The sequence below is a fragment of the Ovis aries genome, chromosome 1 (genome assembly GCF_016772045.2).
Source record: "Ovis aries strain OAR_USU_Benz2616 breed Rambouillet chromosome 1, ARS-UI_Ramb_v3.0, whole genome shotgun sequence".
NCBI lineage: Eukaryota > Metazoa > Chordata > Mammalia > Artiodactyla > Bovidae > Ovis > Ovis aries.
The window spans coordinates 176,638,849-176,710,937 of record NC_056054.1 but is presented as its reverse complement, the minus strand read 5'-3'; the positions used below and the strand labels follow the sequence as shown (position 1 = coordinate 176,710,937).

Genomic DNA, 72,089 nt, shown 5'->3' with positions numbered 1-72,089 from the left:
AAGTCATATGCACTTTCCATTTTGAGTAGTGCAGCAGCTACACATAACCAAATGAACCTCCAATGGTTTCGATTCAATCAAAATCCATTATCAAGCAGCAAGGTCATCATAATCAACAACATCAGTATCAGCTTTGGAGACCCTTTAACTCACCTACTACAGAAACATAGTTTCCTACTTATGGTCTTGGGGTTTACGTCTATTGCCCAGGTTGGTCTTATTCTCACTGAGATAATTTTTATAAAGACGTCTACCTTAGTGTAACACCCACTGTCACATCATCAAATTTTCTTAAGATTTCACTCAGTTTCAACATAGGACTAGGAGAGTTTTTCAAGGCAGCAAGGCTGATAGCAAACGTTTATCCAGATTTCTTTAGGCTAATTTCTCATTGTCTAGTGATTTTCCTTTATCAACATCATAAACCCACCCCAGGGCACCAAGATCCTAAATACTAGCCAATGCCTCACTCATGGCTTCCTACAAATGTTTGCCTGTTTCAGAGAAATCTTCCTAAGAAGAGACTCCTTTTGGTAGCTGGGATCCACTAGAAAAGTCCCTCAGCCTTACTCCATGGGCTTTGAATGGATTGAAGATTGCCACACCAGACTGCTGGAGGGGCTGAGTTGTATACGCCCAGATGTTGCCAACCTTTCTTAATAAGCACTGTATGGTTCCCTCCCTCATATTCCACTTGATCCAGCCAAAGTTGTAAAGATTTACTTGCTTTCTGTCTTCAGTGGTCACAAGCTTCTCTCCTTTCACACTCATTGTGAGCACACCTCTCTATAACTTGTTTAGGTGGGGACACCATCTCGTGCTTACCTAAAGTAAAAGTGAAAGTTACTCAGTCGTGTCTGACTCTGCCACCTCATGGACTGTGGTCCATGGAATTCTCCAGGCCAGAATACTGGAGTAGGTAGCCATTCCTTTCTCCGGGGGATCTTTCCAACCCAGGGATCGAAGCCGGATCTCCCACACTCCAGGCGGATTCTTTACCAGCTAAACCACCAGGGAAGCCCATTATAGTTATTACAATGGGAATAAACTTGAGGCTGTTAGAATGATGAACAAGTCTCCCTCCCCCTCTATGAGCATCTGTTTTTGAACCTACTTTCTGGTATTCAATCTGCAACCATCTTTTCAATCTCTCCTCATTAACAGGCAGAAAAGTGGAGGACCATTTAGTGCCTAATTGGCCATAGAATTTGGTCAGATGTTCGATATTGATCAGTTAGAACTTTTCCATTTCAACTATCTTTCCCTCTGGGTTAATAAGGAGATTATTGATTCTGTTCTTCTGTTAAATCACCCAGACTTCTATTTAAAATGACCAGTGGAAGGAAGTCATAGGTTTAAATTTTCAGAAAAGAGAAATTACAAATTTAATAAAAAAGAAGAATGAGATATTAAACTCATGTAATTCTGAAAATAAAGAGGGGGGTGGTGTTGGAGAACAAAGTGTTGAAGCTTGAGAGGGTCTTAATGGTCTCTAATTCATCCTGAAATATCTGGTTGAGTTCTGATTAAATTTTCCACAGGCATAAGCATCAGTGGAAGAAAACAAGATGAGACATTGGACAAGCTACAGAGAAAGGACATTATCCCTTTTCTACACATTTTCTCGGTACACACATTTGAAATACTAGTGGATAGTTTCAGCATGCTAATGTGGCATAGAACCTATAGGTTGAGAGCCAGAGTTGGGAACTTGATGTACCAAGTGATAAGTTCCAAAACATACCACTTCTCATATAGTTTTAAACACATTTCTCAAATTTTTTCACCTAAATTTCTTTCATTATCTGTGCTGTAACGATGATATATAATTTATATGGTTGTGAAGATTAAAAGATGAGATAATATATGATTTGTGCAGTGCTTAGCACATAGACTCCTGAGTAAATACCCAGATATTATTATTAATCAATGAAGACCATAACAGCCTTACTTTGGTGTTACTGAAGTAGATAATAATAGAACAGGATTAACTAGTATGAAGAATTAATAATTTTCTACATAGCAAAAATTCAGAAACCAAGAATTCTCTCCAAACAGCTCTTAATTGATAAGACTGATTCCTGGAATTCCATTATTAGATTTGTATCACACTGAATTTAATGTGCTTAAAATATAAGATAGTTGATGGATGATAGATGTCACTTTTTTTAGTCATTTTCATTGTGGGCAACCTGGTTTGATTCCATCATTTCCTGAGAGTAAAAGAGAAAAGAGGACAAGTGGGAAACATTAGGAAGTTTTAGAGAAGGGTTGCCTCAAGGAGGACAACGTGGAAAATAAGGAGGTGAAGTTTATTTGAAGACAAATTTTACCACCTTCATAATTTCACCAAAGTTCAACCATATTTCAAAAGAATTAATATTATATACAAATGTGCCATTTAGCCAGAGGATTCAAGAGTTAATAAAATTTCATCATTGTTCAACTAGTGCTTAGATCTTTTAATTTCATGTAAGTAAATAGAGATTTTGAATGACATTCTGAACTTTCACATTTTGAAGTAATACCAGTTAATTACATCCTTTGTAACAATGTATTGCTATGATTTTCCTTCATGCATGCAAATCAGCCATGGAATTGTATTATCTTTTGTGGCCTGTCTTGGATGACCAGTCACACACACTGGAAAATTTCTAATCTTCCTTTCCTGCATTAGGTTATCTTGCTGCTTTGGTCTGAGTGTAGACTGTTTACTAGTGTGTGAGATTCTTGATATTACAATACCAATAAGATCATTTATTTGTTTTCACGATAATAGCAACTTGCAAATTAAAATCTTCAAAGAGTCTTTGTAGCTATATATATAATTCTATGGTCATTGTAGAAAACATACCACTGTACCCATGAATGGTATCCAGAGTGCTCTGGTGAGGTTGCCTCCCCTGTTGTTGAGTAGCTCTGGTGGTTGGTTTCTTATATTGAGTCTGAATCTGCATCTTGATCACAATTCCGCTGTGTGGAACGGGAGGGAATAAACCTTTCACTCTGTCATTTGCTGGCCCTTTGAGTAAGTTTATGTTGCCCTCTTTTGCCTGTATTGTACACAAATGCACATACACAGCTTTGGACTACCTGAATGTCTTCAGTGTGCTGATATGGTTTCCAGAATTCCAGGCCTTTCACTGACTGATTTTTCTCCTCTAAAAGGTAACATATCTAAGGTGACCATGTGGCCTGGATTTCTAGGGACAGTACTATTTGTCCAGGTGTAAATAGTAACAATGCTCTCTTTCACCCTCACCATGTTCTTGTTTCAGTGATAAATTATAATGTCTCTTGTGCAAATAAAGATGAATTTCAAATTGGCAGTCACATAAGGCCTACCAGAGTAGCATTCTGGAAAATTCACTGGTAAAATTCAGATGTGTGGGCTGTGCTTTCCACACCCATTCCTTTTGGGACAGTGCACAAAAATCTATCAGAATTCTTGGTATCCCTGCCCTTGGCATTGCGGGCTTTTAAACAGCACAATTAGTGAAGCGTCAGCTCTTCTGGTGTGTTCAGAGTTCAGTTCAGTCACTCAGTCATGCCTGACTCTTTGGTGTGTTCAGAGGCTGGGATACAAGAGCTACATGACATGGCAGCACATTGACCAGAGCCTTATCCTGTCACATCTCTGAGGTTCAGATTGGGTGTAGTGTCAGGTCCTTCCATGACTAGTTGGACCCGAACAAGTCATTGCAGTTGACAGTGGTTGATGGCCTTAATCACTGGAAAGTGGCTGATTTCTATGGAAGTTTGCAAGAGATCCACTCTTTTCATGTGAGACTAGCATTCAGAGAATCTGTCAAGTTAACCTTTTACTCAGTCCTTCCCTCTTTTCCAAACCAAGAAGTGATGATTAGGCATCATAACCTATCATTCTAAGCCATAAGAATTGTGTGGCTAGTCACAGGATCACTGTGTTTGACACTGGAGGACAGTTGGGAATGGTTGAGTAACAGCTGACAAGCAAATTTCATGTCTGCTTAAGGCAGAGTGGAAATGGACATTGAATAACACTGGAGGTGTCTAGCTGGAGAATGTAACAGGACCATTATCTGTACTTCATTGTGGAGGTTGAGGACAAGCTAACCACGATCAGCAGCATAGCTTCCCGGTCTCTTCCAAGGAGCAGGGACCCTTTGTCTTTATAGTAGTATTATATTCTAGCTCTTGATCACACCCGGGAGGGATTGACACGTCCATAGTCATGCAGTTAATGGTCCATAATCTAGAGCTCCAGTCACTATCCCAGAGAAAGTGGGTAATTCTTGCCTTTGTGATTTTTTCCTGATGAATGCTACCCCAGAAATCTGTTTTAGTTGAAATACAGTTGACTTAATTACTTGAACACTGTCCCACCCACTAACAGAAAATTGGATTAAAGATTTACTGCACATGGCCCCGCCCATCAGAACAGGACCCAGTTTTCCCCTCAGTCATTCTCTCTCATCAGAAAGCTTCCATAAGCCTCTATCCTCATCCATCAGAGGGCAGAGAGAAAACCACAATCACAGAAAACTAACCAAACTGATCAGATGGACCACAGCCTTGTCTAACTTAATAAAACTATGAGCCATGCCGTGTAGGTCTACCCAAGATGGACGGGTCATGGTGGAGAGTTCTGACAAAACATGGCCCACTGGAGAAGGGAATGGCAAACTACTTCAGTATTCATGCCTTGAGAACCACATGAAATATGAAAAGGCAAAAAGATAGGACACTGAAAGATGAACTCCTCAGGTCGGTAGGTACCCAATATGCTAGATCAGTGGAGAAATAACTCCAGAAAGAAGGAAGAGGTGGAGCCAAAGCAAAAACAACACCCAGTTGTGGATGTGACTGGTGATGGTAGCAGGTCTGATACTGTAAAGAGCATTATTACACAGGAACCTGGAATGTTAGGTCCATGAATCAAGGCAATTTGGAAGTGGCCAAACAAGAGATGGCAAGAGTGAACGTGGACATTTTAGGGATCAGTGAACTAAAATGGGCCGGAATGGGTGAATTTAACTTAAATGACCATTGTATCTACTACCGTGGGCAAGAATCCCTTAGAAGAAATGGAATAGCCATAATAGTCAACAAAAGAGTCCAAAATGCAGTACTTGAAAGTAGTCTTGAAAATGACAGAATGATCTCTCTTCATTTTCAAGGCAAACCATTCAGTATCATGGTAATCCTAGTCTATGCCCCAACCAGAAATGCTGAAGAAGTTGAAGTTGTACGGTTCTATGAAGACCTACAAGACCTTCTAGAACTAACACCCCCAAATTATGTCCTTTTCATTATGGGGGACTGGAATGCAAAAGTAGGAAGTCAAGAAACACGTGGAGTAACGGGCAAATTTGGCCTTGGAGTGCAAAATGAAACAGGGCAAAGTCTCATAGAATTTTGCCTAGAAAATGTACTGGTCATAGCAAACACCCTCTTCCAACAACACAAGAGAAGACTCTACACATGGACATCACCAGATGGTCAATACTGAAATCAGATTGATTATGTTCTTTGCAGGCAAAGGTGGAGAAGCTCTATAAGGTCAACAAAAACAAGCCTGGGAAATGACTGTGGCTCAGATCATGAACTCCTTAATACCAAATTCAGACTTAAATTGAGGAAAGTAGGGGAAACCACTAGACAGTTCAGTCAGTCAGTTCAGTCGCTCAGTCATGCCCATCTCTTTGCAACCCCATGGACTGCAGCACACCAGGCCTCCTTGTCCATCACCAACTCCCGGAGTTTACTCAAACTCATGTCCATTGAGTTGGTGAGGCCATCCAATCTTCTCAACCTGTCTTCCCCTTCTCCTCACACCTTCAGTCTTTCCCAGCATCAGGGTCTTTTCCAATGAGCCAGTTCTTTGCATCAGGTGGCCAAAGTATTGGAGTTTCTGCTTCAGCATCAGTCCTTCCAATGAATATTCAAGACTGATTTCCTTTAGGATGGACTGGTTGGATCTTCTTGCAATCCAAGGGACTCCCAAGAGTCTACTTCAACACCACAGTTCAAAAGCATCAATTCTTTGGTGCTCAGCTTTCTTTATACTCCAACTCTCACATCCATACATGACTACCAGAAAGACCACAGCATTGACTAGACAGACCTTTGTTGGAAAAGTAATGTGTCTGCTTTTTAATATGCTGTCTAGGTTCATCATAACTTTCTTTCTAAGGAGGGAACATTTTTTAATTCCATGGCTGCAGTCACCATCTTCAGTGATTTTGGAGCCCCCAAAATAAAAAGTCTCTCACTGTTTCCACTGTTTCCCCATCTATTTGCCATAAAGTGATGGGACCAGATGCCATAATCTTAGTTTTCTGAATGTTGAGTTTTAAACTAACTTTTTCACCCTCCTCTTTTACTTTCAGCAAGAGGCTCTATTTCTTCTTCACTTTCTGCCATAAGCGTGATGTCATCTGCATATTTGAGGTTATTGATATTTCTCCTGGCAATCTTGATTCCAGCTTGTGCTTTATCCAGCCCAGCGTTTCTCATGATGTACTCTGCATAGAAGTTAAATAAGCAGGGTGACAATATATAGCCTTGACATCCTCCTTTCCTTATTTGGATCCAGTTGTTGTTCCATATCCAGTTCTATCTGTTGCTTCCTTGTCTGCATATAGATTTCTCGGGAGGTGGGTCAGGTGGTCTTGTATCCCCATCTTTTTAAGAATTTTCCAGAGTTTGTTGTGGTCCAGAGGGAGGTCTTGTGTGCTGCAGTCCACGGGGTCACAAAGTGTCAGACATGACTGAGTGACTGAACTGAAGTAAACCATAAGTTTGTTTTCTGTGTTAACCCTAGCAATCTTGTGTGAGTGCTGCTTGGCCATCTTCAGTTATGCACCAGACAGTCACCCTAATCATACTTTATTCTACAATATTGGAGAGAGGAGCAGATAAGCTGGAGGAGACCATTACTTGTTCTTCTATCTCTTCTCACCTATGCAATAGTTATGTGAAATAGTAGGGATTTCCTTGTATTGTAGGTTTGGTCTCGTCATTTTCATTCAGTTGTTTTGGTATGAAAAATTGATCAAGGTTTCTGGTTCTCCAATTCTTTATCTATAAAACTTGAGAAGTATGGTATCCATGCTCCATGACCTTAGTTTCCTGAGACTGAACATGTCTTATTTCCCTACATATAGCCCATAAAACATAATCTGTGGTGTGCTCCATAAATATTTGTTAGATAAATAAGTAAATAATGGGTATCTCTTATATTTCTTCTTGTTGTTCTTATATATTGCTCCAATCCATTTAAATCATTCTGAATCTGATTCTAGCTTTCATCATAAAATGTAACTTTCTCTTCCAGGTATCATCCGCAGGTTGAATATGGCCGCTGCTGCTGCTGCTGCTAAGTCGCTTCAGTTGTGTCCGACTCTGTGCGACCCCATAGACGGCAGCTCACCAGGCTCCCCCGTTCCTGGGATTCTCCAGGCAAGAACACTGGAGGGGGTTGCCATTTCCTTCTCCAAAGCACGAAAGTCAAAAGTGAAAGTGAAGTCGCTCAGTCATGGCTATCTTGTACATATTTATCTTACTCACTGATACAAAGGTTGTATAGGATACATCACTATCATAGGATAGACAAGAAGGAACAAATGTGAAAATTGTCTCCTTCATATCCTCCTAAGTCTTCATATGTTTTAAGAGCACCTATGAAGAAACAGAACATTCAATATTTTGAACTGACTGAACTACAGAATTATCAAGAACTAGCTGTAAGATTGGCTACTCATATGTAAATGTACTAAACATTCATTTGGTTCTTGAATTTTAAATGTTTTGGTCAATTCTGATTCTTAAGGTTGAGGGAGGGGGAGAAGGCTGTTGCTGCTCCTTGATCTTCCAGTATCTTGATCCTGTAGACATACAGGACCATTTTTAAAGAAGGAAATAAGAAAGGCGGGAAATACTAATTTTCTGTCAGGTTAAATTTGCCTCATAATATATAAAATGATATTAGAATGTTAGTGAATATTATACCAGAAAAACAGACTACAGCACTGATCAATATTTCAGCACTGCAGGAGTAGAATATTAGATAATGTTAAAAACCTGTATAAAGTATAAAGAATAAAATTAATAGGTCTGAAAATTTGTAAGAGACTTTTCAGAATTTGAATCCTGGATAGTATATTTCATTTAAAAAGTAACAAATATCTTTTATTACCTGAGTTTAAGCAGTAGCTTGTATTACCAGTGAGTGTGAATGTTATATACACACTGCAATAAATAAAGAGAAACTTTTCTAGTGAACTTAAAGCAGAATCATCAAATTTTAAGATTTGGAGGGACTTTTACAGTTATCAGTGTAAGCAAGGATATCATAAGAATTGTGACACTTCCATATCATAGTTATCTTTTTTCTTTTTAAAGTTTTTAAATTTTGTGCTGTTAGTCATATGATTATAAAATAATTGGATATTGCACAATGACAGATTTTATTTTCTTGAGCTCTAAAATCACTTCAGATGGTGACTGCAGCCATGAAATTAAAGGATGCTTGCTCCTTGGAAGACAAGCTTTGACAAACCTAGACAGCATATTAAAAAGCAGAGACATCACTTTGCTGACAGAGGTCCATATTATCGTCAAAACTATGTCTTTTCCAGTAGACATGCACAGATGTGAGAGTTGGAGCATAAAGAAGGCTATGAGAGTGGAAGAACTGATTCGTTTTGTAGTGCTGGACTCTTTAGAGTCCCGTGGCTGCAAGGAAATCAAACTAGTCCATCCTAAAGGAAATCCACACTGAATATCCATTGAAAAGACTGATGTTGAAGCTGAAGCTCCAATACTTTGGCCGCCTGGTAGGAAGAGCCGACTCATTGGAAAAGACTCTGATGCTGGGAAATATTGAGGGTGGGAGAAGAAGCGGGTGACAAAGAACGAGATGGTTATGGTCACTGACTCAATGGACATGAATTTGAGCACACTCCAGGAGATAGCGAAGGACAGAGAAGCCTGACATGTTTCAGTCCTTAGGTCACAAAGAGTCAAACATGACTTAGAAACTGAACAACAATTCCTAAAATCTCAGAGTAGGAAAGGGACTTAAACTGTCGCCTAATTAACTCGCTATCTTGTGCAACTAAAAGATTGTTCAGAAATGAAAGATAAACTAGGGCTCCAAACAAAGAGTTGTTTTGCTTCTTCCTGTTAAAAAGTACAGAGATGACCGGACTTGGTATCAGAATTGTTAGATTTACAACCCTGCTTTTGTATTTCAGCTATGTATTCTTGGACAAAGGACTTAGCCTTTTGAATCTAACTTCCCTTAGTGAGGTTAAACATGTCTCGCAGATAATCAAATGAGACCTAATAACAAAACAATAATGATGCCACTTGTGACCATGATAACAACTAATTATTTAGCCTTTCCATGGCTAGATTCTGTGCTAAGTTTTTAAAATATGTTTTAAAACTTAATTCTTGTAGATTCTTGCAAGGTTGATGTTTTTTCCATATATGCAAAAGAATTTTAGAGATTCAAAGAACTATAGTGATGTGAGTCATTATTATTAGTGTCATATTTCATCTAAATCAAAGGACTGTGTTTTTATGATAGGAATCTTCCCAACTTCCTTGTGTCTTGAGGTTGGTAACCAGAATTCATTCGGTAAACAAATATGCTAATCAGAAGCTATATAAGGAAAATCACAATGCGGTATCTTATCTTAGAATAAAGTTGGTATAAAATAAAGTATATTTACCCGTTTTTTTCTTCATGAATAAAGGAGAGGTCACAAAATATCTATATGATTCCTTGTATTTTCCACCCTGGCAATTAGGACAGGAATGTGTAGTTAATTTTGGCCAGTGAAATTAGAGCAGAATTACTGTGCATCACTTCTGAGTCAAGCAGTCAAGAACCAGTGTGTATCTTGCATCTGTCTTTTCTCTTGCTGCCATCATCTTGGATGCCACATATTCCAGATGGAGGAGAGTATCTCAAATTATATCAGCTTGAGTTAGATTAAGCCCCTGAGATTTTGGTATTCATTTGTTACCACAGCATAACCTTACCTATTTTGACCAATAGAATACACTGTGTCTTACTCATAACTGTATCATCCCAAGAATCTAGCAGAATATAATGAAAGAAAAGACTGTTTTATATTTAGGCAGCTAATGGATATGTTAGATTTAATTGCTTCAAGAATTAAATATCAAGTCCTTTGCAGTTTCTTCACATCACTACACTAATAGGTGAATGTTTGTTTGGCTCCCTTGGATAAAGAATCATGTTTCCTTGGACAACTGGCCCAAGAGTTCAGGCTGCTTCATGTCCTCCCCAGGCATGCTAGGGCCTAAAGGATCAACAGCTTCACTCTTTTATGCCATCTTGTTTGGGAAAATCTAGCCTAAAATTATTACTAATCAGTAGTTTCAAAATTAGAATCAAAGTGGCCTAACATATTATTTTACCACACTAGTTCTAAAAAGCTAATTGAGATGATTTTATATTCCAGAAACTTTTGTTCCTGATTTGGCTACACTAATTGAATTGGATAAGTTTTGCATCCTCAGTCTCTTCATCTTTAAAATAGGGAGTTAATGTCTAAGTTCTCTCTAGCACAAATATTATGTAATTCTTTGTGAACAAGGTAATATACTGTGTATGCACTATTTGAGCTAGTGCAAATTGAAATTACTATTTCATCATTATACAGTAAATCTGATCAATGCAGACAGCCGAATTAGGTAATTCCATCCCTGAAGTGAATTTTATTCAGTGAGAAATCAATCTGCAGTCAAGTTGAGATTCTGAATGGATTGGTCCACATTCATGTGGCTCATACACAGCCAGTACTTATACATGTGAAAGTGGTCGGTATAGTAAGCTCATAAAAAACCACCAAGTGATGGGAAAATTTGATTCAGGTTCAAAATGATAAAGGAAAATGACCCAAAACATATTTAATATTAAGTTTAAAAAGTTACTACAACATTTTTGAGCTTGGCAAAATTTCTTTTCCTGAATATGTTTTTTAGTTTATGATTGATAACAATATTTTTATTGACTTAACCACTTCTGAAGTGGCACAATGTTTTAATAACTAAATTTGTAATCATTTTAAGTGTCCATTCAGGATTTTTGCTGCACATGAGAAGGAAGGGATAAAATTATTTTTCATCTGCTATCTCAGATTCATTGGCTGGGTGCTGAAATTGGACTGGAAATAAACCCACAGCAGATTAACAAGAGAAAAATAGAAGTTTAATAGCAGATGGATTGCACATAAACATAGAACTCAGTGATGAATAACTCAAAAGGGTGGTTAGGACTTGAACTTACATAGCATCTTAGTGAAAAAAATTTTTTTTATAGAGAGGTGACAAGACAAAGGAAAGGATTTTGAGTTTCTAGGGGTGGCAAATTTGGAGCTTGCAAATATGGGGAAACTAATTAAACTTTGGCCACCTGATGAGAAGGGCTGACTCATTTGAAAATACCCTAATGCTGGGAAAGATTCAGGGCAGGAGGCAAAGGGGACGACAGAGGATGGGATGGTTGGATGGGATCACTGACTCAGTGGACATGAGTTTGGGTAAACTCTGGGAGTTGGTGATGGACAGGGAGTCCTGACGTGCTGCAGTCCATGGGGTTGCAAAGAGTCAGACATGACTGAGTGACTGAACTGAACTGAATTATAGCTAATTGGAACATAAAAAAGACTGAGCGCTGAAGAACTGATGGTTTTGACCTGTGGTGCTGGAGAAGAATCTTGAGAATCCCTAGGACAGCAAAGAGATCAAACCAGTCAGTCCTAAAGGAAATCAATCCTGAATATTCATTGGAAGGACTGATGCTGAAGCTGTAGCTCCAATACTTTGGCCACCTGATGGGAAAAGCCAACTCATTCGAAAAGACTGATGCTGGGAAAGGTTGAGGGCAGGAGGAGAAGGGGGTGATAGATGATAAGATGGTTGGATGGCATCACTGACTCAATGGACAGGAGCTTGAGCAAACTCAGATAGTGGAGGACAAGGAAGCCTTGCATGCTGTGATCCATAAGGTCACAAAGAATCAGACAGGATTTAGCCACTGAACAACAACAGTAGTAGTTAAAGCTAGTTTTATCAAGGTTTGTTATGTAGATTCTTCTGGGTTGATAGGGGTCTAGAGTTGTCTCCTCTGGTTAAATTCTCTCCTTTCTGTAGAGAAGGGAGGGGGAATGTCTTTACAAATTTAAATCCTGCTTTTAAGCAAATAGATGAAGAACAGAGAGCTTTCCTTGTATCTACTTCTTCTCAGTTGTCTTCAGATAAAACTAATTCAGATGCCAATGTAGCCTGGTATATTCTGCTATCCTTCAATTCTATGTACCAGCTTGTAGATACTTCATCCTGGTTTAAACCCTGCCTATATTATTTTGTACACTTTTCCTAAATGCCGTCCACAACTCCATTACAATTGTTAGGTGGGGCAAATAGACTAGGAGAATATCCCATGTTTGTAGGATTTAATTAAAATACTTCTTTTGCTTTGAGGGATAGTCAAGATGGATAATGTTTCTCTTAATGAAATAAATGGCATATCACCAGCAAATTTTATGATGTCTAATTGAAAAATATGAATTTAACATGCTGCTTTTCTATCCTGACAAGCACATACCACATGTCATTGTGAACTGTCATCCCCTTTCTCTTTCCGCTCGCTCTCTTTCTCCGTTCAATGACATAAGCGTCCCTCACAGATGGAACTGAGCTGGTGCACTGAGAGTTAACCCAATTAAGACTGCATAAGTAAATAATAGAGAAATGTTTGCTGCATATGGAGGGAAAATGACATTTGAGAACTCATTTATTAGATTGATGAGCTGAGACATCTAATGCAGTGTTTTCCTGACATGCCTGGCTGGTGGGATGGAAGACAAGGGGGGTGCTCCATTTCAGAATCAGTTGACAGACTCTGCCCTGCCTCATTCAGGTAGACTTAACGCTGACTACATCTGGGAGAGCCTTGTATTTTTTGTTTTAAGTTTAGTGAGAAGAATGTAATGTGATTATGAAGTTTCTTCATAACTCTGGGCATGAAGGAAGTTTCACACATAGGTCTCATGGAGTGGAGGCAAGCTTTATTTCAGTGATGTGCCTGCTTTCCTCTTTTGCTTCTTCATACAAGTTTTATCTTTTTGCCTACCCTACACCCACCCTACCCTGTAGGCACATTGATCCCCCACCCCCTCCCCGACTCCCCCACTGCCTGATGAGCGCCTACTCATTCCTGACCAAGTGTGAGCTTCACCTGGGCTGGTAGCCACAGTGGTGATGGCAGCAGCAGTGACTGGAGGAGGCCTGAAAAGCACCAGCACTCCCTGGTGCCATGAGTCATGATCCACTACCCAAACTGCTGTTGAGCTTTTCACCTGTTTTGCAGTTTCTCCATTTGGCTTCTATTGACTTTATCTTTTTCCTCTGCCTTTATCATCCCCACCCTTCAGACAAGTCCATCCATCTTTTCCCCTGAAGATTTAACTGTTTGATACCCAAGACATTGTTTACAGCCTGGCCGAGCTCTGGTGCCCCACTGATGAACTTTGCTTTGCCATTTTACTGCCCAGGACTGGGTTTCTGCTTGGGTTCCTGATGGGTGATACCTGTTCCCTTCAGTTTCATTGGATGAGGTCACCCACAGACAGATTTCTATCTAAGGGAATTCCTGCTGCACGAACTCATGGGTTCCCCATCTCTCATTCTATGCTATCTGGTATTTCAGGCTGGTGGAGGCAGGCGTTGCCTCAAAGGTGTGTTTCCTATGCAACTGCCTTTGAAAAAGAAAATAGTCAGAAATTGCTCTTTCCTGCAGTATGCATTTTTAACCAAAATAGCTCTGGTACACTAACAAGATACAATTGAGTTAGAGATGGAGACATGAAGTAAATGTGAGGGTACATGTAAGGGATCATCCATGGTGGCCTCCAAGATGGCTTGGGTAAACCCTATCCAAATAGTGTACAGTAGGGAGTGATGGCAAACCATCTTAATGACATTTTATACATTCTTAGCTTTGCTGGTGGCTCAGAGGTTAAAGCGTCTGCCTGCAATGTGGGAGACCTGGGTTCGATCCCTGGGTCGGGAAGATTCCCCTGGAGAAGGAAATGGCAACCCACTCGAGTATTCTTGCCTGGAGAATCCCATGGACAGAAGAGCCTGGTGGACTACAGTCCACAGGGTCGCAAAGAGTCGGACACGACTGAGCGACTTCACTCACTCACTCATAACTTCTGAGAGAGTTCCAGTACTCAGGATGTCTTATCACAGATGCTGAACACATTTTCTAGGTTTCAGTGGACTTCCTGATTGACCTATACATTTGAATCTGAGCATAATTCTTAGGCTAGTAGGGTAACTTTTGTGTGACTTTGTGTTCTTATATTCTGGAATAAGCATCCATCACTGAAGGCAAACTGAATGTTTCTGCCTTGGACTTCCTAGGAGGAAAAGTGCATACTTCTTGGAACTTCCAGCCTTCTCTTGGCAGTAAAGTGCTCACCATTGCCTGAATCATGCTTGATCTTGTCAAGCTCTGTGAACATCAGGCTCTCAGGTCCAAGCTTCATACTTTGTCTTCTTGCCTTTGCTGCTCTCAGGAAAGAAAGATTACAGTTCTTTGAGAGTCTGAGATTGTGTTTGAAGCTCCCACCTCATGTAACACATAATTTACAGATTTTTCAATAAATATTGGTTGACTGATCTAGAGTCATTTTGATGTAGTTGCTCTCCAAGATAATTCTCAAACAAAAGTGAGTTTGTCATCCACAAATGCATATATATGTTTGTGCTCATGTCTCTATGTGTGTGTATGTGTGTATATTTTTATATACAAAATTTACATTATGAACTCTATGTACACACGCATATTCAAATCTTCTGTAGTAATATACTTGTTGCCTTGGTTAGCCAGCAAGTCAAACTCAGCCTCTTTATCAGAATTTTCAGCAAAGGCCAACCAAATTCCTTGTTATTCAAAGTTTCTTCTAGGAAGCTTTTCCATCTCTGATATATGTAGTCATAGTGTTGCTAAGTATAGAGGCCACTCCTTATCCCTCCAAAGGATTTGTTGTGTTTTTTGGTGTCATGGTACCTTAGCCAAGCACTGCTCAAGCATTACAAATGTAGCTACAGTTGTTGAGAAGTTTCATTACAATAGTTTTGATAATACCCCCAAGGGATAACATTCTTCTGAAGAAATATTTAAACAGTAAATAGGCTTCTATATATATATAATCTCAGATGAAAGGTGATCCTGGATGTAGTTTTGCCTCAGAAGTATGAAATACTCTTTTTGTGAGGTAGGGAGATTTGACCTTAAGGAAAAAATATCAAATAATTCCTCCACAGCTGCCTTCTGTTGTTTTTTACTATGGAATGATTCAGTGTCCATCTGACACAGTTTTTACTCCAGCAAAACAAATGTGCTTCTTTTATACATCTCAGATAACCGACCCGTAGCTTGCACTGTTTTATTATCACTGATGTCCAGACTCCTTCCTGCTCTCCAATCTTCCTTAAGAATTTGGCTCAAAACTCCCCTCCTCCTTGTTATCTTTCTGGATTAAAGTCATCCAAATATGATTACTCCAGTCACCCCGGCATACTCTTAAAATATGTGGGAATGAATACTAGCTACGTGTCTTATGATTGCTTCAGTTTCTGCCATCTGGCTGTGACTTTGAGGCCTACACAGTGGCATCTCAGTAATTTGAGTTTATGAGTAGGGTGGGGACACTGGAGTGCTAATGGTTTAGCTCAATTGAGAGGCTATGGAGTACTGAGGGTTGGGTGCTTTGTGAGCATCAGGAAAAAGTACCCTTGGAATTCCCTTTGGTGATTCCTGGCAGAAGTGGCAGTGGTAAGCTGGCCCCCTCAAGGGTCTTATCGAGCCCTGATCATCAATCTGGAGGTTGTAGAGAAAAGACAGGAGTGGATGCTTTATGAACACACCTGTGGGACCTTCACAGAGAATTTTCTCTTTTAACTGACATAGGGAAAGGCAAGTTCCAGCAAAACATGGGTTGAGTATGAAGGTCACAGTAGTCTCCACAGATCTACTACACCCCATTTCATCAAAATTACCTCACAGATAATATCACAACTCTATTTTTAGTCTTTTAGGAACTTCCATACTGTTCTCCATAGTGGCTACACGAATTTACATTCTCACCAATGGTGTAGGTAGGTTCCTTTTTCTCCACACCCTCTCCAGCATTTATTATTTGCAGATTTTTTAATGATGGCCATTCTGACCTGTGTGAGGTGATACCTTATGGTAATTTGATTTGTATTTCTCTAATAATTAGCGATTGTGAGTGTCTTTTCATGTGCCTTTTCTCCATCTTCTTTGGAGAAAGGTCTGATTAGGTTTTCTACCCATTTTTTCTGGATTGAGATTTTTGGTCTTTCTTTTTTCCTTAATATTCAGCTGTATGAGCTTAATTCAATTCCTCTCCTGGACATATATCTAGAGAAAACTCTTAATTTCAAACGATATATATACCCCAGTGTTCACAGCAGCACTGTTTGTAATAGCCAAGACATGGATGCAACCTAAATATCCCTTAACAGATGAATGGATAAAGAATATGTGGTATATATATATATACAAGGGGATATTAGTCAACCATGAAGAAGGAATGAATTAATGGCATTTGCAGCAACATGTTTGGACCTAGAGATTAGCATATTAAGTGAAGTAAGTCAGAGGAAAACAAATATGATATTGCTTATATGTGGAATCTAAATAAAATTAAAGAAATGAACTTGTTTACAAAGCAGAAACAGACTTGATATAGAATATAGAACTATGGTTACTAAAGAGGAATGCAGGGGAGGGATAGATTAAGAGTTTGGGGATTAACACATAAATACTTCAGTTCATTTCAGTCACTCCGTTGTATCCGATTCTTTGCAACCCCATGGAATGCAGCAAGCCAGGCTTCCCTGTCTATCACAGGCTCCCAGAATTTACCCAGACTCATGTCCATTGGTGATGCCATCCAACCATTTCATCCTCTGTTGTCCCCTTCTCCTTCTGCCCTCAATCTTTCCCAGCATCAGAGTCTTTTCAGATGAGTCAGCTCTTCACATCAGGTGGCCAAAGCTTTGGAGTTTCACCTTCAGCATCAGTCCTACCAGTGAATTTTCAGGACTGATTTCCTTTAGGATGGACAGGTTGGATTTCATTGCTATCCAAGGGACTCTCAAGAGTCTTCTGCAACACCACAGTTCAAAAGCATCAATTCTTCAGTGCTCAGCTTTTTTTATGGTCCAACTCTCACTTTCATACATGACTATGGGAAAAACCATAGCTTTGACTACACGGACCTTTGTTGGCAAAGTAATGTGTCTGCTTTTAATATGCTGTCTAGGTTGGTCATAGCTTTTCTTCCAAGAAGCAAGTGTCCTTTAATTTCATGGCTGCAGTTACCATCTGCAGTGATTTTGGAGCCCCCCAAATAAAGTATTTCACTGTTTCCCCATCTGTTTGCCATGAAGTGATGGGACTGGATGCTATGCTCTTAGTTTTCTGAATGTTGACCTTTAAGCCAAATTTTTCACTCTCCTCTTTCACTTTCAACAAGAGGCTCTTTAGTTCTTCTTTGCTTTCTGCCATAAGGGTGGTGTCATCTGCATATCTAAGGTTATTGATATGTCTCCCGGCAGTCTTGATTCCAGCTTGTGCTTCTTCCAGCCCAGCATTTCTCATGATGTACTCTGCATAGAAGTTAAATAAGCAGGGTGACAATATACAGCCTTGATGTACTGTTTCCCTATTTGGAACCAGTCTGTTGTTCCATGTCCAGTTCTAACTGTTGCTTCCTGACCTGCATACAGGTTTCTCAAGAGGCAGGTCAGGTGGTCTGGTATTCCCATCTCTTTTAGAATTTTCCACAGTTTATTGTGGTCCACACCACCAGAGGCTTTGACATAGTTAATAAAGCAGAAATAGATATTTTTCTGGAACTCTCTTGCTTTTTCAGTGATCCAGGGATGTTGGCAATTTGATCTCTGGTTCCTCTGCCTTTTCTAAAATCAGCTTGAACATCTGAAATTTCATGGTTCATGTATTGCTGAAGCCTGGCTTGGAGAATTTTGAGCATTACTTTGCTAGCGTGTGAGATGAGTTCAATTGTGTGGTAGCTTGAGTGTTCTTTGGCATTGCCTTTCATTGGGATTGGAATGGAAACTGACCTTTTCCAGTCCTGTGGCCACTGATGAGTTTTCCAAATTTGCTGGCATATTGAGTGCAGCACTTTCACAGCACCATCTTTTAGAATTTGAAATAGCTTAGCTGGAATTCCATCAACTCCACTAGCTTTGTTCATAGTCATGCTTCCTAAGGCCCACTTGACTTCATATTCCAGGATGTCTGGCTCTAGGTGAGTGATCACACCATTGTGATTATTTGGGTCATGAAGATCTTTTTTGTACAGTTTTTCTATGTATTCTTGCCACCTCTTTTTACCATCTTCTGCTTCTGTTAGATCCATACAATTTCTGTCGTTTATTGAGTGCATCTTTGCATGAAATGTTCCCTTGGTATCTCTAATTTTCTTGAAGAGATCTCTAGCCTTTCCCATTCTATTGTTTTCCTTTTATTTCTTTGCACTGATCAGTGAGGAAGACTTTATCTCTCCTTGTTGTTCTTTATAATTCTGCATTCAAATGGATATATCTTTCCTTTTCTTCTATGCTTTTTGCTTCTCTTCTTTTCTCAGCTATTTTTAAGGCCTAGTCAGATAGCCATTTTGGTTTTTTGCATTTTTTTCCCCCTTTGGGATGGTCTTGATACCTGTCTCCTGTACAACGTCATGTGCCTCAGTACATCTGGCACTCTATCAGATCTAGTCCCTTAAATCTATGTCTCACTTGCACTGCATAATCATAAGGGATTTTATTTAGGTCATACCTGAATGGTCTAGTAGTTTTCCCTAACTTTCTTCAACTTAAGTCTGAATTTGGCAATAAGGAGTTCATAATCTGAGCTGCAGTCAGCTCCCAGGCTTGTTCTTGCTGACTGTATAGAACTTCTTCCATCTTTGGCTGCAAAGAATATAATCAGTCTGATTTTGGTGTTTACCATCTGTTGGTGTCCATGTGTAGAGTTTTCTCTTGTGTTGTTGGAAGAGGGTTTTTGCTATGACCAGTGCATTCTCTTGGCAAAACTCTATTAGCCTTTGCCCTGCTTCATTTTGTACTCCAAGGCCAAATTTGCCTGTTACTCCACGTGTTTCTTGACTTCCTACTTTTGCATTCCAGTCCCCTATAATGAAAAGGACATCTTTTTTGGGTGTTAGTTCTAGAAGGTCTTGTAGGTCTTCATAGAACCATACAACTTCAGGTCTTCAGCATTACTGGTTGGGGCATAGACTTGGATTGACATGATATTGAATGGTTTGACTTGGAAATGAACATAGATCCTTCTGTCATTTTTGAGACAGATGTCATATTTTGCATCCAAGTACTGCATTTCAGATTCTTTTGTTGACTGTTATGGCTATTACATTTCTTCTAAGGGTTTCTTGCCCTTGGTAGTAGATATAATGATCATCTGAGTCAAATTCACTCATCAGTCCATTTTAGTTCACTGATTCTTGAAATATCAATGTTTACTCTTGCCGTCTCCTGTTTGATCACTTCCAATTTGCCTTGATTCATGGGCCTGACATTCCAGAATCCTATGCAATATTACTCTTTACAGCATTGAGCCTTGTTTCCATCAGCAATCACATCCACAACTGGATGTTGTTTTTGCTTTGATGCCATCTCTTCATTCTTTCTGGAGTTACTTCTCCACTGATCTTCAGTAGCATATTGGGCACCTATCTACCCGGGGAGTTCATCTTTCAGTGTCCTTTTTGCTTTTCCATACTGTTCATGGGATTCTCAAGACAAGAATACTGAAGTGATTTGCCATACCCTTCTCCAGTGGACCTCATTTTGTCAGCACAGAGAATCCTGTTTAGTATTCTATAATAACCTGTATGGAATAGAATGTGAAAATAAAGTTGATATATGTGTATATATAACTGACTCACTTTGCTGTACAGCAGAAACTAACACAAATTGTAGATTAGCTATACTCCAATAAAAAAATGAAATATCAAATAAAATACTGATGTGCTCCAGGAGTAAGAAGCAAGTATTATTGCTGGAGGAGAAGGCGCAAGGAAAATATTAATAGAGATTCTTTAATTTTCAAGTTCAGAAATAAATAAATGCTTAAGTATTAAAAGCTGTCTTTAATTTGATGAAATAAAAGAAAACAAGTGCAGTTTTGAAAACATATTTTAGCAAATTAAAAAGAATTCTATCAACTTGTTTTTAATTTAATGCTAACTAAATGTGCATTTGAAAATATTTCACATCTTGAAGACCTGAGTCAGGATTTTTAGCCATTTTTTCCCTATGTGAAATCTAACATATTTATACTAGTCATGTCAATATAAACATGTGGGTATTCTTACATATATGTATGTCATCTCAATCCATGTGAAATGTCATCATCACATATGAGCATGTAGATTGTCTCAAGATGCTGGTTTCTTACATAATGGCTGCTGCTGCTGCTAAGTCGCTTCAGTCGTGTCCGACTCTGTGCGACCCCATAGACGGCAGCCCACCAGGCTCCCCAGTCCCTGGGATTCTCCAGGCAAGAACACTGGAGTGGCTGAGGTTATCTAATTTGTTTGAATGCAGAGATCTGAAGTGAATAAAATTCACTACAGTGATTAAATTACTATGTGTGCGCTATCTGCTTTGATTAGATCAACACAGTAATTACAAAATAGTCACTTCATTTTGGTCTCCTTCAATACAGCACTTGTCAGAGCAGAGTAAATTCTTTTGTTAATAAAAATTTTAAATATTAGAGCTGGAAGGATTTTTACAGATTATTTAAACCTCTTTTAGTTTATAGGTTAAGAAACTGAGGTTCACATATATGACAGTTCAATCAATGCAATTAATTCTAACTCAAACCAGTTTCTAGTATCTGAGTATTTTGATGTGTTGTTCAATCAGTGTGAAAGAAGAAAATATGACAGAGTATATAAGTCTGGTGCCAGAACACCTAGCTTAGGCCACTGCAAATGCTTAGACACTTCTGCTGAAGAAAATCAGGAGCCGTTGCAGGTCATGAGTAGAGGATCAATACCAAGTGAAATACATTGTAAGAGGTTCATACTGGCTGCTGTGTTGAGTGAACTGAGGGGATTAAGGGTAAAAGCAGGAAGATCAGTTAGTGCAGGAATCTAAGGGAGAGAGATGATAGCTCAGATCAAGGTGAAAGCAGTGGAGATAGCAGAAAAACGTGTTTTGAAGGTGGAGCCAACTGGATTTTTTGGAAGATTGACTATGAAGTATGAGAGACAGGAGTCAAGTGTGATATCTTAGCTCAAGGTGCTATGACAAAATACTATAGACTGGGTGGCTTAAACAGTAATTTATTGTTTTACAGTTCCAGAGACTGGAAGCCCAAGATCAAGGTGTGATCAAGGTTGGTTCCTCCGAATGTTGTGAGGGAGAGCCCATTCCATGCCTCTCTCCTAGCTTTTGGTGTTTTCTAGAAGCTTTTGGCATTCCTTGGCGTGTAGATCCATTATCCTGATCTCTGTGTTCATGTTCACATGGCATTCTCCCTGTGTATGTGTCCGAGTCCAAATTTTTCCTCTTCATAAGGGGATCTGTCATGTTGGATTAGGAGCCCACCTTAATCCAGTATTACCTCATCTTAACTGAGTACATTTATGACAACCCTGTTTCCAAATAAAGTCAGGTTCTAAGGCACTGGGGATTGGGACTTCAACATGAATTAAAAAAAAATTATTTTGTATTGGAGTATAGCCAATTAACAATGTTGTGATAGTTTCAGAAGGACAGCAAAGGGACTCAGCCATTCATTGCATGTATCCATTCTCCCCCAATCTCCCCTCCAGGGAGATTATCCAGGCTGCCACATAACACTGAGCACAGTTCCCTGTGCTATCTAGTAGGACCTCAACATGAATTTTAGAGGGGCATGGTTCACCCCACAATAGGAACCAAGTGTAATTTTTTTTTTTTTTTTAAGAAAAGAGGCTCAAGGATTAGGAGAGAAGATTATAAAAAAGTAATCAGCAAGGTAGGGAAAAACAACTAAGAAGGTTTTACACTGAAATCAAAGAAAAAAGGAAGCTTATATTCACTTATTGTGGTTAATTGGCCAACATAAGTTTACTTTTACCAAACCATAAGCTCCATGAGTATAGGGATCAACTCTTTTGTAACTGTTTTAGAGCCACAGAAGATATGTAATATTTAGTGGGAAAATTAATCAGTGAATGAATCATCTACCCCCATGATTTACAGTTTGCTGCACAGAATGCCTCATTGCTCTGGGGTTCCTAGCTTTATATCCTCCATGAGAGTGTAAGCTATTTGAGGACAGAGATTGGCCCTTCTGTGTCTCAGTAGTACTCAGTACATGTGCTGGATGTTAGGCATAGAGTAAGTGTGCCACAGATACTGGTTAATTGATTTCTATTATACAAATCTGTGTTTTTAATACATTAGTTCATAGTATTTTTAATCTTGATAAATGTATTATTTCTGTCATAAAAGACTTTACTCACAATTTGAAAAAGAGTCTAAAAACATCAATTATAATTCTAATACTGGAAAACAAATTCTTCTAGAATTTTAATCTATTTTTCTAGTTAAAATATTTTTTATTCTTGATTTTAGGTTTTTTTTTTTGTCTTTTTTCCTTGTATGTATTTGCATGTATCTTGTCTCCATTAGTAGATTTTGATAATTTTAAGGCCAAGAATCATGTCTTTCTTGTCTTTTTGTCCCTTAGTGGAATTATATAGTTAACTAACTCTCGCCTGCCCCCTCCCCCTACTACCCCATTCCCAACTCACATACTTTGGATTTGCAATAATCATCCAACAGTGAATTAGCAGCCTGATTCCCACACTCATTTCAGAGGAGATTTCCAGACTCATTCCTAACCCTTGATTGTCCCCGTCACTGTAATCCTCTCTTGTGATTTCAGCGACAAATCAGCACTTTGCTTAAATCAGGTAAACTCCAGGATGACATCTTCAGGGCCTTGTTCATAAATAATGGTCAGAGAAGCACCCTCCTGATTTAGATCATGTAGTGACTCCGTAATGCATCAGAAACACTGGGCTTTGGTCTTCTTTATCTGCATCTTATTTGGGCCCTGTGATTGACAGTAAGAAATAGAAAAGAGAATTATGCAGCAAGCCTGGATCACTATTACAACAACAAGGAACAAAAAGTTCTTTCATAAGAACCAATTTGGGAGAATGAAAGGAAGTGGTTGAGGGTAGGAAGTAAATATTTTTCTTTTTAAAGAATATTAATTGTTTTAGTTATCAGAATGTGCTCACTAAAAATATTTTGAGGTTTTTGCAACTATAATAATAGATTACAAATTAATGGCTACTTCAAATCCTGGCAAAGTAAATATCATTGAATGCAGTTGTGTAACTAATTGAACCATATTTTGGATAGAATACCCAATACAGAAATGTCTTTCAATTTGCTATTTGAAGCATTCTTCAAATCCATGGCAACAAGGTTTCACATATTTGCCAAAATTCTCACACTAGACTTTAATTTAGTTCATTGTTGGCAGAGAGAGATAATTATCTTCTTACAAAAGCAGCTATAAATTTTTCTAGGTGTTTTTCTTAGAAGTCTTTCCTCCATACCACCATGGAAAATAGGGAATGTTTTGCTGTTGATATAGATTGTTAAACCTGACATATATGTGGAAAAATTTTTAATGAGAACTTATGGGAAATAATAATTTAAAATGATGCAATAGGAGAGCAGGAAGAAAAAGATTATCATCAACTGCAACAAAAAGGAACAGAGCCTCAGTGACCTATTGAACATATTTCTATTGAACATCAGAAAGTACAAAGGGCGTGAAATTGGGGTCCCAGAAGGGAAAGAGTGAACAAGAGACAGACAAATATTTAAAGAAATAGTGGTCAAACTTTCCTCAGATTTGATAGAAACATTGACCTACAAATGTAAGAAATTCAGCAAACTCCAAATAGGACGCATGAAAAGAAAGCCACACCAGTGCACAATACAATCAAACTGCTGAAAACAAAGAGTTTCAAAAACCTTTGGAATAATAAAAAATAGCCAGAGGGGAAAAAGCACATACAGAGGAATAATAAGAACAACACTCTTAAAGTGCTAAAAAAATATATCATCAACTCAGCTTCTGTTGTCACTGAAAAAACATTCGCACAAATGAGGGTCAAATAAATTTATGGTTTTTTTTTAGTAAAGAAAAACCAGCAGAATTTGTTGTCAGCAGACCTGCACAAGAAGGAAAATAATAGCAGGTAGAGTTCAGGTTTATAGGCAGGAATAATGTGTTTGAGAAATGGTGCCTATATGAAATGACTGTGTTTTTCTTTTTATGATTTCTTTAATGAGAAACCTATATGCAGGTCAAGAAACAACAGTTAGAACTGGACATGGAACAACAGACTGGTTTCAAATAAAAGGAGTATGTCAAGGCTGCATATTGTCACCCTGCTTATTTAACTTATATGCAGAGTACATCAAGAGAAACTGGGCTGGGCTGGAAGAAGCACAAGCTGGAATCAAGATTGCCGGGAGACATATCAATAACCTCAGATATGCAGATGACACCACCCTTATGGGAGAAAGTGAAGAGGAACTCAAAAGCCTCTTGATGAAAGTGAAAGAAGAGAGTGAAAAAGTTGGCTTAAAGCTTAACATTCAGAAAACGAAGATCATGGCATGTGGTCCCATCACTTCATGGGAAATAGATGAGGAAACAGTGGAAACAGTGTCAGACTTTATTTTTGGGGGGCTCCAAAATCACTGCAGATGGTGACTGCAGCCATGAAATTAAAAGACACTTACTCCTTGAAAGGAAAGTTATGACCAACCTAGATAGCATATTGAAAAGCAGAGACATTACTTTGCCAACAAAGGTCCAACAAATTGGTCATGTATGGATGTGAGAGTTGAACTGTGAAGAAAGCTGAGCACCAAAGAATTGATGCTTTTGAACAGCGGTGTTGGAGAAGACTCTTGAGAGTCTCTTGGACTTCAAGGAGATCTAACTAGTCCATCCTAAAAGAGATCAGTCCTGGGTATTCTTTGGAAGGAATGATGCTAAAGCTGAAACTCCAGTACTTTGGCCACCTCATGGGAAGAGTTGACTCATTGGAAAAGTCCCTGATATTGGGAGGGATTGGGGGCAGGAGGAGAAGGGGACAACAGAGGATGAGATGGCTGGATGGCATCACCGACTTGATGGACATGAGTTTGGGTAAATTCTTGGAACTGATGATGAATAGGGAGGCCTGGTGTGCTGTGATTCATGGGGTTGCAAAGATTCAGACATGACTGAACGACTGAACTGAACTGAATGTACAACTGATGGCCTAAAATGAAAATAAAAATAATTTCTTATGGCATTTACAATGTAAATACAAGTAAAGTATATGATGTCAATAGTATAAAGGAATTGATACAGCTCAGCTGGAATTCTACCACCTCCACTAGCTTTGTTCATAGTGATGCTTCCTATGGCCCACTTGACTTAGCACTCCAGTTTGTCTGACTCTAGGTGAATGATCATACTATTGTGGTTATCTGGGTCATTAAGATCTTTTTTGTATAGTTCTTCTGGGTATTCTTGCCACCTCTTAATATCTTCTGCTTCTGTTAGGTCTATATCATTTCTGTCCTTTATTTTGCCCATCTTTGCATGAAATGTTCCCTTGGTATCTCCAATTTTCTTGATGAGATCTCTAGTCTTTCTTTCTGTTCTTTTCCTCTATTTCTTTGCATTGTTCATTTAGGAAGGATTTCTTTATCCCTCCTTACTATTCTTTGGAACTCTGCATTCAAATGGGTATATCCTCCCTTTTCTCCTTTGCCTTTCACTTCTCTTCTTTTCTCAGCTATTTGTAAGGCCGCCTCAGACAACCATTTTGTCTTTTTACATTTCTTTATCTTGGGAATGGTTTTGATCATCGCCTCCTGTACAAATGTTATGAACCTTGATCTATAGTTCTTTAGATACTCTGTCAGTTAGATCTAATCCCTTGAATCTATTTCTACAGTCACTTCCACTGTATAATTGTAAGGGAGTTGGTTTGGGTCATACCTGAATTGGGCTTCCCTGTGGCTCAGCTGGTAAAGAGTCTGCCTGCAATGTGGGAGACCTGTGTTTGATTCCTGGATTGGGAAGATCCCTTGGACAAGGGAAAGGCTACCCATGCCAATATTCTGGCCTGGAGAATTCCATGGACTATATAGTCCATGTGGTCGCAAAGAGTCAGATATGACTGAGCAACTCTCACTTTCACTTTCATACCTGAATGGTCTAGTGGTTTACCCTACTTTCTTCAATTTGAGTCTGAATTTTGCAGTAAGGAGTTTATTATCTGAACCACAATAGCTCCCAGTCTTGTTTTTGCTGACTGTATAGAGCTTCTCCATCTTCAGCTGCAAAGAATGTAGTCAATCTGATTTCGTTATTGACCATCTGGTGATGTCTATGTGTTGAATCGTCTCTTGTGTTGTTGGGAGAGGGTATTTGCTATAACTAGTATGTTCTCTTGGCAAAAATTTTGTTAGCCTTTGCCCTGCTTCATTTTGTACTCCAAGGCCAAACTTCCCTGTTATTCCAGGTATCTACTGACTTCCTACTTTTACATTCCAGTCCTCTATGATGAAAAAGACATCTTTTATTGGGTGTTAGTTCTAGAATGTCTTGTAGGTCTTCACAGAACCTTTTAACTTCAGGTTCTTCAGCATTAGTGGTTGGGGCATAGACTTGGATTACTGTGATATTGAATGATTTACCTTGGAAACAAACAGAGATCATTCTGTAGTTTTTGAGGCTGCACCCAAGAACAGCATTTCAGACTCTTTTGTTGACTGTGAGCGCTACTCCATTTCTTCTAAGAGATTCTAGCCTACAGTAGTAGATATAATGGTCATCTGAATTAAACTCACCCATTCCAGTCCATTTTAGTTCACGATTCCTAAAATGTCAATGTTCACTCTTGCCATCTTCTGTTTGACCACTTCCAATTTACCTTGATTCATGGACCTAACATTCCAGGTTCCTATGCAGTACTGTTGTTTATAACATCGGACTTTACTTTCACCACCAGACACACCCAGACACTGGGCGTCTTCATTCCTTCTGGAGCTATTTCTCTGTTCTTCTCCAATAGTATATTGGACACCTACCAACCTGGGGAGTTCATCTTTCACTGTCATATCTTTTTGCCTTTTCAAACTGTTCATGGGGTTCTCAAGGCAAGAATGCTGAGTGGTTTTCCATTCCCTTCATCAGTGATAATGTTTTGTCTGAACTCTCCACCATGACCCATCTGTCTTCAGTGGCCCAACATGGCAGGGCTCATAGTTTCACTGAGTTAGACAAGGCTATGATCCATGTGGATCCCATGATAGCAGTGATCCATGATCACTATGAACAAAGCTAGTGGAGGTGATGGAGTTCCAGCTGAGCTGTTTCAAATTCTAAAAGATGATGCTATTAAAGTGCTGCACTCTATATGCCAGCAAATTTGGAAAACTCAGCAGTGGTCACAAGACTGGGAAAGGTCAGTTTTCATTCCAGTTCCAAAGAAGGGCAATGCCAAAGAATGTTCAAACTACCACACAGTTTGAAGCTAGCAAGGTAAATCTCAAAATCCTCCAAGCTAGGCTGAAAGAGATTGTGAACTGAGAACTTCCAGATATACAAGTTGGATTTGAAAAGGCAGAGATAAAATTGTCAATATCCATTGGATCCTAGAAAAAGCAAGAAAGTTCCAGAAAAACATCTACTTCTACTTCATTGACTATGCTAAAGCCTTTGACTGTGTGAATCACAAACTGTGGAAAATTGTTAGAGTTGGGAATACCAGGCCACCTTACCTGCCTTCCTAGAAACCTGTATGCAGGTCAAGAAGCAACAGTTAGAGTCGGAACAATGGACTGGTTCCAAATTGGAAAAGGAGTATGTCAAGGCTGTATAATGTCACCTTTTTTATTTAACTTATATGCAGAATACCTTATGTGAAATGCCGGACTGGATGAAACAAGCTGGAATCAAGATTCCTGGGAGAAATATCAGTAACCTCAGATATGCAGATGACACCACCCTCATGGCAGAAAGTAAAGAGGAACTAAAGAAATTCTTGATGAAAGTGAAAGAGGAAAGTGAAAAAGCTGGCTGAAAATTCAACATTCAAAAAAACTTAAGATCATGGCATCTGGTCCCATCACTTCATGGCAAACAGATAGGGAAACAATGGAAGCAGTGACAGACTTTATTTTCTTGGGCTCCAAAATCACTGCAGATGGTGACTGCAGCCATGAAATTAAAAGACACTTACTCCTTGGAAGGAAAGCTATGACCAACATAGACAGCATATTAAAAAGCAGACACATTACTTTGCTCACAAAAGTCTCTATAGTCAAAGCTATGGATTTTCTAGTAGTCATGTATGGATGTGAGAGTTGGATGATAAAGAAGGCTGAGTGCTGAAGAACTGATACTTTTGAACTGTGGTGTTGGAGAAGACTCTTGAGAGTCCCTTGGACTGTAAGGAGATCCAACCAGTCCATCCTAAAGGAAATCAAGCCTGAATATTCATTGGAAATACTGAAACTAAAGCTGAAGCTCCAGTACTTTGGCCACCTAATGTGAACAGCCAACTCATTGGAAAAGACCCTGATGCTAGGAAAGATTGAAGGCAGGAGGAGAAGGGGATGACAGAGTATGAGATGGCTGGATGGCATCACTGACTCAATGGGCATAAGTTTGAGCAAGTTCTGGGAGGTGGTGAAGGACAGGGAGGCCTGTCATGCTGCAATCCTTCGGGTTGCAGAGTTGGACACTCCTGAGCGATTGAACAACAACAAAATGTAAGGGACTGGAATAAATGGACTTGTACTGTTGAAAGGTTTTAACAATTCCTGTGAAGTGATACAATAGTAATTCTAATTACACTATGTAAATAAAGAGTGTATATTGTAATTCTTAAAGAAATGAATAAAATGGCAATAATACAAAGAAATCATGAAAAATAAAAGCCAAAAGAGAAAATAAAATGGAACACTAGAAGTTGACAAGCAAAACCAATTCTGATTTCTTCTATAGTTTTTCTTTCTCTAACACCTCCTATCCAGTTTTTCAAGCAATCTTGCTGTCTCTAACATCAAACTATATTCAGAATCTATTTTTCGCCACCTCCTCTACTCCAAGCCTGGTCTGACCCTTTCTCCTCTCTCAGAAAAAGCCATCTTAACCGGTGTCCCAGGTTCTGTCCTTCCCTCAATGAGTCATTCTTAACACAGCAGCCAGAGTGATTCCATTAAATAGTAAATTCGCTAGAGTAGCCTGAAAGACATGACATGTCTGGCCTCAAGGTTGTCTACCTGCATTGCTTATATTTATCCTCTTTGTTTCCTCTGTTCCAGTCATAGGCCTGTTTAAAATTCCCACAGCATGCTAGACACTCTTGTCTAGAGACCTTTACTCTGGCCCTTCTGTCTAAATAGTTTCCCCAGGTATTTGCAAGGCAAACTCCTTACCTCCTGCCACTTCTTGCTCAAACGTTAACCACTCTATAATACTTACCTTGGTCAACCTATTAAAAATCAGAGCACAGTCTCAACTATCCTGATCACCTACTCTGCTCTATTGTTTCTTTGTTGTTGTTGCTGCATCTAACACCTTCTAATATGTCATGTAGTTTATTAATTATATTTGTTGTTTCTTTTCACCTAGTAAGACAAAGTTCCACAAGCATTCACATTTCATCTTTATCCATTTGTTATAATTTATGTATATCAAGCACATAGAGCAGATGCTCAGTATATAATTGTTGATTCAATAAAAAAATGAATAAGAAAGAGCTAGCTGTCTAATTCATTGAGAGTATATGTATGAGCTCTCATCACAAACAGAATTTTCTGACAACTACTCTTGGATTTCTAGCCTCCAGAACTGTGAGAAAATAACTTTCTGTTTTTTGTTGTCTAAGTTACCCAGTCTGTGGAATTTTGTTGTGGCAGCCTAATCTAAGACAGGAAGCTAGCAAGCTTGCTAGTAGAGGTGAGAGGGGAATGCCAAGCAAGGGTGTTGTCACAGAAACTGAGGGCAAAGGGAATTTCCACAAGGAAGGAGCAGTTGACAGTTTCAAATGTAGCTGAGAGGTCAAGTATTAAGAGGACTATGATGTCCATGAATTGCCCACGAATTCAATGATTTGGATGACTTGCTGTCTTATAGACTGATAGAACTGGATGTCTGGGTAGAAATGAGACAACAAATATAGACAACTACTTCTAGAAGTTGGCTTTGTAGAATTTAGAAGGGCTGAAGGGAAAGAAATGGGGAAAAGGAAGAAAACATTGGGGAAGACACAGAGGTATGTTTATACAACAGAAGGTAAGTAGTCAAACCAGTCTGATCAGAGTCCGGGAAACCTAGTTAAGAGCTGATAGTCACATGTTAGGTCTCATAGGGCCAGATTAACTGACCCAAAATTCAAGTGGAGAGAATTTTATTTGATGTAGAGAGAAATGGATAGATTGAGAAGGTCTTTGATAATTTAATGTAATGTATGTTCATCAACCACTTGTTAGCTGATAACTACTAATGGTACATAAATGAATGAATGAGACATAAGTGAATATGCAAAGAATACAAAAATGTATATTTTTATACAATTGAGATAGTGCTTTTTTTTTTTTTGGTAATTTGATTTCAATTTATTTTCTAATGATGGCAAAGAATGTACTCAAAGTAGCTAAAATAAGGAAGCATGTGTCTCAGGGATTCCTGTGCAGTCATAAAGGGGTGGACTCTCCCACAAATAGAACAGGAGACAGTTCCTATAAGCCAAATGCTCTGGCCTGGCTCATTCAATCCCTTTTTCATTGTACTTCTAGAAAAGAAGCTAGAAAGCTAAAAAATTCACTCTATACTTTTCTTGCAGCCAACTAGCCCAAATTCTGGATTAGAAGTGGGTCCCACCGATTAGATTTACTTACACATGTTTTGGGAGGCAGAAGTGAAGCAGATGCTATCTTTGGCAGCTCTGTTAAATAGGAGGGTTTTCATGCATCAGCTTTCCAGTGTCTGTTCTTCAGCTTTGTATTTCTGGGCAGATAGAGCATGAGCAGAATTGCTTTATTTCTTCTGGCAAAACTCTAGCTGTGGTCTCAGAGGCAGTAGCTTCCTAAGTTGGTAGGTTCTGAATCTTGGGACCATTCCAGAAAACGTAGCCTAAAAAAGATAGGAAAACGTCTATAAAGAACAAAGAGCAAATATTTTAGGCTTTGTAGACCATATAATCTCTGTTGCAGTTACTCAACTGGGCTCTACCTTGAAAATAGCCATATAGAGTATATTAATAAATTGGCATGACTGTGTTCCAATAAAACTTTATTTATAAAAACAAGTGCCAGGGATGATTTTGTCCTGAAGACCATAGTTTGGCACTCTTTGGCCTAAATGCTTCTCTTTAAAGCCTTCCAGTGATTTTGTAGCACCTTATTCACTTTACTAATAATGTTTATGCTAAAATAATATGTAGAGTGTTTTCTGGTTCTTGCATTGAACTCTGGCTCATAAGGCTGTATATCAGTCGTGAAGGGTTAGATCACACTTTATTAACAGCTGTCCCCAAATCTCAATGATTTTACTTAACTCAGTAAAAAATGATTTGTCATTCACATTAAACATCTAAAGCAGGTCAGCAGGACATATTGTTCCTTATCTCCTTACTTAGCATCCTAGGACCTCTATGTAAACCCTAATGGTCTCCATGACATTGAAAAAGAGGAGAACATGTCTAATTACACACTGACTCTTAAAACTTCTGTTTAGAAATGACATAAGTCACTTATGCTCCTATTTGACCAAAAGAAGTCACATGGCTGTGCCTAACTTTAAGGAGCAGAGAAGGGTAATCCTATCCTGTGAGAAGAAAGAGAAAAATCAGAGTATTCTATGAATTTTAATGACTCCTACAAGTTGAATTTCCAGGGAGTGTGATAAGAGGGAAATACTGGATTCAACTCAGCCCAAAGGTGTTTCTAGAACATTACACTGTGTTTTGCTATCACTGAGATGTAGCTACATTATAGCTGTTCACCCCATTCATTATATTTGTGTGAATAAGGGACAGGAAGCCTTGGCTTAATCAACTGAATAATGAGAGTAATAACAATAATATCTACCTTCTTCTTGCCTTGCAAGTAACTTTCCCTAGTGTTCTGGGTAATATGAAGTACTTCTGGAAAGTGCACAAGTTTTTTGATGCCACTTGCCCCACTCCAGCACTCTTGCCTGGAAAATCCCATGGATGGAGGAGCCTGGTAGGCTGCAGTCCATGGTGTCACTGAGCAACTTCACTTTCGCTTTTCACTTTCATGCATTGGAGAAGGAAATGGCAACCCACTCCAGTGTTCTTGCCTGGAGAATCCCAGGGACGGGGGAGCCTGGTGGGCTGCCATCTGTGGGGTCGCACAGAGTCGGACACGACTGAAGTGACTTAGCAGCAGCAGCAGCAGCAGCAGCAGCAGCAGCAGCAGCAGCAGCAGCAGCAGCAGCAGCAGCAGCTACGGAGATTGACTGACTTGAATTCATGGAGTGCTCAACAATGCTTTGTGTATAGGAGGAAAGTAGTTTAGAGGCTGAGAAAATAGAATTTGATTTCCACAGAATTCTTTTTGTAGTGATTCTCTGTCATATTTTTTATCATTGTCCTGCAAGCGTAGCAATAATAATGCATGCGACCTGGGGCTCTCAAGCCAGTGTGACTCAGTTTGAATTCTGTCCAAACTTACAGAGTGTCATCAGGTGTATTAGGTAACCCCACTCACCTCCACTTCCCTGCTACAAAGCGGGTTTAATGACAGTTGCTACTTCATTAGTGAACACTTAGTAGAGCACTAGGCAGAGTGAACACTTAGTGAACTTGGTGAACATTAGTGAACACTTAGTAGAGCACTTAGAACAGAACCTGTCAGTAACAGCTGACTGATGTTTCTCCTCCTCCTCATCCTCACTTCATGGCATTACAGTGATGATTATAAGATAAAGGGTGTATAAAAACATTCTGTTAGCTCTAAAGCACTTCACAAATGTTATTAAGGAACATATCTGGAAACCCAGAGAAGCTAACTGATTTTTCCAAGATCAAACTCTTCTCACTTCCTCCTTAACTCTATCCCACCCTCCATAGTACCTCAGATCTTTCCAAATGATGCATTGCTAGGCAAGATTTGTGTCCTCTTCTGCTTTAGTATTGAAATGTTTCTATTTAGCTCATTTTCATATTTTCTCCCCTCTGTGGCCTTTTCCTTTGTTATCCTGCTCCATCTCCCAGGAGAAACGGTCAGTTCTGATAATGCTAAGCTAACTCCTGAGACATGTGTATCGTCCCTTCCCATAGCTTCTGTGGACGCACACAACTGGGAGGAGAGATGCATAGATTCCTGGGAAGAACTGGCCCTATTGTGGAGAGCATATGAGAAAGCACATTTCAACTCTGAGCTGACCAACTCTCATGCCTGGGGCCTCTGTCCAGAGGAGAAGCTGCACAGAACCTCTGCAGTAGAGCCCAAATCCCTTTGATGTTGCTTACTCTCCAGATGACTGTCTGAGGCCAGAGAACTGGGAAGGGTGGCTTTTCAGCAGTGTGACATCATTCCCAGCCGTAATGCCACATCATCCTGTGTGAGCCTTAGACAATAAAAAATAATAGAGCTTAAAAATAATAAAGCTGCTCTCCACATCTGGACCCTGCCTTCCAAGATGCACAACTGACCCCATGGCTAGTGCCACAGCACCCTAGGGCATCTCACACTTAAGTACTTACAGCCTGAAAGAGATATGTGACATTCGTTTCCATCCCACCCAGAATACTTGGGCATAGAAGGACAAGCAAAATCAATATTTGTCTAAAAGAAGAGGATGGAATCTGTGGGTGGTTCTGTAATTTCAAGAGGTGGTACAAAGGTGCTCAGAAGATGAATTGCAAATAAAAGAGCAGAAAAGAATTTTCTGAGTGTCATTTTAAAAAGCTTCATGTTAATAAGAGTCAAATTCACACTTTGATATTTCTAAGCTTGCTGAGTAAATAACTCATAAATTTCCTGTAATGATTATATGCATGCTACTGGTGTGCCTCAGAGTCTGACCTATTTTGCGGGTCGACAGCCGAGTCAGAGAAAGCTGTGCCAGAGGGCTAGTATCCCAGCTAGCTCCTAGGCTCTGTACACTACCCACACCCCACACCACATGGAGGGGCTGGGGTGATGTCTATTTCTGGAGACTCAGCTATATCCTACCTGAAATCTAATGGCATTATTTATCTAATATTTCCCTCCTTTAAATTTATATCTTTTGTTTTCCTCTAGCCAAGTGAAAGGAAAGACAACATGTATGATATAATATTCTTGAATATTATCACCTCTCGCAAAATATCTTGAAGGTCCAGAATAGAAAAGCTTTTATTTAATGTTTTTGAGCTTGAGAGCTTGAAGTGTAAGAGATAGCAGGCAGATAACAAATAAGCAGGACGTTAAGGGTGTGAGTGTAATTGCAGGGTGGACCTTCATACTCACGCAATCCTTTTTGACTGCTGAGTGGGTGTATTGAGTTGTGTGATTATTCAGTGCTGACCGGGAGCAATGCATGGATGAGGAGAGAGGGGAGATGGGACTACCGAACAGCGGTCGTAATGATGTCAGTATCAGTGACAATACCTAAACTGTACCGGCTTTTGTTTTTTTGGTGGGAGAGTTTATATATTCAAAATGACTGTACAGTTTTCACTGTGACATTTCCTCAAGGTAGCATTTCATGTGAAGCTCATTAAATGCTTTCTCATAGCAGAAATGTGATGAAGGTAGTTACAGTTCTCAGTCTTACTTTCTACACAGATAATAAAACACTGATATTAAAATATGATAAAGAAGATGATGGAACTAAAATCACCATTTAATAGTCATATGGCCAAAGGCATGGAAAACAATAATTTCACAGATGGAAGGTCAAATTAGTTTCAACCAAATGCTTCAATGAAATCTGAAATGAACAGGCCATAATATATTTTTAGAGAATTTTGTTTTTTATTTTCAATTTCACAGACATAGTGTCCTATTTTATGGTAACCAAGCTGGTGATGTGAGCTTTTGGAAAACATCAACTGCTTTAGTCCTGGTCTGGGTTCTTCCTGGTCATTCAGTTCAGTTTAGTTCAGTTCAGTCGCTCAGTCGTGTCCGATTCTTTGCGACCCCATGAATCGCAGCACACCAGGCCTCCCTGCCCATCACCAGCTCCTGGAGTTCACTTAGATTCATGTCCATCGAGTCGGTGATGCCATCCAGCCATCTCATCCTCTGGCGTCCCCTTCTCCTCCTGCCCCCAATCCCTCCCAGCATCAGAGTCTTTTCCAATGAATCAGCTCTTCGCATGAGGTGGTCAAAGTCCTGGAGTTTCAGCTTTAGCATCATTCCTTCCAAAGAACACCCACAACTGATCTCCTTCAGAATGGACTGGTTGGATCTCCTTGCAGTCCAAGGGACTCTCAAGAGTTTTCTCCAACATCACAGTTCAGAAGCATCAATTCTTTGGCACTCAGCCTTCTTCACAGTCCAACTCTCACATCCATACATGACCACTGGAAAAACCATAGCCTTGACTAGATGGATCTTTGTTGGCAAAGTAGTCTCTGCTTTTGAATATGCTATCTAGGTTGGTCATGACTTTCCTTCCAAGGAGTAAGCGTCTTTTAATTTCATAGCTGCAAGCACCATCTGCAGTGATTTTGGAGCCCCCTGCCCCCGAAAAGTCTGACACTGTTTCCACTGTTTCCCCATCTATTTCCCATGAAGTGATGGGACCAGATGCCATGATCTTCATTTTCTGAATGTTGAGCTTTAAGCCAACTTTTTCACTCTCCTCTTTCACTTTCATCAAGAGGCTTTTTAGTTCCTCTTCATTAGGGCAAGGCTAAATTTTCTTTGTTTATTTTCTAGAGTCTCTTGCTTATATTTAATTTTGGGACCGTGTTATTTAGAAAGGGCTTCCCTCATATCTCAGTTGGTAAAGAGTCCGCCTGCAATGCAGGAGACCCTGGTTCGATTCCTGGGTGGGGAAGATCCGCTGGAGAAGGGATAGGCTATCCACTCCAGTATTCTGGCCTGGAGAATTCCATGGACTATATAGTCCATGGGGTTGCCAAGAGTTGGACGTGAATGAGCAAATTTAACTTCACTATTTAGAAAAGAAATTTTTTCCTCATTTGAAGCTATATTGGAAAGGATGAAATCTTTATCTTTTTAAAATATCCATAGGGTCTTCAATTATGAATATGAAGCTTTGTACACAAATAGGGAGATATGTGGAAACGGTGGCCCTGCAAGGCAGTTCACGAAGAGGAAAAGCCCAGCTTTTGAGTGACAGTTCTTCTGTTCTCTGTAGCTTCTATTTAGCTCATCTTTGAACTGCCTCAGAGAAAGTCATGTTATCTTTTTAATCCTCAAATCATCTTTGTATCTAAATTCTACTTTTCTCTCCTATCTGATCCCTCAACCTTGAATCATGGAGCTCTTACTTCATGTTTCTGCCTCCATATACTTTTGTTTCTGCTTTTGTTTTTTGTCCTGCTCTCTCATTATCATTGTGCTTCTTGCCCATCTCTTCTCTTACTTTGGAATTAAATTTGTGGACAAAGTCCGTAAATTGAAAATGACTTCAGCTTGGGATAGCCTTTCAGAATTTAATAAGTAGCATTAGCATAGGCATTATAGCAATTCCTCCTTTCCCAGTGACTGTTTGGTTTTTAAATTATTATTTCCCCTTTACAGATGATAAAAAATCAGGCTGAGTAACTTATTAAAAGTAAGTCAGTTTGTAAGTGATCAAGACTGAATTTTAATCCATGGTATATGACTGTAGAATCTGTGCTTTCTCCACAAATCTACTAGCCTCTAAAGGATATGGAAAATACCAGTATTTGAAATATATCTCATAAAATTATGTACAATGACCAACATTCTCCTTTATCAAGCCACTGTTTTCCAGATATTCTTACCCCCAAACACTAGGTACTTTCTCTAAAGCTCTTATGTCTAGCCACAAACCTCATAATCCACAACGTATTATTTCTGAAGATTCACTAGTACGCTTAACCTAAAAACCATCTGGGAGTTTAAAAAAATATCAGTGCCTGGGTCCTGCACCAGTTCATTCAGGGCTGATTTGTTTTGCAGTTTTTCAATATCTCTCTGGTGATTCTGATGCAGAGTCAGAGTGATAAGCATGGCTGTAGAATATTCAAGTAGCAATATCAGTGTCCTGTCATCTACAAGCCTATAGATGTTATCCCTGTTTTCCTCATCTGCAAATCCTGGAGTCTCCCAGCACTATTATCCTCCCAGCGCTTTAACGTATGTAACTTTTGGAACCTTGAACTATCTTCAAAAGAGCAGTATTATAAACTCTTCACAAATATCTCCCCGTTTCTGAGGCTAAAGGAAAGCTCAAGAGGAGCCGTTGACATCCCTGAAGAGCCAAGGCCAGGCTCCATCAGAGGATCAGATTTCAGTTCTTGCCTGGTTGAAACTCCTTCCGTAGGCTCTTATTTATCTATCTAAGGGGCCTTCAGGGCTCACTTCCATCCTTCCTCCATTAATGTTTCTCAAGGACCCAGGACCTAACACTAGAATGCATCCATGACTAACTGAAACCTCTTTCATTTGTAACCCTTTCAGTCTGCTCTCTATCTTGTTTTTTCTCTTTATTTCTTTTTTCAGTAATCAATAGATTTTAAGTGTCTTCTGTCTGCTAAGCTCTAGGTACACACTGATGGTTCAAACCAACATGGTCTTTCTTTTTTTAAAGGAGACCACTGTTACTACCTGCAAATAATTCATATTCGGTGTGTGCTACAGCTCTAGCCACCAAGGCTGTGCATGCGTGTTCAGTCGCTTCAGTCATGTCATACCCTTTGCAACCCCGTGGACTATAGCCCGCCAGGATTCTCTGTCCATGGAATTCTCCAGGCAAGAATACTGGAGTGAGTTGCCATGCTCCCCTTCAGGGGGTCTTTCCAACCCAGGGATGGAACCCAGGTCTCCCTTGTTGCAGGTGGATCCTTATGTCTGAGCCACCAAGGAAGCCCCCAAAGACAGATACTGTTTAATTAACATGTAAGAGAGTCGGACACGACTGAGTGACTGAGCTGATAAGATATCTAAAAGACTCAAATTCATAGGAGCAAAAAGTAGAATGGTGATTACCAAGAGTTGGGAGTGGGGTGGAGCAAGGAGTTGCTTAATGAATATAGAGTTTCAAATTTTCTTTTCTGAAAAAATTCTAGTGATATATTTCACAACATTGTAGATATACTTAACATTATTGAACTGTACACTTAAAATGGTTAATAGTATTTAGAGAAACACAAGCTGAAACAAAGTTTAAAAAGGGCAGGAAAGATTGTTAGGCAAAGCTGTATACAGTCTCATGATCTCTAAATAAATCTGAATATGTATCTGTTATGTATTGCCAGTATGTGTATTACACTATTTTAATATTCTATTTTATTCTGATTTTAATACATATATTGCTATTGTACAATATACTGAGGCAGGATTGTATTTTAAAATAGAATTTCACTTCCTTGTGTATATTTCCTTTTTCCTTTTCTCTCCCGCTTGTACCTCCAGGGCCATATTTTCTCCTCTAAACATCACAAAAGTAGAAGAAATTATTCAAAGGAACTATAAACTCAAGTACTTATACACATGCCTGCAGGGATTTTTGTAGATATTTCATAAGGTTCATTGTAGGTTTTATACAAGGCCTGGACCTAGGGTAGTGGGGTATAGCTAATGATGATTGACATGTGAGTAAATAATGTTTGAGGTGGGAAAAGACCAAGTAGGCTTTATCTCATGAGTGCAAGTTGGATTGAACATTTAAAAATAGATCAATGTAATTCATATAATTATCTAAGTGAGAAAGAAAAACTATATGATCATTCAGTAGGTGCAGGAAAGACCTTTAACAAAATTAACCATCCACTCATGATTTAGACTCTCAAGAACTAGGTAAAAAATGGAAATTTCTCAGCTTGATAAAAGGTTTCCTGAAAAATTTAAAACTAATATTATATTTAATGATGAAAGACTGAATGCTTTCCCCTTAAGTTAGGAATAATCATAGTTTGTTCATTTCTATTTCTTCTATTTAATATTTTACTATAGACCATAGCCATTTCAATCAGTCAGGAAGAAAAATTAAAAAAACAGAGATCGTACAGAAAGAAAAAAGCCATCTTTATTAACACAATGTATTATCATCTATGTAGAAAATCCCAAGAAACCTACAAATAAGGTGTTTAAGACAAATAGATCAGTTTAGCAATATTGCAGAATGCAATGTCTACATACATTATTGTTTAGTCACTAAATCGTGTCTGAATCTTTGTGACCCACATGGACTATAGCCAGCCAGGCTCTTCTATCCATGGGATTTCCCAGGCAAGAATACTGGAGTAGGTTGCCATTTCTTTCTCCAAGGGATCTTTCTGGTGTAGCGATAGAACCTGGGTCTCCTACATTGCAGGCAGATTCTTTACCACTGAGCCATCTGGGAAGCCCCATCTATATATATTAGCAAAGAAAAATCAGAAAATGAAAGGCCAATGCAATTATGTTAACATAAAATATAGAATTCAAAGTTATAAATTTGATAAAGCAACTTTCTATCACCTATACACTGAAAGCTACAAAATATTGCTGAGAGAAATAAATTAAGATCTAATAAACAGACAGAATACTCTGTCTAGAGATCAGAAGACTCAACATTCTTAAGATGACAATTCTCCGCAATTGATAGTCTTCATCTGTCAGATTCAACAGTCTCCATCAAAATTCTAAAAGGCCTTTTTTGGTAAGAGCTGACAAGCTATTTCTCAAATTTATATGGAAGTGTGAAAGGTAGAGACTAGACAAAACAATTTTAAAGAACAGTATTGGAGGACTTAGACCATTATGAGTCTTCAGCAAATACAGTGTGGTTTTAACAAAAAGATAGATGTATAAATCAATAGAGTAGAATAAAGTCCAGAAATACACACCTATAAGTGCACTGCTTTTTGACAAAGGACTTGAAGCAACTCAGTGGGAGGGAGGATGGATTACGGATTACAAAAGGACATGAGGAAAGTTTTGAGGTGATAGAAACCTTCATTAACTAGATTGTGATCATTTTATAGTGTGTACAGATATCAAAATGCTCATCAAATACATACTTTAAATGTGTGTTATGATAAGTGTAAATTCTACTTCATAAAGATATATACATATATATGTATGCACATCATGCTTAGTCACTCAGTTGTGTCCAACTCTTTGTGACCTCAGGACTGTAGCCTTCCAGGCTCCTCTTTCCATGGGTTTCTCCAGGCAAGAATATTGGAGTGGGTTTCCATTTCCTTCCCCAGCGGATCTTCTTGACCAGGGATCAAACCTGGGTCTCCTGCATTGCAGTTGAACTCTTTACCATCTGAGCCACCAGGGAAGCCCTTGTATGTATATATATATATACACTTAAATATGAGGGTAAAAAACAATATCCTTTTTATTTGTGGATTAATTCAATATATAATTCAATAAATAATTTGAATTTATTGGACAAAATCTGATATTCATTCCTGATTTTTTTAAAACTAGAAGTGGAAAAATTCCCCATTACAATAATTATTGCAGCAGGCATTATGTTTATGTTTACCAAATTTTTTCTTTTCTTCTTAGACCCAGAGGAGGGCTACAGCTCCCATCTTTTTTGCTGGGTGAAGCTATATGATTAGTTTTAATCAATGGAATGTTCACAGAAGTCATGTATACTATTTTTAGACCTGCAACCAACTATTTTCTCATGAGCTCCTACACTTCTATCTTCCCTCGATCCTCCACAGATACTGAAGATTCATTTGAATTCAAGGAAGAGCCATAAGATGGATCAGCCTGGGTCTCTGAATCCCTTTATGGAAAGACAAGCTCCACCTTGGTATGTACTGTAATGTGAAAAAGAAATAAGGTTTTATTCTTATAACTCGCTGAGAATTTGAAATTTCTTGTCATAGAAGTTAGCTTTCTTTGGCTGATACAGATATAAGAAAGTCAGAATATAAAGGACTAAGCTTTCAGTTCAGTCCAGTCGAGTCCGACTCTTTGCAGACTCTCCTTCATTCAAATGCATCATCGTGCAGCACAGTCCAGTGACTGCTCCTTGACTAGATGGACCAGTCACTCAACCCCGGCTGCAGTCAGCATCTGCAGATTCACTGCCCCATTTCGAGTGATGGGACCAGATGAATGTTGAGTTTTACTCACTTTCATCAAGAGGCTTTTAAGTTTATATATTATTATTAGTATGTTATCATATAGCATTATTTTTGGAACAGTTTACAATGTTTTGAGGAATGTGCAGATGACACCACCCTTATGGCAGAAAGTGAAGAGGAACTAAAAAGCCTCTTGATGAAAGTGAGAGGAGAGTGAAAAAGTTGGCTTAAAGCTCAACATTCAGAAAATGAAGATCATGGCATCCAGTCCCATCACTTCATGGCAAAAAGATGGGGAAACAGTGGAAACAGTGGCTGACTATTTTTCTGGGCTCCAAAATCACTGCAGATGGTGACTGCAGCCATGAAATTAAAAAACGCTTACTCCTTGGAAGGAAAGTTATGACCAACCTAGATAGCATATTAAGAAGCAGAGACATTACTTTGTCAACAAAGGTCCATCTAGTCAAGGCTACGGTTTTTCCAGTAGTCATGTATGGATGTGAGAGTTGAACTATAAAGAGAACTGAGTGTAAAGAATCGATGCTTTTGAACTGTGATGTTGGAGAAGACTCTTGTGAGTCCCTTGGACTGCAAGGCGATCCAACCAGTCCATCCTAAAGGAAATCAGTCCTGACTATTCATTGGAAGGACTGATGTTGAAGCTGAAATTCCAATATTTTGGCCACCTGACACGAAGAGTTGACTCACTGAAAAGACTCTGATGCTGGGAGGGATTGAAGGCAGGAGGAGAAAGGGACGACAGAGGATGAGATGCTTGGATGGCATCACCGACTCAATGGACATGGATTCGGGTGAACTCCGGGAGTTGGTGATGGACAAGGAGGCCTGGTGTGCTGTGGTTCATGGAGTCACAAATAGTCAGACATGACTGAGCGACTGAACTGAACTGAAGTTCAAAAAATTCATATTGATACTAGACAACTTATCTCCATTGAGATAATCTAATAACAGAGAGAAACTTATATCCAGATAAATCAATGAATATAAAGTCCATGGAAAGAATTTGTTTTTAACAATAAATGTGATTGGTGAAATCAGTGATTGGAAAGGGTGTCAATAGAGTTAAACAGCTTGATAGCTATTTGAAAAAAAAATCTGGACTTTCTAATTTATTCTTTTCAAGAAAATAGTTTAAATTAGCAAAAATTTAAAAATTAAGCTGTAGAGTTTTACAAAAGAAATGAAAAATTGCATGTTTGAGGAGGACTTGCAGAGAAGTCCTAAAAACTCAAAAAACGGAAAGTGGAAAATATTTTAAAGGTGAGCTTCTATATGTCGTAAATAACTCAAAAGACAAAAGACAAATAAAATTGTGAAAAAAGTAGCAAAAATATGACATAAACCAAATGCTTTATGCTAGTTATCCCATACATATTTAAAAGGTCAAATATATGAATAGCTAATGACAGAAAATAAAAATAAATGACTGATAAAATACAAAATATGGCCAATCTTCCTCATAATCAAATAAATGAAAACCTAAACAAAAGATACTTTTTCTCTCAGATTGGTAAATGTTAATTTTCTTATGCTGGTGAAATATGGCAAAATTTATGCTTTCCTATACTACTAGGGGTAGTGATAATTTTGCAAATTTTTAGAGTGAGGTTTGAAATATTTATTTTAAAATATTCATATCCTGTGGTCCAGAAAACCTGTTCTAGGAAGTTGGCTCCCAAAATAAAATATCACAAAATTATTTTGTGTTGTGAACATGGGAATGTGTATTGCAACACTTAAAAAGTATTTTTTTGTATCATTTATTTATTCTTGTTTGGCTGCACTGGGTCTTCATTGCTCTGCAAAGTCTTTCTCTAGTTGCGGTGAGTAGGCGCTGCTCCTTGTTGTGGTGTTCAGGCTTCTCACGGCAGTGGCTTTTCTTGTTGTGGCGCACAGGCTCTAAGCCCATGGCTTTCAGTAACTGCAGCACACAGGCTCAGCAGTTGTGGCCTATGGGCTCAGTTATTCAATGGCATGTGGGCATTTTCCAGATCAGGGGCTGAACTCATGTTTCCTGCATTGGCAGGCAGACTCCTATCCACTGTGCCACCGGGAAAGTCTCAACATTTTGTTAAATAGCAAAATGCTAGCTATAATCTGAATGTCCTTTAATATAGGTTTCATTAATCAGTTCATTACATTCATCCAATGGACTATTGTATACCTACTTTGCAAAGATTAGTTTAAATATAATATTATGAAAAATTAAGAATGAAAATGTGGACTTCCACCCTGAACTTCTTGCCTGGAGAATCCCGGGGACGGTGGAGCCTGGTGGGCTGCCGTCTCTGGGGTCGCACAGAGTCGGACATGACTGAAACGACGTAGCAGCAGCAGCAGCAGAGAATAGATGGCCCCTCCATCCTTCAGCAATTGGAAAACAAGAAATTTCTCTGTCAGTCCAGTGGTTGGGACTCGGTCCTTTCACTGGTGGGGCCCGGGTTTGATCTTTGGTTAGGGACCTGAAATCCCACAAGCTCTGTGTTGGAGCCACCCCCACACCGCAAAAAAAAAAAAAAAAGAAAAAAAAGAAAAAAGAAAAAAGAAAAAAAGAAAACCTGGAGAAACTATGTGAAACGATGGTTTTCAGACCACAGGTAGACCTCAGATCATACACAACTTTGATCCTTGAGAGAAGGGAAACAAATGAGGTAGGTGAATCCTGAGTTCTTGTTTTCTGTTGGAGGTAACTTTCAGCTTGCAACACCTAGAGATTTTATTGAGTTCGGGAGGCAGAGACCATAGTTTTATAAGGTCAAGGTGATTAGAATTTACAGTCAGGGTACCAGAAAGAAAGGAACTACACAACATTAGTGCTCAAGATATCTGTAGCTGGATATCTTTAAGTTTGGTTGAGTACAAACCTATACATCTATAGGAAGACCTTTACCCAAGGGTGGGGAGGGAACATCTGAAAGGCAATGAGCTTAATAATTCTTGGCATTCGTATGGGAATGAGTAGAGTTTGTGATTTCAGCAGCAAAGTGGGAAGATCTTTTACTGTGCAGGGGATATGGCAGATTTGTCCTACTTCATTCATGACATACTGTTCATGACATTGTACAGAAGGCAGTGATCAAGACCATTCCCAAGATAAAGAAATGCAAAAAGGCAAAATGGTTGTATGAGGAGGCCTTACAAATAGCTCTGAAAAGAAGGAAGCGAAAGGAAAAAGAGAGAAGGAAGGATATACCCATTTGAATGCAGAGTTCCAAGGAATAGCAAAGAGAGTGATCGAGTGATCACTTCCTCAGTGATCAGTGCAGAGACAGAGGGAAACAATAGAATGGGAAAGACTAGAGTTCTCTTCAAGAAAATTAGAGATACCAAGGGAACATTTTATTGCAAAGATGGGCACAATAAAGGACAGAAATGGTATGGACCTAATAGAAGCAGAAGATATTAAGAAAGAGGTGGCAAGAATACACAGGAGAACTGTACAAAAAAGATCTCAGGACCCAGATAACCATGGTGGTGTGGTCCCTCACCTAGAACCAGACATCTTGGAATGTGAAGTCAAGTGGGCCTTAGGAAGCCTCACTACGAACAAAGCTAGTGGAAGTGATGGAATTCCAGTTGAGCTATTTCAAATCCTAAAAGATGATGCTGTGAAAGTGTGCACTCAATATGCCATCGAATTTGGAAAACTCATCAGTGGCCACAGGACTGGAAAAGGTCCATTTTTATTCCAATTTCAAAGAAAGGCAATGCCAAAGAATACTCAAACTACTGCACAGTTATACTCATCTCACACGCTAGCAAAGTAATGCTCAAAATTCTCCAAGCCAGGCTTCAGCAGTATATGAACTTCCAGATAGATGTTGACACTGGTTTTAGAAAAGGCAGAGGAACCAGAGATCAAATTGCCAACACCCATTGGATCGTCAAAAAAGCGAGAGAGTTCCAGAAAAACATTTACTTCTGCTTTATTGACTAGGCCAGAGCCTTTGACTGTGTGGATCACAATAAACTGTGGAAAATTCTTCAAGAGATGGAAATACCAGACCATCTAACCTGCCTTCTGAGAAATCTGTGTGTGGGTCAAGAAGCAGCAGTTAGAACTGGACACAGAACAACAGACTGGTTCCAGATCAGGAAAGGAGTACATCAAGGCTGTATATTGTTACCCTGCTTATTTAACTTATATGCAGAATATATCATGAGAAATGATGGGCTGGATGAAGCACAGGTTGGAATCAAGATTGCTGGGAGACATATCAATAACTTCAGATATGCAGATGACACCACCCTTATGGCAGAAAATGAATAAAAACTAAAGGGCTTCTTGTTGAAAGTGAAAGAGGAGAGTGAAAAGTTGGCTTAAGACTCAACATTCAGAAAACTAAGGTCATGGCATTTGGTCCCATCACTTCATGGCAAATAGATGGGGAAACAGTGGAAACAGTGAGAGACTTTATTTTTGGGGCTCCAAAATCACTGCCGATGGTGACTGCAGCCATGAAATTAAAAGGCTCATGCTATTTGGAAGAAAAGCTATGACCAACCTAGACAGCATATTAAAAAGCAGAGACATTACTTTGCCAATGAAGGTCCATCTAGTCAAAGCTGTGGTTTTTCCAGTAGTCATGTATGGATGTGAGAGTTGGACTATAAAGAAAGCTGAGCACCAAAGAATCGATGCTTTTGAACTGTGGTGTCGGAGAAGACTCTTGAGAGTCCCTTGGACTGCAAGGAGATCCAACCAGTCCATTCTAAAAGAAATCAGTCCTGAATATTTATTGAAAGGACTGATGCTGAAGGTGAAACTCCAAAGCTTTGGCCACCTGATGTGAAGTGCTGACTCATTTTAAAAGACCCTGATGCTGGGAAAGATTGAAGGTGGGAGGAGAAGGGGACGACAAAGGATGAGATGGTTGGATCGCATCACCAACTCAATGGTCTTGAATTTGAGTAGGCTGTGAGAGTTGGTGATGGACAGGGAAGCCTGGCATCTGTTGTCCATGGGGTTGCAAAGAGTCAGACATGACTGAGCAAGTGAACTGAACTGATACTTCATACTTGGGCTGAAATATCCTAGACTATGAGTTGCTCTGAACCTGACCAAACTTATAAGCAAATGTCAAAGTGGGTACAAATTACTTTAAGTAAGTTAAAAACATGCAGCCACAAAGCCAAGCACGATTGGAATATAACAACATCCAAGAAAATGAAACATTAACATTCAAAATATATATTGTCCAATGCAAAATTACCAGACATGCAAAGAAGTGGGAAAATATGACCTGTAATGGAAGAAATCAAGCAATAGCTACAGATCCAGAAATAACACAGATGACAGAATTAGGAGGCAAGGGCATTATACAGATATAACTATGTTCCACACATTTAAGAACAGAGAAGAAAGTTGGAACAGGATGAGGAAAGAAATGGAATATTTGTAAGACCTCAGTAGAACATCTACAGATAAAGAATACTGTATTTGAAATGAAAAAATAGATTAGATGGTATATTACTTTGCTAAGCTTACTGTAATAAAGTGACCTAAGCAAGAGAAATTTATTTAGAAGAGGTTAGCGGTCCAAGGGAGAAGGCAATGGCACCCCACTCTAGTACTCTTGCCTGGAAAGTCCCATGGGTGGAAGAGCCTGGTAGGCTGCAGTCCATGGGGTCGCTAAGAGTCAGACACGACTGAGTGACTTCACTTTCATTTTTCACTTTCACTTTTCACTTTCATGCATTGGAGAAGGAAACGGCAACCCACTCCAGTGTTCTTGCCTGGAGGATCTCAGGGACGATGGAGCCTGGTGGGCTGCCATCTATGGGGTCACACAGAGTCGGACATGACTGAAGTGACTTAGCAGCAGCAGCAACAGCAGCAGAAGTCCAAGATCAAAGTGTTGGTAAAGTTGGTTTTATTGTGAGGCCTCGCTCTCTTTGCGTTACTGATAACAAACTTCTTCTGGTGTCTTTACATAGTCTTTCCTCTGTGTCCTAGTTTTCTCTTAAAAGGACACCAATTATATTGGTTTAGGTCCTCTCTCAATGACCACATTTAACTTATGTGTCTTCTTTAAAGACCCTTTCTCCCATTACAGTCATAATCTGAGGTTTTAGGGTTTAGGATTTAAATATATAATTTTGGGTGGGGCATAAGTCAGTCCAGGCTTCCCTGGTGGCTCATGGTAAAGAGCTTGCCTGACAATGGAGGAGATGCAGGAGATGCGAGGTAGATCCCTGGTTCAGGAAGATCCCCTAAGGAAGGAAATGGCAAGACATTCTAGTATTCTTGCTGGGAAATTCCAAGGGCAGAGGAGTCTAGCAGACTACAGTTCACAGGCTTGCAGAGTCAGACACGACTGAGCATGCATGCATCTAAATCAGTCCATTACAGATGGAGTTAACAAGAATTCAGACACTGTGGGAGAAAAGATCAATGAATTTGAAGACATACCAATAAAAACTATTTAAAATGAAACACAAAGAGGAAAATGATTGAATAAAATGGATCCAACATAGGTGAGCAGTAGAATGAGATAAAGTAGTTCAACTTATGTGTGACTGGGTGGGGATATAGAAAAATGTCTGAGAAATAATAGTTAAAAATGTGAAAACTACAAACCCGCATATTAAACACATTCAATGAATCTGTGCAGGAGAAAACCACACCAAACATTATAATCAAATTGCTGAAAACAAATAACAAAGAGAAAATTTTGAAAGAGCTAGAGGAAAAGATCCATTGCATTCAGATGAACAAACTACAAATGATTTCTTGCCAGAAATTTTGCAAGACAGAAGACAAAGTAGTAACATCATTAAAATTCTGAGTGAAAAAAATCTGTCAGCGTAGCATTTTGTACCTGGCAAAAGTATCTTTCAAATATGAAGGAAGAGGGAATACATTTTTAGACAAATCAAAGCTGAGAGAATTAACAGTAAATTTGCACTGCTTATAACTTCAGGTTAAAAAAATTATACCAGGTGGAAATTTGGATTGATTTAATAGAATGAAAAACACTGAAAGAATGTGGGCACATATAATGGACATTTTTCCCAGTTTTAATTTCTTTGACAGTTAATTATTTTAAACAAAGATAATAAAACTTTATAACATGTGAAGAAATGTATGACAAGAATAAAAAGGACAGGATGGGAGAAATATACATGACACGGCCTAATGTTATTCAGTGTAGACTGTGATACATGAAGGTTATAAACTAGAACCACTAGAAACATAAAACAAAGAAGTATATTAATAAGCCAAATGGTAGAGATAAAAATATTAAAGTGCAATAGAGTGTATATTTCTTTTAAAGAAATATTACTTTGAGAATCTCAGAAGATATTAACCGTGATTATATTTTGAGTAATAAACTGTAGGTGGAGAAAGAGAAGTATTTTTTACATTTTATTATATACTTTTTATTGTAATATTTGAACATTCTTCAATAATGAATGTATTAGTTTTAAATTTATTTATTTATTATAGTTGTTTGCTGGACTTATGAGCCATTTTGTTTTCTTTATGCTTTTCTGACTTCAAAACTAATAATTGTCATTATTTTAAAAATACACATTAAAATAATCCACAGCCTACATTTTACCATAATATTATGACAATGGCATAATTATAATCCTACTTCACAAGTTAAAATTATGTGCCAGAATAAAGTCACTTGAATTAATCTTCACTCCTTATGCATATATTGATCTTCTGCTTATTACTTTTCTTTTTGTTAAATACACAAAAGAGACCATAATAGAAAAGATCACATGTAGAATTTAACTGGATAACAAAATATTACTTGTTGATAAAACACAATACAATTGTTTGAATTAAACGAAGTCCACTGGATTACATATGAGATTTTCACTTACCATTGTGAAGCCAGTACTTCTTGGGAAAGCACATGTTTTGAGATGACCATCACAAAGTCTTCCAAGAACTGTGTAATAAAGAAGAATCTCTTTTATTCCGGGTTGAGCATTCAGTAAGGGAAAAGCCACAGTGGGGATTCTGGAATCTAAATTCCATTCTAATGGGAAGAATAGTTGGGCATATTTCATGCCTTGAAGCCACATCTAATTTTGATAAGCACTTATCTTTTGTATCTACATCTACAGTGAAGTCTAAACATATAATACAAAGAAACAGGATTTGATTTATTATAATACCTTACAATAACAAAGTTTTTATGATGATCTCATTGGATCACATGACTGCAAATGGAAATAAGTATGTGAAATGCTATTTTAATAGACCAAAGTATAAATGCCACATCATTCTAAGTAGAATTATAAAGCACAAAGCCACTTTAATTTTTCCCTTTACACAGAAAATACATTTTTGTCATTCTTTAGTTTCATCATGAGAGTGCTTAGAGCGAGGTATGTTGTTGACAATGGACAATCGATGTGTAAATCTGTTTCTGGATCTCCTTCCCCGTAAAGTCCTGAGGGGAGAAAGCTGAAAAGAACAGAGTGTAGATAAGTACTGAGCTGACTGATTTTCCTGAGAACAGAACCTCTTCTGGCAGAAATTTCATATTGTGGTCTCAACTCCTTCCTGAAACAAAAGAAGAGCTTGTGCATTGAGGGGTGGGTAAAGAGAACAGGGCTGAAGAGACCAAAACAAGTCTTTTATCATGTGTGCGTGCTCAGTCATAGCCGACACTCTTGTGCCCCTTGGACTGTAGCCAGCCAGGCTCCTCTGTCCGTGGAATTTTCCAGGCAAGAATATTGGAGTGGGATGCCATTTCCTACTTCAGGAGATCTTCCCCACCCAGAGATCAAACCCATGTCTCCTGCATCTCCTGGATTGGCAGGCAGATTCTTTACCACTGTGCCACCTGGGAAGCCAGTTTGTGTCTTCTCTTCGGCAAACACATCTTCCAAGTATAAATGTTTGATTTGCCCATTCATTTATTAATTTGACTATGATATTAGTGACATATTTAATGTAATTAAGTACTTTGTACATCACATTAGGAAGTTTGAACCTCATTTCACAGGTAATAGGTAGCTACCAGTATGTTTTAAGAAGAAGAACTATATGGTCAAATTTGTTTTCTACAAAGATTCCTCTAATAGCAGAATGGAGGTTGAATTGGCAAAAGGTCACTTTAAACAAAGAGGAATGCAATACGAGAATGTTGCAGTGTTCTAGTGAAAAATATTTAGCCAAGGGCAGTATGAGTAGAGGTGGAAATAAGTGAATCCAGGGATAATTGGAGGCTAAAGCAACAGGAAATTTGGAAGGTGTGTAGAGTAGGGAGGGTAGATATAAAATAGGGAGGGCCTGTGCTCAGTTTTAGTCTGGGGAAATGGGAGACTGGATGGACAATGAGCCTTTCCTGAGACAGCAAAGATAAATAGAAGAGAAGATTTGGGGACAGAGAGAGGATTGATTTAGCTTTATGAGTATGTATTTGAAAAACCTATAGGATTATTTATGCAGAAAAATCTAACATATAGTAATGAGCCATGATCATTCACTGTAAATAGCATTGGTTATTTTTTCTCTGATTTTCAAAGCAATATATGTTCTTTGTAGATAGTTTGGGAAAAAATAAGAAGAAAAGAGAAAATAACATTCATCCATAAATTGTCCATCCTGACATGATACCTCTGTTTTGAAGTATTTTTTTTTTCCTGTTGATTTTCTTTCTTCACACAATCGGGAAATACTTTTTTTTTTTTCTTGATTTTAAATGAAAACTTCCAATGTAATTCAAGATTCTTTCAAACACGTTATTTTAAAATATTTTATTAGTTACATACAATAGAAATCACTCATTCTGATGCTCAGTTCTTTGAGCTTTGATAGATACATAGAGTTGTGCAACCACTGCCATAATCAAGATAGAGAGCACTTCCCTCACTACGCCCAGGAAATCCCCTATGCCTCTCCTTTGCGGTTAATCTCTCCACCAGCCCCCAAACTGGCAATCACTAATTTATCACCAACCAGTAATTATCGCTTTGTCCTGGTCCATAATATCATATAATGGCATCATCTTAGAGTTACCCATGTTGTTGCCTTTTTATCACTGATTAGCATTAGATTAAATGAATGCACCAGAGATGGCTCATCCATATATGAAATGAAGCACATTTGAGTTGCTTCCAGTTTTCAGCAATTATGAACAAAGATGCTAAAACATTTATATAGGTTTTTGTGTGAACATAAGTTTCATTTCCCTTGGATAAATATCTAGGCGTGGGATTGCTGGATCATTAATATTTAGATATACGACAAACTGGCAAGCTGTTTTCCAAAGTGGCTGTGCTCTTTTTCACGCTCACAAGCAAGGTATGAGTGTTTGGGTTGCTCTCTATCCTCATCAGCACTTGACAGTATTTTAAAACCATTTTAATAGGCCTGTAATGTATGGTTGTAGTTTTAATATGCATATCCTTGATGAATAATGATGTTGAGTGTTTTATTATGTGCTTATTTGGATCCATATTCTACTTGGGTGAAGTGTCTATTTAAGTTTCTATCCCAGTTTTTAAATGGGATTTTCTGTTTTCTTATTATCAAGTTTTCAGAATTCTTTAGCTATTCTGGGTCAAGTCCTTCATCAAATATGTGCTTGGCAAATATTTTCTCCCAGTATGTGGCTTGTTTTTCATTCTCTTAACAGGGCAAAGTTTATATTTTGATAAGGTCAATTTATAACTTTTCTTTTATGGATTGTACTTTTGGTGTATCTAAAATTCCTTTGTCTAATGCATAGGATAAAGTTTTTCTCTAGCATTTTCTTCTGTTTTATAATTTTAGCTTATATATATGCATATATATATGTCTCTGTGTTAATTTGAGTGATCTTTTTGTACAAGTTGTGAGGAATGTATTGAGTTCAGTATTTTGCATATGTGCGTCTACTTGCTCTACCACCAGATGTACAATAGGCTATCATTTCTCCATCAGATCAGCTGTGCCCTTCCGTCAAAGTCATTTGACCATAGGCATATGGACCTATTTCTTCACTCTGTATTCTGTTCCATTGACCTGTATCTCTATCTGTCCACCAAAACTACACTGTGTTTATCACTGTGACTTTTAAAATAAATCTTGAATCAAATCATATGTTAACGTTAATGTTTTCCTTTTTAAAAAAACAAACTTGTTCTTCTAGTTCCTTTGCTTATACCTATAAATTTTATAATCAGCTTGTCAGTATCTGCAAAATATCCTGCTGAGAATTTGACTGAGTTTGTAATTATCTTATTGATCAGTCTGGGGAGAATTAACATCCTAATGATATTGAGTTCTCCAATTCATGATGAACATGATTTATCTCTCCATTGTTCAATCTTTGATGCTTTCTTTAGTGTTTTTAGTTTTGAGGGTGCTAATCCTAGGCATTTTTGACTTTGTATGCATGGGATTTTCCAGGCAAGAGTACTGGAGTGGGGTGCCATTGCCTTCTCCGATACTGAACATAGTCTGTGCTTAAACTGTGTTTAGACTGTGACTAAACTAATACTTGTTAGTTACAAGTGCTGTTTGGTCAATTCCTTGATATTTTTCTGTAGAAAATCATGTGTGAAAATAAGGTTTTATTTCTTCCTCTCCAACCTGTACTCTCTTTAATTCTTTGTATTATTTTATTGCATTACCTGGGACTTCCAGTATGATTTTGAATAGGAGTGGTGAGAGTGGACATCGCCTAGTTCCTGATCTTAAAAGGAAGACATTCGAGCTTCACCACTGAGTGTTATGTCAGCCATAATTTTGCATGTATATATGTATGTATGTATGTATTTTGGTAGATGATTGTATTAGTCAGAGTTCTTCAAGGAAATAGAAGCAATAGGAGATATAGATATATATCTCATATATATGGGCTTCCCTTGCGGCTCAGCTGGTAAAGAATCCATCTGCAATGTGGGAGACCTGGGTTCGATCCCTGGGTTGGGAAGATCTCCTGGAGAAGGGAAAGGCTACCCAGTCCAGTATTCTGGCGTGGAGAATTCCATGGACTGTATAGTCCATGGGGTTACAAAGAGTCAGACACAACTGAACGACTTTCACTTCATATTTCTTTCACTGTGTGTATACATATACATATATATATATTTGTTTATTTATTTTGGAGGAATTAGCTTATGCAATTATGGAGGCTGAAAAAAATTCCATGATCTTCTGTTTGCAAGTTGGAGGCCCAGGAAAGCTAGTGGTGTAATTTCAGTCCCAGTCTAAAGGCCTCAGAACTAGGGGAGCCAATAGTGTAAAATCCAGTTTAAGGGCGGGAAGACACTGGTATCTCAGCTCAAGAAAACAGGCAGGAATCAGAAAGCATAAATTCCTCCTCTTCCATCTTTTTGCCCTTTTCAGGTGCTCAGTGGATTGGATGATGCCCACCACATTGGGAGGGGAGCAATCACTTCACTGAGTCCACTAATTCAAATGCTAATCTTATCTAGAAACACCCTCACATCAAACCCAGAAGGTTATTTAATCTGGACATCCCTTGACCAGTCAATGTCACATGCATAATTAACCATCACAATGTCTTTTATCAAACCAAGAAATTTTTTTGGTAATCCTTACTTACTGAAATTATGAAAGTATGTTGAAAATTTTAAAAGGCTTTTCTAGCATTTATGGAGATGACAATACATTTCTTAATCCTTAGAATGTTGATATGGTTCAGTTCAGTTCAGTTCAGTCACTCAGCTGTGTTCAACTCTTTGTGACCCCATGAACTGCAGCACTACAGGCCTCCTTGTCCATCACCAATTCCCAGAGTCTACCCAAACCCCTGTCCATTGAGTCAGTGGTGCCATCCAACCATCTCATCCTCTGTCGTCCCTTTCTCCTCCTGCCCTCAATCTATCCCAGCATCAGGGACTTTTCAAATGAGTCAGCCCTTTCCATCAGGTGGCCAAAATATTGGAGTTTCAGCTTCAACCTCAGTCCTTCTAATGAACACCAGGACTGATTTCCCTTAGGATGGACTGGTTGGATCTCCTTGCAGTCCAAGGGACTCTCAAGAGTCTTCTCCAACACCCCCAGTTCAAAAGCATCAATTCTTCGGCACTCAGCTTTCTTTATAGTTCAACTCTCACATCCATATGTGACTACTGTAAAAACCATAGCTTTGATGAGACAGACTTTGGTGGCAAAGTAATGTCTCTGTTTTTTAATATGCTGTTTAAGTTGGTCATAACTTTCCTTCCAAGGAGTAAGCGTCTTTTAATTTCATGGCTGCAATCACCATCTGCAGTGATTTTGGAGCCCAGAAAAATAAAATTAACCACTGTTTCACTATCTATTTGCCATGTAGTGATGGGACCGGATGCTATGATCTTAGTTTTCTGAATGTTGAGCTTTTAGCCAACTTTTTCATTCTCCTCTTTCATTTTCGTCAAGAGGCTCTTTTGTTCTTCTTCACTTTCTGCCATAATGGTGGTGTCATCTGCATATCTGAGGTTATTGACATTTCTCCAGGCAATCTGGATTCCAGCTTGTGCTTCCTCCAACCAGCGTTTCTCATGATATATTCTGCATATAAGTTAAATAAGCAGGGTGACAATATACAGCCTTGTATCCTTTCCCGATCTGGAAGCAGGCTGTTGTTCCATGTCCAGTTCTAACTGTTGCTTCCTAACATGCATACAGGTTTCTCAAGAGGCAGGTCAGGTGGTCTGGTATTCCCATCTCTTTCAGAATTTTCCACAGTTAATTGTGATCCACACAATCAAAGGCTTTGGCATAGTCAATAAAGCAGAAATAGATGTTTTTCTGGGACTCTCTTGCTTTTTCCATGATCCAGCAGATGTTGGCAATTTGACCTCTGGTTCCTCTGCCCTTTCTAAAACCAGCTTGAACATCTGGAAGTACATGGTTCATGTATTGCTAAAGCCTGGCTTGGAGAATTTTGAGAATTACTTTACTAGCATGTGAGATGAATATAATTGTGCGGTAGTCTGAGCATTCTTTGGCATTGCCTTTCTTTGGGTTTGGAATGAAAATTGACCTTTTCCAGTCCTGTGGCCACTGCTTAGTTTTCCAAATTTGCTGACATATTGAGTGCAACACTTTCACAGCATCATCTTTCAGGATTTGAAATAGCTCAACTGGAATTCCATCACCTCCACTAGCTTTGTTCGTAGTGATGCTTCCTAAGGCCCACTTGACTTCACATTCCAGGATGTCTGGCTCTAGGTGATTGTGAGTGATCACACCATCGTGATTATCTGGGTCCTGAGATCTTTTTTGTACAGTTCTTCTGTGTATTCTTGCCACCTCTTCTTTATATCTTCTGCTTCTGTTAGGTCCATACCATTTCTGTCTTTTATCGAGCCCATCTTTGCATTAAATGTTCCCTTCGTATCTCCAATTTTCTTGAAGAGATCTCTAGTCTTTCTCATTTTATTGTTTTCCTCTATTTCTTTGCATTGATTGCTGAGGAAGGCTTTCTTATCTCTCCTTCCTATTCTTTGGAACTCTGCATTCAGATGCTTATATCTTTCCTTTTTTCCTTTGCTTTTCACCTCTCTTCTTTTCACAGCAATTTGTAAGGGCTCCTCAGACAGCCATTTTTTTTCTTTTTGCATTTCTTTTTCTTGGGGATGGTCTTGATTGCTGTCTCCTGTTCAATGTCATGACACTTGGTTCATAGTTCATCAGGCACTCTATCTATCAGATCTAGTCTCTTAAATCTATTTCTCACTTCCACTGTATAGTCATAAGGGATTTGATTTAAGTCATACCTGAATGGTCTAGTGGTTTTTCCCACTTTCTTCATTTTCATTCTGAATTTGGCAATAAGGAGTTCATGATCTGAGCCACAGTCAGCTCCCAGTCTTGTTTCTGCTGACTGTATAGAGCTTCTCCACATAATCAGTCTGATTTTGGTGTTGACCATCTGGTGATGTCCATGTGTAGAGTCTTCTCTTGTGTTGTTGGAAGAGAGTGCTTTTTGTGACCAGTGCTTTCTCTTGGCAAAACTCTATTAGCCTTTGCCCTGCTTCATTCTGTACTTCAAGGCCAAATTTGCCTGTTACTCCAGGTGTTTCTTGACTTCCTACTTTTGCATTCCAGTCTCCTATAATGAAAATGCATCTTTTTTGGGTGTTAGTTCTAGATGGTCTTGTAGGTCTTCATAGAACAGTTCAACTTCAGCTTCTTCAATGTTATTGGTCGGGGCACAGACTTGGATTACAGTGATATTGAATGGTTTGTCTCGGAAAAAAACAGAGATCATTTTGTTGTTCTTGAGACTGTAAATTATACTAATAGATTTTCAGATGTTTGCCCAGCCTTGCATCAAGACAGATACGACTTGGTTATGATGTATTATCTTCTTCATATATTTCTGGATTCAACTTGATATTATTTTGTTGAGAATTTTTGTATCTACGTTTGTGAAGAATATTGGTCTATAACTCTCTTTAATTATTATTGTCTGGTTTTGGTATATGGGTAAACATACTTTTTAATAGTTTCATTATAATCCACCTTACAAATAGTCTAAAATTTAGAACTGTCTTTCTATTTGGGAACATTTTGGTTGATTTCACTTTGGGGGAGTTTCATCTAAAAACATTACAGAGAACATTATTGAAAACAAACGTTTCTTTACATATCTGGTTATTTAAGAATATGTTCCTTTAATTTTATTCACTGAGTTGAAACATACAAGCATTTTTACTGCTTATATGTTTTTACATTCTGACTTTATCTTGCAAATGATGGGACACATGTGATATAGTGACTTTAGCTGTTTTTTGCTTTATTCAAAAACCTCTGGTGGTCCTATGAAGAATGGGCTGAACGGGAAGGAGCTGCAAGTAGGGGGATCATTGAAGGGTCAATTGCAATGTTGTGAGTTGGAAACTCTTAAGTGCATGAACTATGGCAGATGAAGAGGAGGAGATGGCCTCTGAAGCTAGTTTCGAAACGGAATTTTGGTGACAGAGAAGATAGAAACTTAAAATTAGTCAAGAATGACCTGGGCTTTAGATGACTCAGTGAGCCAGGGAACAGAAAGCAAGAAGAATAAAATGTGGTTACCAGGAAAATTGTTGAGGGAAGTGGTAGTGCTCTAAGAAATCCAGGTTTCAGTAGTGATTAGGCCATAAATGAAATATTCAGTGCAAAAGTTTCAGGGAACTATCATAGAAAATTCCTTTAGAGTACCAGGGCATGGTGGTAAAGAGCAAGATAAACATCTTTAAGGAGAAAGCAGAAAGCAAAAGGAAGATCTAAACTGAATGGAAATGAGGCTATGAGGGGAGGTGAGTGCCTAGAGAATGAAGTTTGGAGATAGAAATAAGATAGCAAAATCTGAAAAATCTCCACTACTCGGTAGATCTGTGGACAGAGGCATTTCTGGTGATTGCCACTTTGTTCCTCAGATGACTATGAAGGCATTAATCCCTCAGCAGGGAGTCCGCCTCAGCTTTGTGGTTAGGTCACTGACAGTTTGCTGCTGCTGCTAAGTCGCTTCAGTTGTGTCCGACTCTGTGCGACCCCATAGACAGCAGCCCACTAGGTTCCTCCGTCCCTGGGATTCTCCAGGCAAGAATACTGGAGTGGGTTGCCGTTTCCTTCTCCAAAGCATGAAAGTGAAAAGTGAAAGTGAAGTCGCTCAGTTGTGTCCGACTCTTTGCGACCCCATGGATTGCAGACCACTAGGCTTCTCTGTCCATGGGATTTTCCAGGCAAGAGTACTGGAGTGGGGGCACTGGCAGTTTATTTGTCTCTAAAAATCCTACCTGGTAACCAGCTGGTGACTACTTGTGGTTCCCGAACTTGTCTCCCAAATTCTGTAACCTCCATCCTCACCCATATGCTGAGACTTCTGTCACTGGCAAATTATTTTTTTGGCACTTAGAACTTAAACACCGCACCTGGCAGGTTGTGTGACTTCAGCACATTGCTCAGCCTCCCCCAGGCGCAGCTTCTTCAGCTGTAAAATGAAGAGGCTGGGTTAGATGATCTCAAAGTTTCCTTGTGGCTCATTCTTTAATTATATCCTTAGCATAATCATGTGTGTGAATCTGTTTTATATACATTTGGAGAATATAAATAACACAAGCTGTTTAGTCAATTATGCATCCAGTCCTTGATCATGAAACCATTTCATGTGCATTATTACCAGACTCAGCAAGAGCTTGCAGACTGAAGTATGAATATTAGACAGATGTCTCTCATGGACAAATGGTGGGTAAGGAGTTGTGGATGGGGAGGTAGAAGCTGTGCTAAATCTTTCCAACCCAAGTTATGTTCACCAAACTGATGCCTTAAGCCCTGGCAGCTAATAGTACTTGTTTTGCAATTGACTAGTAAAACTGTATTGGAGGCAGGGTGCATGAAATTCTGAACCTTTAATGCCTAATATAAGGACAAATCAAACACAGGGAGCATTTAGGGAGTGATTGTAATAAATGAGTAGGAAATAAAAATTGACACACCGATATGGAAGTAATGCAGTTATCTGGGTTTTAACAAAGACCCTCTAGAGGTTCTCATGAAATATTTCTCATATCTACACCAGGAATGACATTTAGGTGCGGCTCAGTTGGATTTAGAAATATTGAGATACTTTCAGGTCTCCTGAGAGCCCTCCCAATATCCTGGTTGCCTGGGCTCCCTATTGGGATTTTTCTGAACCTCCTTATGACTGAGCAGCTAAAGGTGTAATGCCTGGAGTACTCTGCTCCCATGCTGTGGGTGACACTGACGTCTGTCTGGATTATGTAGGTAATTGATGGTGTCGAGTCACTAAATTGTGTCTGACAGTTGTGACCCTGTGGACTATAGCCCACCAGGCTTCTATGTCTGTGGAATTCTCCAGGCAAGTATACTGGAGTGGGTTGTTGTTGTTCAGTTGCTCAGTTGTATGTGACTCTTTGCAACCCCAAGGACTACAGCATGCCAGGCTTCCCTGTCCTTTACCACTCCTGGAACTTGCTCAAACTCATGTCCACTGAATCAGTGATGCTGTCAAACCATCTCATCCTCTGTCATCCCCTTCTCCTCCTGACTTAGATGTTTCCCAGCATCAGGGTCTTTTCAAATGAGTCAGCTTTTCACATCAGGTGGCCAAAGTATTGGACCTTCAACTTCAGCATCAGTCCTTCCAATGAATAGTCAGGATTTATTTCCTTTAGGATGGACTGTTTTGATTTCCTTGCAGTCCAAGGGACTCTCAAGAGTCTTCTCCAAGACCAAGTTCAAAAGCATCAATACTATGAGTCGCCCGCCCAGGTTCAATGCATGATACTGGATGCTTGGGGCTGGTGCACTGGGATGACCCAGAGGGATGGTACGGGGAGGTAGGAGGGAGGAGGGTTCAGGATGGGGAACACGTGTATACCTGTGGTGGATACATGTTGATGTATGGCAAAAACAATACAATATTGTAAAGAAATTAACCTCCAATTAAAAAATAAATTTATTTTTTTTAAAAAAGCATCAGTACTTTGATGCTCAGCCTTCTTTCTGGTCCAGCTCTCACATCCATACATGACTACTGGAAAAACCATAGCCTTGACTAGACGGACATTTGTTGGCAAAGTTATGTCTCTGCTTTTGAATATGCTATCTAGGTTGGTCATAACTTTACTTCCAAGGAGTATGCGTCTTTTAATTTCATGGCTGCGGTCACCGTCTTCAGTGATTTTGGAGACCAAGTAAACAAAGTCTGTCACTGTTTCCATTGTTTCCACATCTTTTTGCCGTGAAGTGATGGGACCAGATGCCATGATCTTAGTTTTTTGAATGTTGAGTTTTAAGGCAGCTTTTACACTCTTCTCTTTTACCTTCCTCAAGAAGCTCTTAAGTTCCTCTTCACTTTCTGCCATAAGGGTGATGTCATCTGCACATCTGAGGTTATTGGTATTTCTCCAGGAAATCTTGATTCTGGATTGCACTTCATCTAGCCCACTATTTCGCATGATGTACTCTGCATATAAGTTAAATAAACAGGGTGACAATATAAACCTTGATGTACTTCTTTCCCAATTTGGAACCAATCCATTGTTACATGTCCAGTTCTAACTTTTCCTACTTAACCTGCATACCGTTTTTTCAGGAGGCAGGTAGAGTGGTTTGATGGTCTCATCTCCTGAAGAATTTTCCGCAGTTTGTTGTGATCCACACAGTCAAAGGCTTTAGTGTAGTCAATGAAGCAGAAGTAAATGTTTTTCTGAAATTCTCTTGCTTTTTCTATGATCCAGTGGATGGATAGCCATTCCCTTCTCCAGGCGATCTTCTTGACCCAGGGATTGAACCTGTCTCCTGCATTACAGGCAGATTCTTTACCACGAGACACCAGGGAAGCCCTTGTAGGTTATTACATATTCCAATTTTTAACTTCTGCCCATACGTAGAAGTGTTTTGTTTTAAAACTTTTAGGATGATTTGCCAACATTAAAACATTAGGATATTTCATATAAAATTAGGATTTTCTATTTTTCTTGATAAATCAGATCTGTTAAGACTAGATCTAAATTCCAACATGCCAATAATTAGAGGAAAGTACATAGTTACTGCAGTCTCCAGATCAATAGAGCATTCCCAAACCCCACCCCTAGACAAAACAGACATACTTGTGCTTTATTTATTTATGTTATCTGCTTTTCTCCTAAGGGACTGTGACCACATGTCCTGGTTTGCCTGCATAGTCTTAGTTTATCCCTGTTGATCTTTAATTCATTAATATTATCCACTTTGCTATAAAAAATGTCCTGGTGTGGATGAACAATTATATGGTCTTGTTATTCAGAGGGATCTGAATCTGTTCTCCAATATAAGAAAGTGACAGAGTTAACTATCAAGAATTTGTATGCTTAAATAATATTACTTCTTATTTTGGATACAATCTTTTATATACAAATATTATTAAACACCTACTGATTGTAAGCTGCTGTGCCAGAAGCTGGGGATAGTGTAAGATCAAGAAGAGACAGGTTTTCTTTTCTCATAATATATGTACTGTATTGGAAAACCTAGAGAATTACTTAAGAATTAAAATAAAGTCTGATGAGTAACTTAGAAAAAATACAGGGGACTATAAAGAAGAGAACCTAAACTTGTCTACACAACAAGGAGAGGCTTCCAGAAAGAAGCAGAGATCTGAAGGATGTTAAGGATTTCTTAGGTTGGAAGAGAGAATGGGAGAAGGTTTTACTAAAGAGTGGAAACGACATACATGGTCTCACCATAAGAATGTGTCAGGTCAAAGAACAAGAAAAAATGTATCTCTGTCACTTTAGGCTTGTCTAGAAGGTAGAGATAAGGAAGGAAGCTGGAGATAAAGGTGGGAACTTGCAAGCCATTTTTAAACAGTTGATCAAGGCAGTGGGTAAGTATTTTGGCAGTAGAGTGAAAGGAAAGATTGTTCTAAAGCAAGTTAAGTAGAAAGGAGAGTTAGGTAGCTGTTGCAGTAGTTCAGGGAAATAGTGGTGATACAGCCTAGAATAGAGATAGTGAGATGGAGAAAAATGGGTATCCTACTCAGTATTTAGGGGATTAATTGGCACTATGTATTGGTTAACTGGGGCCTCCCCAGTGTCTCAGCAGTAAAGAATCCTCCTGCAATGCAGCAACCACAGGAGACATAGGTTCAATCCCTGAGTCAGGAAGATCCCCTGGAGGAGGGCATGGCAGCCCACTCCAGTATACTTGCCTGGAGAATCCCATGGAGAGGAGCCTGGTGGGCTACAGTCCACAGGGTTGCAAACAGTCAGATACAGCTCAAGTGACTTAGCAGCAACAGTAGTGGTTAACTACTAAGTGTGGGGAGAAGTAAAGGATAACTCCTAGGTTTCTGGATTAAAAACGAAGTGGGTGGAGCTTTCATTGAGATAGGAAAGACTCGAGGAAAGAAGAAAGTTTGGGGTGAGGATGATGAGTTAGTTTTGGACAAGTTGAGTGTGGAGTGCTATGAGACACCTAATAAAGAGAGCCAATAGTAGTTGGAGACACCTTGGACTGGATTATAGGACAAAAGGACAGACTGGGACTATAGATTTATGAACCATGTATGGATGGAAACAGACACATCATATAGATGAAAACAACCATAATGTAATGTGATAAGGGTTAAATAGAAGAATGCATCAAGTAGTAGCAGGACATTATTTCGTAAGATAAATACATACTATTTACCATGTATCAGACACGTGTATAAATATGTTTTCAAGGAAAGTTAGCTATGAAAGCTAAGTTTGGACAATCAGTAGAGGAGGTTGTGTGATTGAGAGGGCTTTATTTGCTTATTTGTTTTAGACAAACAATACACTGATCATGTTTAAATGTTGACGGAAAGACACCACTAGGAAAAAAAAAAAAAGGCTGAAGAACCTAGTGAGAAAGCAGAGAAAAGAACCAGGTAAAAGATGGATGAGAGGAGTTGCGAAAATAGAATCAACAACTCTACATATTGAGTTAAAATTCTTTTCTTGATCCAGAGGGACTCTCTCTTGTTAATTGTGAATTGTGTGATCAGCTTTTTAAGTAATATAACAAATGGAAACAAATCTAGTGCACTTAAAATCCATTTACAAACAACCCATTCCCCTGTCAAAAAGACATTTTTTCATCTGAGCTTGTCTTCTGGGTCACCACATTGATGACATCTTCAAAGCTTTATAAAGTTAAATATGTCCACTTGGAATATAGATGGCTTTATTAACAGCTATTTTCCCCAGCCCCCTCTCTTTACCTCCTGTATTCTTGAAAGGTAGCTCTCAAATTTTGTCAGGACAATGTCTCTAATGCTCACATCACCTGCTCTTACCACTATTTTCTGAATTCTTATTAAGTTAATCTGACAATGCATGCATATTCAGCTTATGGAAATGAAATCAAAGCACCTTTCTTTTTTTCCTGGAAGCCAGGAGGTAGAACTTAAATCATTAACTGACCTCTATTTTTATTTAGGCATTGAAGGGTGGCTTAATTTTTCTGGAGATGAACAGAATCAAGTCCAAGTCAGCTTAAGCAAGACATCAGGTTAAAGGAAGGAAAACAGAGTAGCGTAACTTTTATACTTGGTCTTTATTTTTTCCCCAAGGAACTCAAGGGGCATCACATGTATACACTCATTAATATCTCAGAATTTTCTTAGCCTGTGGAAAGTATTTTATGGTTACACCAAGGAGCTATTTGAGTAGTCTTAGGAAAGTTTACCAGAATAATCCAAAGTAGAACAATAATTCTTAACTTCTTTGGTGTTATTTTTTAATTTTATTTTTTATTGAAACATCACTGAGTCATTGAAGAATAAACTACATTTTTTGTAATTTTCTAAGAATCTCCTGCTACTAGCATACAAATAGTTTCTGTTTTCTGGAACAATCTGCTCTCATCAGATCCCTCTTTTCCTATCCAGAAGGGGATGGAGGCAGGTTCTGGAATCAGAGACATGAGGATTCCATTCCCAGGTTGGTAACTACAGGATCTTGAATGTTTTATTTAATTCTAGTTCTTTAATTTGTAAAATGGGGAAAAAAATTCTCTCATATGGTTGCCATGAACATTACATAAATTATGACAGGGCTTGACATGTAGAAACGTCATAATCATGTTTCCTTCTTCTTCCCAATGGAAATTAAATGTTCAGACGAATGCACTCTCTCCTCTCCCTGCATCCTCCCATCGTATTATGCCCCAGATAATCACTGTTCTTTACACATTCCCAAACCCTTATTCTCTACTCCACCTCTAATTCTTTCACCTTTCATAAAAGCATCTGAATAATGAAGAGTAGGGAATGTTACCTTCAGGAAGCCAAAGCCTGATTTACAGAAACTGATATCTTTTATGTTTCTAAAAGTATTTTAAAAATTAAAAGACGCTTACTCCTTGGAAGAAAAGTTATGACCAACCTAGAGAGCATATTCAAAATCAGAGATATTACTTTGCCAACTAAGGTCCATCTAGGCAAGGCTATGGTTTTTCCACTGGTCATGTATGGATGTGAGAGTTGGACTGTGAAGAAGGCTGAGCGCCAAAGAATTGATGCTTTTGAACTGTGGTGTTGGAGAAGACTCTTGAGAGTCCCTTGGACTGCAAGGAGATCTAACTAGTCCATTCTGAAGGAGATCAGCCCTGGGATTTCTTTGGAAGGAATGATGCTAAAGCTGAAACTCCAGTACTTTGGCCACCTCATGTGAAGAGTTGACTCATTGGAAAAGACTCTGATGCTGGAAGGGATTGAGGGCAGGAGGAGAAGGGGACGACAGAGGATGAGATGGCTGGACGGCATCACGGACTCGATGGACATGAGTCTGAGTGAACTCCAGGAGTTGGTGATGGACAGGGAGGACTGGTGTGCTGCGATTCATGGGGTCGCAAAGAGTCGGACATGACTGAGCCACTGAACAGAACTGAAAAGTATTTTCAGCAGTAGAAAGACAAGCCTCACTAAGTCACACTGGGTGTGGGGAGGGAGGTGGGAGGGGGGGGTCATGTTTGGGAACGCATGTAAGAATGAAAGATTTTAAAATTAAAAAAAATAAATAAAGAGAAAATTTTGGTTCAGAATTTGAAATTTTTACAAAAAAATTATTAATACTGTACTTATGTTAATTTGGCAATTATTTTAAAATCTGTCAAGTAAAATACATACATAATAATTCAAAGATGAACTTTTAAATTGTTCATTTTTCTTTAGTTTTATTTTCCCTATTGGACAGTGGAAATTTATACCAAGAATATCCCTTTCTGAGTGATTTCAAATTTCTAGAATGATTGCTTTCATAGTTTTCTTCCTAACTTATAGTGAAAAGTCATAATTTTATTTTTGAAATATGGTATCTCTAAAGGTAGAAAACAAGGTTGCTAAGAAAAGAAGAGGAAAAGAGGGTGCTCTTTCTCTTTAATATAAAAAGCATTTTCATGAATGTTGGGATGGAATGGAAGGCAGAGCTAGTCTAGTGATGACTGTTCATTTAACTCCCATCAGACAAATTGATACGGATCCACATCATTGCTGTTATGATAGTGGATTGTTTTCAACACCCACATGTCATAAAATTGCATACCAAGAAAAATATTTTAAGTATTAAGGTTTTAAGTTTTTTTTATCAAAAGATTTTTTATCATTTTTTCTTATACTGGTAAATCTTACAGGAAATATCAGATTATTTAATTCTTAAGTAATTAACTATCAGTTTAATTCTTCAGTGATAGGACAGTATCGCTCTCTTACATGCCTGCTAGAGGGAGAACTCTATTAGAGAGTTAGACCACCATAAAGAAGCATGAGTACCAAAGAATTGATGCTTTCAAATTGATGCTTTCAAATGCTGAAGAAGACTCTTAAGGGTTCTTTGGATGCCAAGGAGATCAAGCCAGTCCATCCTAAAGGAAATCAATCCTGAATATTCATTGGAAGGGCTGATGCGGAAGCTCTGATACTTTGGCCACCTGATGCAAAGAGTCAGCTCACTGGAAAAGACCTTAAGGCTGGGAAAGATTAAGGGCAGGAGGAGAAGGGGATGACAGAGGATGAGATGGTTGGATGGACTAACTCAATGGACTAACTCACTCAACAGACATGAGTTTGAGCAAACTCTGGGAAATGGTGAAGGACAGGGAGGCCTGGCATGCTGCAGTCCATGGGGTTGCAAATAGTTGGACATGATTTAGTGACTGAACAGCAACAAAGAGGATGAGTTAATGGGGATTTAAAAAAAACACAAAAACTCTACATCATTTTGGGCTCCATAATTTTGCACTTATAAGCATTGTTCAATAAATATTTGGTGACTGAATGCATAGATAGATGAATAAGTGAATGAAAGCATTAATGATATTAATACTGAATATTTACCCACCAACTTTAAGAATTCCTGATTCTCAGGAGACTACTTTTTCTGGTCATGCCGACTTATTTGATCTCTTGTTCTGAGGAAGGGAGAGGGAGGGAAGAGAAAGACAAGACAATTATAGTAAAAACAGAACCAGAAAAACCTTGGAATAGCTTTATATTTCATGGAGCCGTCAACTCTTACTATTGGTCTTTTCCAGAGCAAAAAGTGTTTAAAACTAGCTGTACTCACTACAGCTGTTATTGCAGGGTAAGAAAAAAAGGCATATTTATACCTGAAACACCTGTTCATCCACTCAGTGTATTGTTGGACTTATTCCTAAAATAATGCTCTTGAATAATTTGAAATCACTGCTTTATCTTCGAGGCATATGCAAGCATTTAATTATAGTGAACAGTGACTTGGGGGTTTTGTTGTGGTAGATGACTTCCAATCAGGGGATGGAAACCTGAAAATTTAAGTCTCAAATGGTTTATAGTGTGGAAAAATGACTTATTTATAAGAAATGTTTACAACAATTATACAAACACTTGACTTAGTAATTAGTTTCAGACAATTGTCTGCTTTAAAGAAACAGATTTGTCTAATTTCTCACCAGATTAACAAGACTACATATTCAATGAATCAAAAAATAAGGGCTATAAACTATCTTAGAAATAGTTCTGCCTTTTCTCAGGCAGATTGTTCTAATGTCTATCTTTGAATGCTTCTTTGAAAGGAACATCTTTTCTTAAAACTGCATTAAATAAATATGGACTTGAAAAAAGAAATGTGCACAGAGTAAACTATTGAACAACACTGGGGTTAATCTAAATATAATTTATATTTATTCCTCTGTATCCTCAGATTCATCTATGCAATACTGTGCTAAGTCTCATCAGCCGTGTCTGACACTTTGCCACCCTACGGACTGTAACCCACCAGGCTCCTCTGTCCGTGGGATTCTCCAGGCAAGAAAACTGGGGTAGGTTGCCATTTCCTCCTCCAGGGCATCTTACCAACCCAGGGATCGAACTCAAATCTGCTGTATCTCCTGCGTTGGCAGGAGTGTTCTTTACTACTAGTGCCACCTGGGAAGCTATTTACTCTTTATATAGTAATATCTATATAATCTGTATCTGTGTGTTTATATGAATATATAACTAATATATGGGTGTGCAGATGTGTGTGTTAGTATGTGCATCTGTGTGTATTACACCATCAAGATCATCTGGGTCATGAAGATCTTTTTTGTACAGTTTTTCTGTGTATTCTTGCCACCTCTTCTTAATAATTTCTGCTTCTTTTAGGTCCATACCATTTCCGTCCTTTACTATGCCCATCTTTCATGAAAAATTCCCTTGGTATCTCTAATTTTCTTGAAGGTAGCTCTAGTCTTTCCCATTCTATTGTTTTCCTCTATTTCTTTTCAGTGATCACTGAGGAAGGCTTTCTTATCTATCCTTGCTATTCTTTGGAACTCTGTATTCAAATGGGTATATCTTTCTTTTTCTCCTTTGCTTTTTGCTCCTCTTCCTTTCACAGCTATTTCTGAGGCCTCCTAAGAAAGTTATTTTGCTTTTTTGCATTTATTTTTATTGGGGATGGTATAGATCCCTGTCTTCTGTACAATATCATTAACCTTGGTCCGTAGTTCATCAGGCACTCTGTCAGATCTAGTCCCTTAAATCTACTTCTCATTTTCACTGTATAATCATAAGGGATTTGATTTAGGTCATACCTGAATGGTCTATTGGTTTTCCCCCACTTTCTTCAATTTCAGTCTGAATTTGGCAGTAAGGAGTTTATGATCTGAGCCACAGTCAGCTCTTGATCTTGTTTTTGCTGACTATATAGAGCTTCTCCATCTTTGGCTGCAAAGAATATAATCAATCTGATTTCGGTGTTGACCATCTGTGATGTCCATGAGTAGAGTCTTCTCTTATGTTGTTGGAATAGGGTGTTTGCTATGACCAGTGTGTTCTCTTGACAAAACTCTATAAGCCTTTGCCCTGTTTCATTCTGTACTCCAAGGTCAAATTTGCCTGTTACTCTACGTGTTTCTCCGAGAAGGCAATGGCACCCCACTCCAGTACTCTTGCCTGGAAACTCCCATGGACGGAGGAGCCTGGTGGGCTGCAGTCCATGGGGTCGCTAAGAGTCGGACACGACTGAGTGACTTCACTTTCACTTTTCACTTTCATGCATTGGAGAAGGAAATGGCAACCCACTCCAGTATTCTTGCCTGGAGAATGCCAGGGACGGGGGAGCCTGGTGAGCTGCTGTCTGTGGGGTTGCACAGAGTCAGACACGACTGAAACGACTTAGCAGCAGCAGTAGCAGCTACGTGTTTCTTGACTTCCTACTTTTGCATTCTAATTCCCTATAATGAAAAGGACATATTTTTGGGTTTTTTTTTGGGTGTTAGTTCTAGAATCTCTGGTAGGTTTTCATAGAACCATTCAAGTTCAGCTTCTTCAGTATTACTGGTAGGGGCATAGTCTTGGATTACCATGATATTGGATGGTTTGCCTTGGAAACAAACAGAGATTATTCTGTTGTTTTGAGACTGCATCCAAGAATACACAGGACTGTACAAAGAAGATTTTCATCACCCTGATAATCACGATGGTGTGATCACTCACCTAGAGCCAGACATTCTGGAATGTGAAGTCAAGCGGGCCTTAGGAAGCATCACTATGAACAAAGCTAGTGGAGGTGATGGAATTCCAGTTGAGCTATTTCAAATCCTGAAAGATGATGCTGTGAAAATGTTGCACTCAAATGCTAGCAAATTTGGAAAATTCATCAGTGGCCACAGGACTGGAGAAAGTCAGTTTTCATTCCAATCCCTAAGAAAGGCAATGCCAAAGAACACTCAAACTACCACACAATTGCACTCATCTCACATGCTAGGAAAGTAATGCTCAAAATTCTCCAAGCCAGGCTTCAGCAATACGTGAACCGTGAACTTCCAGATGTTCAAGCTGATTTTAGAAAAGGCAGAGGAACCAGAGATCAAATTGCCAACATCCCTGGATCATGGAAAAAGCAAGAGAGTTCCAGAAAAACATCCATTTCTTCTTTTTTGATGATGCCAAAGCCTTTGACTAAGTGGGATCGCAATAAAGTGTGGAAAATTCTGAGAGAGAGGGGAATACCAGACCACCTGACCTGCCTCTTGAGAAACCTGTATGCAGGTCAGGAAGCAACAGTTAGAACTGGGCATGGAACAACAGACTGGTTCCAAATAGGAAAAGGAGTACGTCAAGGCTGTATATTGTCACCCTGCTTATTTAACTTATATGCAGAGTACATCATGAGAAACGCTGGGCTGGAAGAAGCACAAACTGGAATCAAGATTGCCAGGAGAAATATCAATAACCTCAGATATGCAGATGACACCACCCTTATGGCAGAAAGTGAAGAGGAACTAAAAAGCCTCTTGGTGAAAGTGAAAGAGGAGAGTGAAAGAGTTGGCTTAAAGCTCAACATTCAGAAAACGAAGATCATAGCATGTGGTCCCATCACACCATGGGAAAGAGATGCTGAAACAGTGGAAACAGTGTCAGACTTTATTTTGGGGGGCTCTCAAATCACTGGAGATGGTGATTGAAGCCATGAAATTAAAAGACGCTAACTCCTTGGAAGGAAAGTTATGACCAATCTAGACAACATATTAAAAAACAGAGACATTCCTTGGCCAACAAAGGTCCGTCTAGTCAAGGCTATGGTTTTTCCAGTGGTCATGTATGGATGTGAGAGTTGGACTGTGAAGAAACCTGAGCACTCAAGAATTGATGCTTTTGAACTGTGGTGTTGAAGAAGACTCTTGAGAGTCCCTTGGACTACAAGGAGTTCCAACCAGTCCATTGTAAAGGAGATCAGTCCTGGTTGTTCATTGGAAGGACTCATGCTAAAACTCAAATTCCAATACTTTGCCACCTCATGCGAAGAGTTGACTCATTAGAAAACACTCTGATGCTAGGAGGGATTGGGGGCAGGAGAAGGGGACAACAGAGGATGAGATGGTTGGATGGCATCACTGACTAGATGGACGTGAGTCTGAGTGAACTCCGGGAGTTGGTGATGGACAGGGAGGCCTGGCATGCTGTGATTCATGGGATCGCAGAGTTGGACATGACTGAGCGACTGAACTGGAGGCTGATATATCTTTAGTAAAATGATTACTCAGCCATTACAAAGGATGAAATCCCATCAGTTGCAACAAAATGTATAGTCTAATACATACAAGGAAGCTGATGCTGAAAAGAGTCATTGAAGGGAGTTACTGAAAGAAATCCAAGCAGGTACCCTTTCCCATGATCTCAGTCCTGAGAACTGCATGCAGCTCTACTTGTTCCTAGAATAGGAACCAATAAGGAACAGAGAATCCTTGAGAATTGGCACACAAAGGGAGAAAAGTGCAACATATTGGATTCCTTATAGTTGAACGTCCCCTGACAGTGGACCACAACAAACTCTGGAAGATTCTTAAAGAGATGGGAATACCAGACCACCTGACCCACCTCTTGAGAAATCTGCATGTAGGTCAGGAAGCAACAGTTAGAACTGGACATGGAACAACAGACTGGTTCCACATAGGAAAAGGAGTACATTAAGACTATATATTTTCATTCTGTTTATTTAGCTTATATGCAGAGTACATCATGAGAAACGCTGGGCTGGATGAAGCACAAGCTGGAATCAACATTGCCAGGAGAAATATCAATAACCTCAGATATGTAGATGACACTGCCCTTATGGTAGAAAGTGAAGAAGAACTAAAGAACCTCCTGATGAAAGTGAAAGAGGAGAGCAAAAACGTTGGCTTAATACTTAACATTCAGAAAACAAAGATCATGGCATCTGGTCTCATCACTTCACGGGAAATAGATGGAGAAACAGTCGAAACAGTGGCAGACTTTAACTTTTTGGCTCCAAAATCACTGCCAATGGTGACTGCAGCCATGAAATTAAAAGACACTTACTCCTTGGAAGAAAATTTATGACCAACCTAGACAACACATTAAAAAGCAGAGATATTACTTTGCCTTCAAAGGTCCATCCATTAAAGGCACTGGTTTTTCCAGTAGTCATGTATGGATGTGAGACTTTTACTATAAAGAAAGCTGGGCACCAAGGAATTGATGCTTTTGAACTGTGGTGTTAGAGAAGACTCTTGAGAGTCCCTTGGATTAAAGGGGATCCAACCAGTGCATCCTAAAGGAAATCAGTCCTGAATATTCATTGGAAGGACTGACGTTGAAGCTGAAACTCCAATACTTTGGCCACCTGATGCGAAGAGCTGACTCATTTGAAAAGACCCTGATGCTGGTAAAGATTGAAGGCAGGAGGAGACCAACAGAGGATGAGATGGTTGGATGGCATCATCGACTCAATGGAGATGAGTTTGAGTAAACTCTGGGAGTTGGTGATGGTCAGGGAGGCCTCGCATGCTGCAGTCCATGGGGGTGAAGAGTCAGACAGGACTTAGTGACTGAACTGACTGACTGACTGTGTGTATCAACTTTCTATGTCAGTTATCTACTGTTTTGAAGAAGTGACTCATTTCTTTGGTTGAGTGATGTCTTTGTTTTAAATAGCACCACTTGTGTTTTGTTATGGGATTCTTGTCCCAGGAATTGATAGGTTGTATCTAACTATTGTAGCAGTTAGGTAGTTCTGAAGAATGTGGAGCACATTAAAACCTACTTTTCTATATTTGTGATTGTATAAATTTCCTTTGATATGTGTACTGCTGTATTAAGGCATACTATGGAGATTTACTTTAAATATTTATAAGAGAATTACTTACTTTAACTCATAAGGAAACAGTGCTTAGCATAGAAGTTTGCAAGTTTTCCTGGGGAGGTGAGGTGAACAAAAAGCAAAGTCATTAGTGTG

General features: G+C 38.9%; 1 long non-coding RNA gene across 1 annotated transcript; it reads left to right on the top strand.

The window, feature by feature from the left end:
* Positions 1–30,251: 30,251 nt before the first annotated feature.
* Positions 30,252–67,274, top strand: LOC132657694 (uncharacterized). The gene is made up of 3 exons (XR_009596214.1): positions 30,252–30,482; positions 41,052–41,143; positions 67,050–67,274. It is a non-coding gene; the product is annotated as an uncharacterized LOC132657694 (long non-coding RNA).
* Positions 67,275–72,089: the final 4,815 nt, after the last annotated feature.